The sequence below is a fragment of the Rhinoraja longicauda genome, chromosome 13 (assembly GCF_053455715.1).
Source record: "Rhinoraja longicauda isolate Sanriku21f chromosome 13, sRhiLon1.1, whole genome shotgun sequence".
Classification (NCBI taxonomy): domain Eukaryota; kingdom Metazoa; phylum Chordata; class Chondrichthyes; order Rajiformes; family Arhynchobatidae; genus Rhinoraja; species Rhinoraja longicauda.
In genome coordinates this window covers 52,926,999-52,999,087 of record NC_135965.1, presented here as the reverse complement: position 1 = coordinate 52,999,087, position 72,089 = coordinate 52,926,999, and the positions used below count along the sequence as shown (strand labels likewise).

Here is a 72,089-nt window from a genome sequence, read left to right as displayed (position 1 = left end):
GCGCGGACTCGATGGGCCGAAGGGCCTGTTTACGTGCTGTATCTCTAAAGTAAACTAAAGGTGACGTTTCGGGTTAAGTCTCTTATTTTGACTAGGTTAACTAGCTTTGGTAAATTGTCCCTCGTGTGTAGGATTGAACTAATCTGAACAGGTGATAGCTGGTCAGCATGGACTCGATGGGCCGAAGGGCCTGTTTCAACGCTGTGTCTCTAAACTAAATTAAAAATATGAATTCAATACAATTTCCATGTTAATAGGTCCTCCTCCTGGGGATCTCTGTTTCAAAGACGGGGAGGGAAGTTCACTCGTGAATAAGGGAAGTCGGAATGAAGATGCATTGAAACAAAGAACGCTGGAAAACTGGGAGAACTGTCTGGTAAGGGTTAGTAATAGTTAGTAATAGTTAGTAATAGGAGTTAGTAATAGTTAGTAATAGTTAGTAATAGTTAGTAATAGGAGTTAGTAATAGTTAGTAATAGTTAGTAATAGTCAGTAATATGTTAGTAATAGGAGTTAGTGATAGTTAGTAATAGTTAGTAATATGAGTTAGTAATATGAGTTAGTAATAGTTAGTAATAGTTAGTAATAGTTAGTAATAGTCAGTAATATGTTAGTAATAGTTAGTAATAGGAGTTAGTAATAGTTAGTAATAGTTAGTAATGGGAGTTAGTAATAGGAGCATTTGATTGTATAATAAAGGGATCCAATAAGGGCGGCACGGTGGTGCAGCGGTAGAGTTGCTGCCTCACGGCGCCAGAGACCCGGGTTCGATCCTGACTACGGGCGCTGTCTGTATGGAGTTTGTACGTTCTCCCCGTGACCTGCGTGGGTTTTCCCCGAGATCTTCAGTTTCCTTCCATAAACGTATATATAAGTTTGTAGGTTAATTTGCTTGGTAAAAATGTCCCTCGTGTGCGTAGGGTAGTTTAGTGTGCGGGGATCGCTGGGCGGCGCAGACTCGGTGGGCCGAAGGGCCTGTTTCCATGCTGTATCTCTAAACTAAACTAAATGGATTGATAATGCATATTAAAGAAACTTTAATGCAGCACAGGAACAAAATACTTTTCATTGTATCACAGCACAAGTGATTCAAATAACCCTCGTTACAATAGTGTTCCTTATTGTCGATTGTGCCCGATCACCAAGCAAGGCATTTACTCTATCCACCTAGTGGTCACTCCGTGAGACAGCGAGTTGCTTTCAAATGCCAAGTTCTTTTCACCAGCTAACAGTGTTTAGTTTAGTTTAGAGATGTAGCGCAGAAACAGGTCCTGCGGCCCACTGAGTCTGTGCCAACCAGCGATCCCTGCACACTAACACTATCCTACGTACACGAGGGACCAAGCCAATTAATCCACAAACCTGTACCTATCTCTGGAGTGTGGGAGGAAATTGGAGAAAACCCACGTGGGTCACGGGAAGAAAGTACAAACTCCACACAGACAGCACCAGCAGTGCTGGAGTAACTCAGTGGGCCAGGCAGCACCAGCAGTACTGGAGTAACTCAGCGGGCCAGGCAGCACCAGCAGTACTGGAGTAACTCAGTGGGCCAGGCAGCACCAGCAGTACTGGAGTAACTCAGTGGGCCAGGCAGCATCTGTGGAGAAAAGGAATACGTGATGTTTTAGGTTGGGATCCTTCTTCGGATTGATTGTGGGTAGAAGAGGAGAGATAGGGCAAAGTGTGGCAGGTGACTGGTGGACACAGGTGAGGGAATGGTGTTGACAGGCAGATGGTTGGAACAAAGGCCAGAGATGAAGACAGAAGGTGTGAGACAAAAGGATGAAGAGTTGCAAATTGTGAAGCGAGAGGAAGGAATGAAGGAGGAGGAGATGGAGTCCATGTTGGGCACTGGGGAAATGGAGGGGGGGAGGGGGGAGGAAGTGGGCAACAGGGGGGAGGGGGGAGGAAGTGGGCAGCAGGGGGGAGGGGGGAGGAAGTGGGCAGCAGGGGGGGGGAGTGGGCAGCAGGGAGGAGGAAGTGGGCAGCAGGGGGGAGGGGGGAGGAAGTGGGCAGCAGGGGGGAGGGGGAGGAAGTGGGAAGCAGGGGGGAGGGGGGAGGAAGTGGGCAGCTTGGGGGGAGGGGGGAGGAAGTGGGCAGCAGGGGGGAGGGGGTTGTGGAGAAGAAAGGGGAAGGATTGTTGGAGGTCACCTAAAATTGGAGAATTCAATGTTCATACCGTTGGGTTGTAAGCTACCCACATGGAATATGAGGTGCTGCTCCACCAGTTTGCCAGTGACCGAACTCTGACAATGGAGGAGGCCCAGGTCAGAAAGATCAGTATTGGCATAGGAAGGGGAGTTGAAATGGTTAGTAACTCGAAGATCCAGCAGGCCTTGGCAGACCGAGCTCAAGTATTCAGTGAGACGGTCGCCGAGTCTAGGCTTGGTTTCGCCAAATTCAAAACAGTTCCAATGTGTGAGAAGGAACCGCAGATGCCGGTTTAAACCGAAGATCGACACAAAAAGTTGGAGTAACTCAGCGGGACAGGCAGCATCTCTGGAGAGAAGGAATGGGTGACGTTTCGGGTCGAGACTGTCTGAAGAAGGGTCTCGGCCCGAAATGTCACCCATTCCCTCTCTCCAGAGATGCTGCCTGACCCGCTGAGTTACTCCAGCACTCTGTGAAACATCACCTATCCATGTTGTCCAGAGATGCTGCCTGACCCGCTGAGTTACTCCAGCACTCTGTGTCTACCTTCATTCTATACAGTTCCCTATTGGCCAGGATCATGTTGCAGGCTCCATTTCAATGTTGAACTTTCTCTAACCTTTTACAGCTTTGGTGATAATCGTACAGCTTTTGTTTTGTAAATGGTAGGTTGTTCTCTGATGAAGCTTTTGTTTTCATCAAATAGGAAGTGAACCTGTCTTATCAAGGCCTTGGTGACCCCTTTCAGCAGGAAAACTTTTATAAGATTCTTCGCAGGTTGATTCGAGTAGAAAAGCTTCATCTGGCTGATAATTTCCTGACTGATCTCAGCTCTGTCAGATTGCCAAGGTAACGAGCAGCGTTTTTAACAACTAATGTTCAGCTGCACAGATGGGTAGCCCAGTCCATCACACAGACCAGACTCCCCACCATCGACTCCAACCACACTTGGAAACATAGAAAATAGGTGCAGGTGGAGGCCATTTGCACCTTCGAGCCTGTATGCACCGCCATTCATTGTGATCATGGCTGATCATCCACAATCAGTAACCCGTGCCTGCCTTCTCCCCATATCCCTTGATTCCACTAGCCCCTAGAGCTCTTGAGGAACTTCATGTTGATAAACACAACATGCTGATGTAACTCCAGCAGGACAGGCAGCATCTCCGGAGAGAAGGAAAGGGCCGAGACCCTTCTTCAGACTGTCCCGACCAGAAACGTCATCCATTCCTTCTCTCCAGAGATGCTGCCTGTCCCGCTGAGTAACTCCAGCATTCTGCGTCACTCTTCAGTGTAAACCAGCATCTGCAGTTCCTTCCTCTACACTTCATGTTGCCTGAGGAAAGCAGCCAAGATAATCAAAGACTTGTCATTCCTTCTTCTCCCCGCTCCCGTCCAGAAGATACGGAAGCTTGAAAGCACGCACCACCAGACTCAAGAACTGCTGCTTCCCCTCTGTTCTGAAGGGCCCTTCTATGAGCTAGGGTACTGCCCGATTCACCTCTACCCCATTGCGGACATTGGACTTTGTCTGTGGAACTGCTGTGCTACAATGCTGAGAACTATATTCTGCACTCTGTATCTTCCCCTTTGCTCTACCGATTGTAAAGAAGTTCTGGCCTAAATGCTTAACATTTTATTCTTTTCCAGCAGATATCTGATTTTTATTTTGCCTCGTTATTGAGAATTTTATGCAACTACTGCTTTGATTTTGCAAATTGACCTGAAACTTGGCAGATTCTAACTTTATTTTGCAGGTGTAAAGAACTGAATCTGAACAAAAATCATTTATCATCGTTCAAACAACTGCCGAAAATTCCCCAAATCCAGCACTTGTCACTAACTGAAAACAATATAAAGACTTTGAGTGGACTTCATGATCTAGGATCATCTCCTATACAGTCACTTACGTTGAAACGGAATCCGTGTGAGTTTCAGGACAAGTACAGATGCAGGTATTGGGCACATCAACTGTGCTGGGAGAATCGACATTTTGTGGGGCGAGGGAATCATTTAATTGCCTATGTGCAAAGTCTATTTCATACCTGATGGTAGTTTAGAGCGGATACAGGCCCTTCAGCCCACCGAGTCCGTGCCGACCAGCGATCCCCGCACACTAACACTATCCTACACACACTAGGGACAATGTACATTTATACCAAGCCAATTAATCTACAAAACCTGTACGTCCACAGAGAGTGGGAGGAAACCAGTGCTCCCAGCGAAAACCCACGCAGGTCACGGGGAGAACGCACAAACTCCGTACAGACAGCACCCATGGTCGGGATCGAACCCGGGTCTCTGGCGCTGTGAGGCAGCAACTCTACCGCTGCACCACAATGCCGGCCCAATACAATTCTTCTTACGTACAATGAACCTAGATATCGTGTGAAACATAGAAACATAGAAACATAGAAAATAGGTGCAGGAGTAGGCCATTCGGTCCTTCGAGCCTGCACCGCCATTCAATATGATCATGGCTGATCATCCAGCTCAGTAACCTGCACCTGCCATCTCTCCATACCCCCTGATCCCTTTAGCCACAAGGGCCACATCTAACTCCCTCTTAAATATAGCCAATGAACTGGCCTCAACTACCTTCTGTGGCAGAGAATTCCACAGACTCACCACTCTCTGTGTGAAGAAATGTTTTCTCATCTCGGTCCTAAAAGACTTCCCCCTTATCCTTAAGCTGTGACCCCTGGTTCTGGACTCCCCCAACATCGGGAACAATCTTCCCGCATCTAGCCTCTCCAACCCCTTAAGAATTTTATATGTTTCTATAAGATCCCCCCTCAGTCTTCTAAATTCCAGCGAGTACAAGCCCAGTCTATCCAGTCTTTCCTCATATGAAAGTCCCGCCATCCCAGGGATCAATCTGGTGAACCTTCTCTGTACTCCCTCTAAGGCAAGAACGTCTTTCCTCAGGTTAGGAGACCAAAACTGCACACAATACTCCAGGTGCGGTCTCACCAAGGCCCTGTACAACTGCAGCAGAACCTCCCTGCTCCTAAACTCAAATCCTCTTGCTATGAATGCCAACATACCATTCGCTTTCTTCACTGCCTGCTGCACCTGCATGCTTGCTTTCAATGACTGGTGCACCATGACACCCAGGTCACATTGCATCTCCCCTTCTCCCAATCGGTCACCATTCAGGTAATACTCTGCTTTCCTGTTCTTGCCGCCAAAGTGGATAACCTCACATTTATCCACATTATATTGCATCTGCCATGCATTTGCCCACTCGCCTAATCTATCCAAGTCACTCTGCAGCCTCCTAGCATCCTCCTCGCAGGTAACACTGCCACCCAGCTTCATGTCATCCGCAAACTTAGAGATGTTGCATTCAATTCCCTCGTCCAAATCATTAATATACACTGTAAATAACTGGGGTCCCAGCACTGAGCCTTGCGGTACCCCACTAGTCACTGCCTGCTATTCCGAAAAGGACCCGTTTATTCCTACTCTTTGCTTCCTGTCCGCCAACCAATTCTCTATCCACCTCAACACTGAAACTCTACTAGTTACATCCTCGAAAAATTCTATAAGATTCGTCAGACATGATTTGCCTTTGGTAAATCCATGCTGACTTTGTCCGATGATTTCACCACTTTCCAAATGTAATGCTATCACATCTTTAATAACTGACTCTAGCATTTTCCCCACTACCGATGTTAGGCTAACTGGTCTATAATTCCCTGTTTTCTCTCTCCCTCCCTCCCTTTTTAAAAAGTGGGGTTACATTAGCTACCCTCCAGTCCTCAGGAACTACTCCAGAATCTAAAGAGTTTTGAAAAATTATCACTAATGCATCCACTATTTCTGAGGCTACTTCCTTAAGCACTCTGGGATGCAGCCTATCTGGCCCTGGGGATTTATCTGCCTTTAATCCATTTAATTTACCTAACACCACTTCCCGACTAACCTGGATTGCCCTCAGTTCCTCCATCTCATTAGACCCCCGGTTCCCCGCTATTTCCGGCAGACGGTTTATGTCTTCCTTAGTGAAGACAGAACCAAAGTATTTGTTCAATTGGTCTGCCATCTCCTTGTTCCCTATGATCAATTCACCTGTTTCCGTCTGCAAGGGACCTACATTTGTCTTAACTAATCTTTTTCTCTTGACATATCTATAAAAGCTTTTGCAGTCTGTTTTTATGTTCCTTGCCAGTTTTCCCTCATAATCTATTTTCCCTTTCCTAATTAAGCCCTTTGTCCTCCTCTGCTGGACTGAATTTCTCCCAGTCCTCTGGCATGCTACTTTTTCTGGCTAATCTGTATGCTTCATCTTTTGTTTTAATACTATCCTTGATTTCCCTTGTTAGCCACGGATGCACTACCTTTCCTGGTTTGTTCTTTTGCCAAACTGGGATGAACACTTGTTGTAGTTCATCCATGCGACCTTTAAATGCCTTCCATTGCATGTCCACCGTCAACCCTTTCAGCATCAATCGCCAGTCTATCTTGGACAATTCACGCCTCATACCCTCAAAGTTACCTTTCTTTAAGTTCAGAACACTTGTTTCTATATCGACTTTGTCACTCTCCATCCTAAGGAAGAACTCTACCATATTATGATCACTCTTGCCCAAGGGGCCTCGCACAACAAGACTGCTAACTAACCCTTCCTCATTACTCAATACCCAGTCTAGAATGGCCTGTTCTCTCGTTGGTTCCTCGACATGTTGGTTTAGAAAACCATCTCTCAAACATTCCAAGAAATCCTCTTCCTCAGCACCCCTGCCAGTTTGGTTCACCCAATCTATATGTAGATTGTATTATAACTGCTGCACCTTTAGTGTACGCATTTCTAATTTCCTGCTTGATGCCATCCCCAACCTCACTACTGCTGTTAGGTGGCCTGTACACAACTCCCACTAGCGTTTTCTGCCCCTTAGAGTTTCGTAGTTCTACCCATATCGATTCCACTTCCTCCAAGCTAATGTCCTTCCTTTCCACTGCTTTAATCTCCTCTCTAACCAGTAACGCTACCCCACCTCCTTTTCCTTTCTGTTTATCCCGCCTGAATATAGAATATCCCTGGATGTTGAGCTCCCAGCCTTGGTTACCCTGGAGCCATGTCTCCGTAATCCCAACTATATCATAATCATTAATAACTATCTCCACATTTAATTCATCCACCTGATTACGTATACTCCTTGCATTGAGACACAAAGCCTTCAGGCTTGTTTTTACAACTCTCTTACCCCTTATACAATTATGTTGAAAAGTGGCCCTTTTTGATTTTTGCCCTGGATTTGTCTGCCTGCCACTTTTACTTTTCACCTTGCTACCTGTTGCTTCTACCCTCATTTTACACCCCTCTGTCTCTCTGCTCCTGCTCCCATCCCCCTGCCACATTAGTTTAAATCCTCCGCGACAGCACTAGCAAACACTCCCCCTAGGACATTGGTTCCATTCCAGCTCAGGTGCAGACCGTCCTGTTTGTACCGGTCCCACCTCTCCCAGAACTGGTTCCAATGTCCTAAATATTTGAATCCCTCCCCCTTGCACCATTTTTCAAGCCACGTATTCATCTGAAATATCCTCCTATTCCTACTCTGACTAGCACGTGGCACTGGTAGTAATCCAGAGATTATTACCTTTGAGGTCCTACTTTTAAGTTTATCTCCTAGCTCTCTAAATTCACCTTGTTGGACGTCATAATTCACCTTGTAGGACCTCATAATTCACCTTGTAGGACCTCATAATTCACCTTATAGGAGCAAATACCCTGTGACAGAAGTTTTCTTCCTACATACATTTGTTCAGAGCTCAGGGGAGCCACGTGAAATGATGGTGAGGGTGAGATGTGAGTAATTCAAAGTGGGCCGCAGGGGGTTGGGGGGAACAGAGGCTTGTTTGGTTCTACTTTGTGTGCGTGTGTTATAAGTGTTTTATAATCACATCCTGCAAGGCTCACAGTTGACAATGAACCTTGAATGAATAAGTTTATTGGCCAAGTATGTGCAGATACAAGGAATGTGCCTTGGTGCTCCGCTCACAAATGACAACACAAACATACAGTTAACAATTAAGAATGTGCTGCCCACTCCACTGATATCAGTCTGAAGAAGGGTCTTGACCCGAAACGTCACCCATTCCTTCTCTCCAGAGATGCTGCCTGTCCCACTGAGTTACTCCAGCTTTTTCTATATCTCTAGCTTTTTGTGTCTATCTTCAAAATAAAACATGTTTTACTTATGTGCTTTCTTATTTTTTAGAGTTTTCTCCTCATTGCCAAACCTAAAGACATTAGATGGTATTCCTAAACTGCCAGCTGATTGTTCTCGACCAGAAACCCCTGTGAAGTCCAAAATGTGCACAGTCTCATAGCTCTTCGAGTCATCGAGTCACACAGCACGGAAACAGGCCCTTCGGCCCAACTCATCCATGTTGACCACTCCACGAACATTCCTATGGAGTTGCCTTTATCATCTTTAGTTTTTTTAATTGTTCGGCATTGCAAAATGTTTTAATACCCCCACCGATAAATAAATAGTTTTGAGTATTTTTATATCACCTAATTATGTACTTTTATCAGCATACTTTTCACTTCCATAAATGTCGTGTTTACAAAATTGTTCATTTAGGGTATCATTGTTATTTGTGCAATAAACTTAATATTGATATAATAATAAGATTAAATGTAGAATTAATGAACTGTGTACGAAAGTGAATTTTGCTGTACCTCGGTACATGTGACAATCAAGTATCATTGAAGGCTTTGTTCAAAATGCTTTGAAGAAAATGTTTGCAAGGTAATAATGATTGAAAAGAAAACCCTTTATCGTCCATCTTAGTTCATCCTCCTCTCCAGTAAAGTCCTAAAGTCAAAAACAAAGTGCTGGAACAATTCCGTAGGTCAGGCAACATCTGTGGAGGAAATGGACAGACGACATTTCGGGTCGGGACCCTTCTTCAGAGGAAGAGTCCTGACCTGAAACGTTGCCTAGCCATTCCTTCCACAGATGCTGCCTGAGCTGCTGAGTTTCTCCAGCACTTTGTGTTTTACTTAAGATTCCAGCACCTGCAGTCCCTTGCATCTCCCATCTGTGTCAAGCAAGGCTACAGTTTTGCCCCAACAATTGTCCAAATCTTCTTGCTGCAATATTGCACCTCACCTCCAATGGGGCGTCACAGTGGCGCAGCGGTAGAGTTACTGCCTTACAGCGCCAGAGACCCAGGTTCAATCCTGACTATCGGGTGCTGTCTGTACGGAGTTTGTACGCTCTCCTTGTGACCTGCGTGGGTTTTCTCCGCGTTTTCCAGTTTCCTCCCACGCTACAAAGGTTTGTAGGTTAACTGACTTCGGTAAAAATTGTAAATTGCCCCTTATATGTAGGATAGTGCTATAGACAATAGACAATAGGTGCAGGAGGAGGCCATTCGGCCCTTCGAGCCAGCACCGCCATTCAATGTGATCATGGCTGATCATTCTCAATCAGTACCACGTTCCTGCCTTCTCCCCATACCCCCTGACTCCGCTATCCCTAAGAGCTCTATCTAGCTCTCTCTTGAATGCATTCAGAGAATTGGCCTCCACTGCCTTCTGAGGCAGAGAATTCCACAGATTCACAACTCTCTTACTGAAAAAGTTTTTCCTCATCTCCGTTCTAAATTGCCTACCCCTTATTATTAAACCGTGGCCCCTGGTTCTGGAGTACACTCGTGTATGTGGTGATCACTGGCAGGCCTGGACTCGGTAGGCATGAGGGGCCTATTTCTGCGCTGTATCTCTAAAGCAAAGGAAATCTCTGAGTTGCTTCCTGGTTTCATTACTGTTGCAAGAGTATCAATTGAAACACAGAAATGTGCTGCTGCAGAAAAGGTCAGTACAAGTATTAATCAGTTCATAATGAACTCAATTTCTGCCAACAATGCATGACAAAAGACTGGTATCAAGTTAAGTCAAGTTTATTATCATGTGCACAGGTACAGTGAGGTTTATTATCATGTGCACAGGTACAGTGAGGTTTATTATCATGTGCACAGGTACAGTGAGGTACAGGTACGATGAACACATTTAGCTTGCAGCAGCATCACGGTACAACTAACACAAAACATACTTAAACTATACAGAACTGACACGTAACATTTCCAAAAGAAAGAAAACTGTGCAAAACAAAAAGACATTAGTGCAAAAACATAATTGGGAGAATAAACAAGTCCATGGTGGTGTCAGAGGTGAACTGGCTGAATAGAATCTAAAGTTTTGACATCAAGCACATTCGGGCAGGAAGAATCAATCAATTGTCTTTCTAACAGATTGCATTTTATTTGACCTTCGCTGGGCAAACTTGAACAGAAAGGAAAGTCAATTGTTCATTTTGCATCATTTTTAAATATCAAAGAAATTAAATTGAAATTGAATCGAATCACAGTTGGAACTTTCAGGTAAAAGTGAGGCAGAATTTCACTATTACCAACGTGTAGAATATTTGTATAAAGTATTGCACACAATACCCAACGTCCCTCTCCATTCAACTCTACATTTAACAGGTAGCTTGTATAAATCTGCCACTGTTGGATGGGGCAGTGTGGTGGAGCAGCGGTAGAGTTGCTGCCTTACAACACTAGACAGCGCCAGAGACCCGGGTTCCATCCACTATGGGCGCTGTCTGTACGGAGTTTGTACGTTCTCCCCGTAACCTGCGTGGGTTTTCTACGAGAACTTTGGTTTCCACCCACACACTAAAGACGCACAGGTTTGTAGGTTAATTGACTGAGTATAAATGTAAAAATTGTCCTGATTGTGTGTAGGATAGTGTTAGTGTGCGGGGATCGCTGGTCGGTGTGGACTCGGTGGGCCGAAGGGCCTGTTCCGCATTGTATCTCTGAACTAAAGTAAATGATCTACAACACAGAAACGTGGTTTAATAGGTTCAGTTGGGGAACTGGGGAGCGATGATCTTAAATATGGGAAAGGACTTGTTGAAGAAAGGCTGGTGGTTGGGAAGAACAGACAGAGAGGTGAATGAAATAAAAGAGAATTGAAAGATCAAAATGTACCTACACTGACAGAGGATAGACACAAAATGCTGGAGTAACTCAACGGGTCAGGCAGCATCTGTGGAGAACATGGATAGGTGACGTTTCACAGAGTGCTAGAGTAACTCAGCGGGTCAGGCAGCATCTCGGGAGAGAAGGAATGGGTGACGTTTCGGGTCGAGACCCTTCTTCAGGCTGAAAGTCAGGGGAGAGGGAGACATAGAGATATGGAAGGGTAAAGTGTGAAAACACAGATCAAAGGGGACGATGGTTAAGGAAATGTAGAATGGTTCATTGTGAGCTGAGGGGAAGGTGACAACATGGCACACAATCAGTAACATTTAATCTGGAGAACAATGAAACTGGTCGGAGAACTGGGATGAGGAGAGAGGGAAAGCAGGGTTGTGCAGTTAGAGAAATCAATATCACACCGCTGGATTGCTTCACTGACAGATGGGTCTGTTTCAAAGTTTTTGAATATAATACAGAAACAATGAATTGGATAACATATGTAACAATTTAAATTCAAAATTAGGACTCAAATTATAAATACTATTTAAATACGTTTCCAAACTACATTAGCAATGTAAACTACTTTATAATATATGTTTTAAAGGAAAAAATAGATTTGAATATTTGAACCACAGCACTTGAAGGAAACACACATGGTCACGGGGAGAACGGTGCAAACTCCACACAGACAGCACCTGAGGTCAGGATTGAACCCTGGTCTCTGGCACTGTGAGGCAGCATCTCTACCAGCTGTGCAAATGTGCCACCTCCCAGATTCACATCTGGATTGATGCAAAGAAACACCTGGGTGACGTTATAGATAGTTTAAGAAAATAACTGCAGATGCTGGTACAAATCGAAGGTATTTATTCACAAAATGCAGGAGTAACTCAGCAGGTCAGTTAGACGATAGATTATAGATAGTTTAGTTTAGTTTAGAGATACAGTGCGGAAACAGGCCCTTCGGCCCACCGAGTCCGCACCAACCAGTGATCCCCGCACACTAACACTATCCTACAAACAATAGGATCAATTTACAATTTTACCAAACCAATTAACCTACAAACCTGTACGTCTTTGGAGTGCGGGAAGAAACTAGAGTTCCCTGAGAAAATCCACATGGGTCACGGGGAGAACGTACAAACTCTGTACAGACAGCGCCTGCAGTCAGGATCGAACCCAAGGCTCTGGCGCTGTAGGGCAGCAACTCTACCGCTGTGCCACCGTGAGAGTGTTGATTCATCACATTAGGCACTGCAGAGATTGTAATGCAAATTATTTACATACATATTGTTTCAGAAACATCTTTCTTCATTATTGTCCGGTCCCTTCTCCACAAAGCAGGAATATATAAAATAGTCAGTCAAACATCACAAATAATTATAATACCACATAATGGGTGTTTGGACACTGTAGGGAAATAAAGTGCTCATTAACTGGAACAAAATGACTTTTTCTGAATTATTGGTGATGTTCCCTGCCATGTAAAAAGTTTATTATATGAAAGTATGAATAATATCACATCTTGAAGTTAGGTCATAGATGATAAAATAAATGGTAGTTAACGTTCAATATCGGTGCATTATTTTGATTTTGATGCTATTTATATTTCTTGTAGAGGAGCATCAGAGATGGAAATAGGCGCTCAGTCTAATACCATCAAGTCCATATGGACCATCAAAATTAAATCAGGTTTCAGTTAAATAATCATTGAGCCCAACTTTACAAATGGAAAATTACAGGTGCCCAACATTTTAATTGTTGGTTGCAAAAACAGCGAAGAAAAGATTTGTAATCTTTTCATTAAAGAAAGAAAATTAAGACCTTCATTGTATATCAGGATTCGGCTTAAATAACTGGTGGCTTATCAAGCACTAGTAAAACTAACCAGGCCCCCATGACAATTCTTCATTAGTACGAGTGTCAGGGGTTATGGGGAGAAGGCAGGAGGATTGGGTTAGGAGGGAGAGATAGATCAGCCATGATTGAATGGCAGAGTAGACTTGATGGGCCGAATGGTCTAATTCTGCTCCTAGAACTTATGCAGACAAAGGAGTTGAACTTGGTTGAAGTGTCTATTGTGCATTTTCCTAATAACCCTTGTGGATGTTTACTGCCACAAACAGACAGATATGTTCATAGAGTCGCACAGCGCGGAAACAGGCCCTTCGGCCCAACTTGTCCATACCGACCAAGCTACACCATCTACACTAGTCCCACCAACCAATCCCTGGCCCATATCCCTCGAAACCTGTCCTGTCCAAGTCCCTCGAAACCCGTCCAAATATCTTTTGATAAAATAAAATAAATTATGTGCAAACAACATTAAATTGCAACTTTCGGCCTTGAGACCTGATTGTGTAGAGATATAGAAACCTGTAGGCCCAACATAAAAGGGATGCACAATGATTGATATTCTCAGCAAATCAAGCCTTAACCGCTACATTTTAAGCAAGCAAACTGCTGGAGGACCTCAGTGGACCGAGCAGCATCTGAGGAGGGAGAGGGATGGCTGCCATTTTGGATCGAGACCCAGCATCGGCCTCCACCAAAAATGTCAACCACCCCTTTGTCATCAGAAATGCCCTATGGGCTCGCTGGCTTCCTCCAGAGTTTGCTTATCGCTCCAGATTCCAGCATCTGCCGTCTCTTGTGCCTCCACTAAACCTGAAAATGGTTCAAATAAGATTGTTCAAGGCGAAGGTGGACACAGAAAGCTGGAGTAACCCAGGCAGCATCTCTGGAGAACAGGGACGGGTGACGTTTCTAGTCGAGACCCGTGTTCAGAAGACTCTGGGGATTCGCAGTCTGAAGAAAAGTCTCGACCCGAAACGTCGCCCATTCCTTTTCTCCAGAGATGCTGCTGAGTTACTCCAGCATTTTGTGTCCATCTTCGGTTGAAACCAGCATCTGCAGTTCCTTCCTGCAGAAGATGGTTGGTGGAATTGGCAGCAATGATGGCAAAGTGGGAATGGTTGAGAGGTCCTAGTTCCTTGGCCGAGATAAATATCACCAATGATGCAGCACTCTAATTGTTGATTTTTTTAAGCTCTCTATTCATTTAAAATAACTAACAAAGATTTAGCGATTTTAAAGAAAAGACATAACTCAACAGAGGCGATGGGCGATGTTTCTTACAAACTGGTAGATTCGGCAGGTTCTTTCATGTTGATGATTTTGCTGAGGTTTTTTCTGACTCTATCCCATTTGATGTTGTAGTGTCTCTGGGCCGGTGCGCCGGCCTCCACTTCACTCTCCGGGAGAATCTCTTCAACCCTGCGTTAAAAAAGGGTCCAGATGAAACACACACACTTGAGACGGGTTATGAATTGGATGATAACGTTTTGAAAAGTAATTTTCTGAATACCCGATGTACCACTTGTCATCGTCGAAGCCCAGCGATGATCCCGGAACTCCGGAACGAACTTTCAGGAATGCTGGCACTCGCTGCTCCAGGAGGAGGATAATGGCTGCAAACTGATTAGCTTGAGTTTAGTTTCGTTTCGAGATACAGCGCGGAAGCAGGCCCTTCGGCCCACCGAGTCCGTGCTGACCAGCGATCACCCTGGCACTCTAACGCTATCCCACACACACACACACACACGCACAAACACACACACACACACGCCAGGGAAAATGTACAATAACACCAAGCCAATTAACCTACAAAGCTGCACGTTCTTTGGAGTGTGGGAGGAAACCGAAGCACCCGGAGAAAACCCACGCAGGTCACGGGGAGAACGTACAAACTCCGTACGGTCAAGCACCCGTAGTCAGGATGGAACCCGGGTCTCCGGCACTGAGGCAGCAACTCTACCGCCGCGATACCGTGTTACCATCAATTCTTAGGAGCCAGTTATCGACTACTGGAAGCACAGAAGTGCACCATGCATCAATGGTACCAGAGTGGAGATGGCTGAGAGATTCAAGCTCCTTGCTGTTAATATTTGCCAATAATCTGTCATGGATCATCCACACTAACGCAACTGCAAGAAGGCACAACAACGCCTCTACTTCCTCAGGACACTGGCAAACCTGGGCACGTCTCACTCGATTGGAGTTCCTCACAGTTGTATCCCTTAGTCTAGATGAGGGGGGAACTACTGGAAGGGTTATATTGGATTTTCAGAAGCCTTTTAATAATAGAAACATAGAAAATAGGTGCGGGAGTAGGCCATTTGGCCCTTCGAGCCAGCACCGCCATTCAATATGATCATGGCTGATCATCCAGAATCAGTCCCCCATTCCTGCTTTCTCCCCATGTCCCTTGATTCTGTTAGCCCTAAGAGCTAAATCTAACTCTCTCTTGAATGACCCACACAAGAGGATGGAGTATAAGATTGGATTAAGTTGAAAGGCACAGAGTGCTGGAGTAACTCAGCGGGTCAGGCAGCATCTGTGGAGAACATGGATAGGTGACGTTTTGGGTCGGGGCCCTTCTTCAAACTGAATGTGGGGGGGGGGGGGGAGTGGGTTGAAGAGTTGGAGGCGAGAAAAGACCAAGACTAATGAGGGCCAGCCACGTGACCTCAGGCAGGGCGGGGCGGTGCGGTGCCTGTTACTGCATTGTTGGCCAGGGCAGGTGTGGAGAAACTGTGTGGTGCGACTGTGGCACTGGTAAAATGAGTAGGGTAGAGGAAGGGGCAAGGAGGGGGAGGGGAGGGGGCAAGGAGGGAGAGGGGGCAAGGAGGGAGGGGGAGGGGGCAAAGAGGGAGAGGAGAGGGGGCAAGGAGGGGAGGGGGAGGGGAGGGGGAGGGGAGGGGGAGGGGAGGGGAGGGGAGGGGGAGGGGAGGGGGAGGGGAGGGGGCAAGGAGGGAGAGGGGAGGGGAGGGGGAGGGGGAGGGGAGGGGGCAAGGAGGGGGAGGGGATGGGGCAAGGAGGGAGGGGGCAAGGAGTGGGAGGGGAGGGGGCAAGGAGGGAGAGGGGAGGGGGCAAGGAGGGGGAGGGGAGGGGGCAAGGAGGGAGAGGGGAGGGGGCAAGGAGGGGGAGGGGAGGGGGAGGGGAGGGGGCAAGGAGGGAGGGGAGGGGAGGGGGAGGGGAGGGGGAGGGGAGGGGGCAAGGAGGGGGAGGGGATGGGGCAAGGAGGGAGGGGGCAAGGAGGGAGGGGGCAAGGAGGGAGGGGGCAAGGAGGGAGAGGGGAGGGGGCAAGGAGGGGGAGGGGGCAAGGAGGGGGAGGGGAGGGGGCAAGGAGGGGGAGGGGAGGGGGCAAGGAGGGAGGGGAGGGGAGGGGGAGGGGAGGGGAGGGGGCAAGGAGGGGGAGGGGATGGGGCAAGGAGGGGGAGGGGAGGGGAGGGGAGGGCAGGATGAAGTTACTTAAAATTAGAGAATTCAATGTTGATACCTCTGGCCAATCGGTATGAACATTGTTGATAAGCTACCCAAGCAAAATATGAGGTGCTTTAGTTTAGTTTAGTTTAGAGATACAGCGCGGAAACAGGCCCTTTGGCCCAACGAGACCGCGCCGACCAGCGATCCCCGCACACGTACACTATCCTACGCACGCAAGGGACAAGTCACACTTACACCAAGCCAATTAACCTGCAAACTTGCACGTCTTTGGAGTGTGGGAGAAACCGGAGATTCCGGGGAAAACCCACGCAGGTCATGGGGAGAACGTGCAAACTCCGTACAGACGGCGCCTGTGGTGAGGATCGAAGCCGGGTCTGTGGGGCAGCAACTCTACCACTGCACCACAGTCCTTTCAGGTTAGGCAGAGTTTCACTTGCATCTCCTCCAACCTCATCTACGGCATCTGTTGTTTGAGATGAGGACTCTTATACATCGGCGAGACTAAACGTAGACTGGGTGATCATTTCACTGAACACCTTCGCTCAGTCCGCCTGGACCTACCCGATCTCCCGGTTGCTAAACACTTTAATTCCCCTTCCCATTCCCACACAGACCTTTCTGTCCAAGGCCTCCTCCATTGTCAGAGTGAAGCTAAACAACATCTCATATTCCGCTCGGGCCGCTTGCAGCACAGTGGTACAATTGTTGACATCTCAAACTTCAAGTAGCCCCGGCATTCCCTCTCTCTCTATCCCTCCCCCACCCAAGTCACACCAGCTTCTCGTTCTCACCTAGCAAACAGCTAACAATGAATGGCCTGTTTCCTTAATCATTGTTACTTTTTTGCATATTTTTCATTCATTTGTTCTACATTTCTCTGCATCATCATCTATATCTCGTTTCCCTTTCCCCTGACTCAGTCTGAAGAAAGGTCTCGACCCGAAACGTCACCCATTCCTTCTCTCCGGAGATGCTGCCTGTCCCGCTGAGTTACTCCAGCATTTTGTGTCTATCTTGTGTCACATTAGAGATGCCTGTATACTGCATTTAGAAGGGATAGCTTTGAGGTGAGAGGGAACCTTTAGTTTAGTTTAGTGATACAGCACGGAAACAGGCCCTTCAGCCACCAAGTCCGCACCGACCAGCGATCCCCTACACACCGTGCTATCCTACACACACTACATGCACGAGTTCTCTCGAGTATCTTGCCTAGTCTAGGTGAAGGGAAGAAGATTTAATAGGAATCTGAGGGGTATCTGAGGGGTAACACAGAGGGTGGTGTGTGCAAGGAATGAGCTGCCAGAGGAGGTAGTTGAGGCTGACACTAGCCCAACATTTTAGAAACAGCTAGACAGGTGCATGGATTGGACAGGTTTGGAGGGATATGGACCAAATGCAGGCAGGTAGGACTAGTGTAGCTGGGACATGTTGGCCGGTGTGGGCAAGTTGGGCCGAAGGGCCTGTTTACACGCTGTATCACTCTAGGACTCTATGACTAAGGACAATTTCACATTCATACCCAGCCAGTTAACCTACAAACCTGCACGTCTTTGGAGTGTGGGAGGAAACCGAAGATCTCAGTGTAAACCCACACAGTCACGGGGAGAACGTACAAACTCCGTAAAGACAGCAACCCCAGTTAGGATGGAACCCGGGTCTCTGGCGCTGTGAGGCTGCAACTCTACCGCTGCACCACCGTGCCACCTCTTATTTTATCTGCAAATTTTTGAGAATTAGACGAGACCTGTTTGGAAGGTGGCTGGAAGGTGGCTGGAAGGTGGCTGGAATACACTGCCAGGGGAGGTGGGACAAGCAGATCAATGGCAACGATTGAGGGGCATTTAGGAATTTAGGAAGGCACATGAACAGGCAGGGAATGGAGGCAGATGTGGTAGTCCAACATGGTCAGTTGATATCATGGTTGGTGCAGGCATGGTAAGCTGAAGGGCCTGCACCTGTGCTGTACAGTTCCATGTGTGGGAAGGAACTGCAGATGCTGGTTTAAATCGAAGATAGACACAAAATGCTGGAGTAACTCAGCGGGTCAGGCAACATCTCCTGTCCCGTCTGAGTTACTCCAGCATTTTTGTGTCCATCTGTATAGTTTCATGTTCTCTGTGGGATGTAAGTGCACGTCAATGGTCCAGACCTCTGACTGGCTGCCTCGTAATGTTTGCATCACCTTGGTGACAAATATCCCCTCCCACGTGTGAATGGTTGAAGTTAGTCATTAAATAAACCTGCCAAAGGTAGTTATTCCAAATAGTGGAGGCGCTGCCTCACTATGGAATACTTACCTGCTTCATTAATGTTGTCCTGACCCAATTCTTCGCCTATCCATGCTTTTCACCCAGAGAGTTGTGAATCTGTGGGATTCTCTACCACAGACGGCAATGGAGGCCGATTCACTGGATGTTTTCAAGAGAGAGTTGGATATAGCTCTTAGGGCTAATGGAATCAAGGGATATGGGGAAAAAGCAGGAACAGGGTACTGATTCTGGATGATCAGCCATGATCACAATGAATGGTGGTGCTGGCTTGATGGGCCGAATGGCCTCCTCCTGCACCTATTTTCTGTTTCTAAACATTTACAACACTGCGGTATGAACGTTGAATTGTCTTATTTTAGATAACTTACACAAACTTCCATTTAGACCGTAATGGTATATCCTTATTGTTTTGTGTTTATGCTTTATTCTTTTTTTAAATTTACAGATACAGCGCAGAAACAGGCCCTTCGGCCCACCGAGTCCGTGCCGCCCAGCGATCCCCGCACATTAACACTATCCTACACACACTAGGGACAATTTTTTTAAAACATTTGCCCAGCCAATTAACCTACATACCTGTACATCTTTGGAGTGTGGGAGGAAACCGAAGATCTCGGAGAAAACCCACGCAGGTCACGGGAAGAACGTACAAACTCCATACAGACGGCGCCCGTAGTCAGGATCGAACCTGAGTCTCCGGCGCTGCATTCTCTGTAAGGCAGCAACTCTACCGCTGCGCCACCGTGCTTAACAATTCTTAATTGTTAACTATATGTTTGTGTTGTCATTTGTGAGTGGAGCACCAAGGCACATTCCTTGTATATGCATATACTTGGCCAATAAACCTATTCATTCATTCATTCATTCATTCATTCCCATTTCTCCATTAAAAGTCCATTAGCCGGTTCCACAGTTCACAAGGGTGTATCCGTTTAGGATCACACCATCCCGAGCCAGCAATTGGCCGATCAGGAAACCTCCCTGCCTGATGTCATCTGTTGTCGGCCCTGATTTGTCTTGGTCTTTTCTTGCTTCCAGTCCCCCCTCCCTACAATCAGTCTGAAGAAGAGTCTCGACCTGAAACATCACCAATCCATGTTCTGCAGAGATGCTGCCTGACCCGCTGAGTTACTCCAGCACTCTGTGAAACATCACCAATCCATGTTCTCCACAGATGCTGCCTGACCCGCTGAATTACTCCAGCACTCTGTGAAACGTCACCTATCCATGTTCTCCACAGATGCTGCCTGACCCGCTGAGTTACTCCAGCACTTTGGGACTTTTCCTGTCAACCAGCGTCCAACATTCATCGTGTTTAATTAACTTCAAATTCGTAAATGTTTGAAGCAGAATTGGGCTATTCGGCCCATCAAGTCCACTCCGCCATTCAATCATGGCTGATCTATCTCTCCATCCTAACCCCATTCCCCTGCCATCTCCCCATAACCTCTGACACCCGTACTCATCAAGTCAATTGCTTTATTTTATCTGTTGCATCTCAGAAAGAGAGTCTGAAGATAAAGTTTACCTGGACTTTCCACAGTACCTCAGCCTCTGGTGATATTCTCCAGTACGAGTCGTCCATCATGGCTATCAGCAAATTTAACAGCAGAAGATAGACAAAGAGCATGTACAGGATATATACAATGTAGATATTGGTTGGTGTTGGCTTATCGTAAGGAAGAGGGATATCCAACAATCCCATCATCAGCTCAAATGTAGTTCGCATTGTCATTGCAAGGTTTCGAAAATAAGGATAATACGTCAAGTCCAGAGTGTGAAACAGAATGTAAAAAGCTGGAAGACAGAAAGGAAGAAAACTCACCTTAATGTGAGAAAATATAGACTTTAATCAAAATATACACAGCTTGCAGGTTCTGCAGAGTAGCAGCTAGAGGGCATCACAGCTACACTTGGCCTGGCCAACCCTGCAACGTCACCAGGACAACGGGCCTTCATGGTCAGGGCAAGATCCCTACACTTACAACAACTGGGACTTGAAAATGGAGCCAAACTGGCGACTCTGTGTACTGGGGTAGTGTAGTAGTACTGCTGGAGTAACTCAGCAGGTCAGGCAGCATCTCTGGAGACACGAAATGTGTGACTGTATTCTGACTCAGTGTACCACTGCTTTACCCTTGTACTGTGTCTGAGACACTTATCTGAGATGTATCGACTGGATAGCACGCAACAAAAAAGCTTTTCACTGTACCTCAGTACACGTGACAATAATAAACTTAACTAAACTTTTAACTCAACTTTTAATAGAGTTCAAATTATTGTTGTCAAACAAAGTTTACTGAGGATTAGCACAAATCGGATGCATAAGGTCATAAGGTCACAAGTGATAGGAGCAGAATTTAGCCATTCGGCCCATCATTCTATCATGGCTGGTCTATCTCTCCCTCCTAACCCCATTCTCCTGCCAACCCCTAAGTAGATTGTTGAGGGAATAATTTGACATCTCTCACTAAGAATTTTACTTTTACTCCAGCAGTCTTTCAATGCATTGTTTTAATTCTATCAGTTTGAACTAGTTATTTGGTTATCTAGATGAACTACATACCGAAGGTAAAGCCGATGATGCAGATGAACACCAAGGAACACCAATGCATGAGATCTCCATATAATATCTGTGAGGAAATGAAAATCCACAGATGTGACGCTCAGGCATAATTATACAATTGTACAACCGTCATTTTATATCTCTATCAATATTCAAGATGACACGTGGGAGGAAACCAAAGATCTCAGAGAAAATCCACGCTGGCCACAGGGAGAACGTACGAACTCCATACAGACAGCACCTGTGGTCAGGATCGATCCCAGGTCTCTTGCGCTGTAAGGCAGTAGCTCTACCGCTGCACCCTATGTACAGTGCTCATGTGCAACTGTAATTGTATATGTCTCTCAGTATTCAAGATGACCCAACGTTCAACAGTAATAGACCACTAGTAAAGGATGGATATATAAACAGGTCCTATAACCCATCGAGTCCGCGCCGACCAGCGATCCCTATACATTAGCGATATCCTACACACACTGGGGGGTCATTTACAATTTTACCGAAGTCAACGACCCGCAAACCTCTACGTCTTTGGAATGTGGGAGAAGCCTGATTCCTCACAGTTAGGATTGAACCCGGGTCTCTGGCGCTGTAAGGCAGCAACTCTACCGCTGTGCCACCGTGCCGTACTGTCGTTTCAACAGTCAGAGTGTTGTCCGCAATGTTAATGATCTCAGACCCATTTCCTCACCTTTTGAATCAAAATGGAAAATTTCCCGAGTGTTTTAAAGCCCCTGGCAAAATAGATAGTGTTGCACCATCCAATGATCAGAGCAAAGGAGATGGGAACAGCTTCCTCGTCTTCAGCAAGGAGCCTCATGACGACTGCCGCGATAACCAGAAGTGAGTAGCAGATCCTGGAACAGCAAGACAACCTGTAAACGTCTGTGAAACATTAAATGTGTCCAAAACAAGACGCAAAGCTCTGGAGTAACTCAGCGGGTCAGGCAGCATCTCTGGAGAACATGGATAGGTGACGTTTCACAGAGCGCTGGAGTAACTCAGTGGGTCAGGCAGCATCTCTGGAGAACACGGATAAATTTCACATTCTTGTACCTCTTGTTCTCACATCTCCCCAAAACCAACAATGAACCGTTGTGGGCTCCATCCTTCCTGAGGTCACCAGTTGCCGGCTCTCATTTGCTCTGGCCTATTCTCACCTAGTCATAAGGTCGTAAGGTCATAAGGGATAGGAGCAGAAATGAGCTGTTCGGCCTAATCGAGTCTACTCCACCATTCAATCATGGCCGATCTGTCTCTCCATCCTAACCCCATTCCCCTGCCTTCTCCCTCGTCTGGCAGGGTTGTGCAGTGGAAATATGGAGCATTATTAATCTCAGTTTAGTTTAGTTTAGAGATACAGCGCGGAAACAGGCCCTTCGGCCCACTGGGTCCGTGCCGACCAGCGATTCCCGCACATTGACGCTATCCTACACACACTAGGGACAATTTACACATACACCAAGCCAATTAACCTACACACCTGTACTTCTTTGGAGTGTGGGAGGAAACCGAAGATCTCGGAGAAATCCCACGCAGGTCACGGGGAGAACGTACAAACTCCATACAGACAGCACCCGTAGTCAGGATGGAACCCGGGTCTCCGGCGCTGCATTCACTGTAAGGCAGCAACTCTACCGCTGCACCACCGTGCCACCCACAAATTATTAATTTTAAGCTGAAAGCTTTATGATGGGCAGGTGGATGTGCAGGGAATGGAGGGGTGTAGATCACATGCAGGCAGATGAGACTAGTTTAAGAAGGGTCTCGAACCCAAACATCACCTATCATACAAAGTGTTTAGAAATAGCCCACTGAGACCATGTACAAGAGTCTGATGAAGGGTCTCGACCCAAAACCTCACCTATTCCTTTTCTCCAGAGATGCTGCCTGACCCGCTGAGTTTCTCCAACACTGGGTAACTATTGTTTTGTTAAACCACCATCTGTAGTTCCTTGTGTCCATATACCTAGGGTACGTGTTTCCTTTTGAGATTAGTTTCACTTGGCATCATGTTCAGCATGGACATTTTATAGACAATAGACAACAGACAACAGGTGCAGGAGGAGGCCATTCGGTCCTTCAAGCCTGTACGCACCGTCATTCACTGTGATCATGGCTGATCATTCACAATCAGTACCCCGTTCCTGCCCTCTCCCCATACCCCCTGACTCCGCTATCATTAAGAGCTCTATCCAGCTCTCTCTCGAAAGCATTCAGATACAATACAAAACACATTTTGGGCTGAGGGGCCTGTTCTTGTGCATTACTGTTCTATGTTCCAATATTTTCCAATAAAACTAAATAAGAGTAAAGAGACCAAAAGAATGATTCTGTTCTTACAATAATAATGGATAAGGACCTCCAATGGATGTGTTGACCAAGTAATTTCTTGGTCCTATCTTGCACAAATGCATCAGCTGAAACAAAGGTGATATTTTCATTATAAACATGTTCAACGCAAACACAGGAGAGAATAGATAGGTCCATATTTTGGGTTAATGACAGAGTTCTGAGGTAATATCTCAACTCACCTCACTGGTGAGTATCATCAAAGCTCCAACAACAGTGACTAGTTCACCCAGAAGTCTCACGTAGTCTTCCTTTGTTTGATAGGATTCCTAAAATAGTAAAAAAGTCATAGTCATAGAGTCTTACAGCGTGGAAACAGGCCCTTTGGCCCAACTTGCCCACATGTCCCATCTACACCAGTCCCCCACCATGTGGGTCCTTTGGCCTGACTTGCCCACATGTCCCATCTACACCAGTCCCCCACCATGTGGGCCCTTTGGCCCAACTTGTCCACATGTCCCATCTACACCAGTCCCCCACCATGTGGGCCCTTTGGCCCGACTTGCCCACATGTCCATCTACACCAGTCCCCCACCATGTGGGCCCTTTGGCCTGACTTGCCCACATGTCCATCTACACCAGTCCCCCACCATGTGGGCCCTTTGGCCTGACTTGCCCACATGTCCATCTACACCAGTCCCCCACCATGTGGGCCCTTTGGCCTGACTTGCCCACATGTCCATCTACACCAGTCCCCCACCATGTGGGCCCTTTGGCCCGACTTGCCCAAATGTCCCATCTACACCAGTCCCCCACCATGTGGGCCCTTCGGCCTGACTTGCCCACATGTCCATCTACACCAGTCCCCCACCATGTGGGCCCTTTGGCCTGACTTGCCCACATGTCCATCTACACCAGTCCCCCACTATGTGGGCCTTTGGCCCGACTTGCCCACCGAGTCCGCGGCCACCAGCGATCCCCACACTAACGCTACCCTACACACACACTAGGGACAATTTACACATACACCAAGCCAATTAACCTACATAAATTGCACGTCTTTGGAGCGTGGGAGGAATCCGAAGATCTCGGAGAAAACCCAGGCGGTCATGGGGAGAACGTACAAACTCCGTACAAACTCCGTACAGACGGTACCCGTAGTCGGGATGGAACCCGGGTCTCCGGCGCTGCAAGCACTGTAGGGCAGTAATTCTACTGCCGTTCCACCATCTTTTGTGGTAATCCTCTTGGTCCTTTATGTAAAATGTATTACCAATTAACCAAACGTTTATCTTGCCCCAATACAGACATGAAGCTTCAATCCATTTTATTTCCCAATGAGATGTGAAGATTATTTAATATCCTGATGACACACTGTCCACACGCACTTTTGATTATAGTGTATCGCACCGAAAGATTGATGACCGATTCACGTGGTCTCAGAGTCACAGAGTCATACAGCACAGAAACAGGCCCTTCGGCCCCAACTTGCCCTTGCTGACCAATATCCCCATCTATGCTAGTCCCATCGGCCCGCATTTGGCCCATATCTCTCCAAACCTTTCCTACAATTGTACCCATCCAAAGGACTTCTAATCTCAAAAGTCTTAATCGAGCTTTTCACTGTACTTTGGTACAAGTGGCAATAAACCAAAACTAAACTGATACTAAAACTGAACATCAACCACAAACATCGGCTTGGAGATGCTTACAACTATATTAGACTTACTGCTAAAGTTTTATGGATTTTAATAACATGTTCACCAAACAGCCCTTGAGGAACTGGTTTCAATGGTCGGTACAAGCTTACGATGGTGAATATAGTGATGTATAGAGTGTAGGAAACCATCCACATGACAAAATACTTGTACGCAAATACAATCCATTTCTGCTCCACCAACTCCTTCACTGGTTTAGCATCGATGAACTTGTGAACCTGCAAAAACAAAAGACAACTATCTGATCGTTTTTATAATGAATTAATATGTTTGAAATGTCGGTGGTTTCATGATGAGCTATGAAGAAAAGATTGATGTGCCAGAAGTGATCGTTGAGCAGAACAGCCACTTGCCTCCTACTTAGGTTGATTGAAAGATACATGGCAGGGAAACAGGCCCTTCGGCCCACCAAGTCCATGCCGGCCATCCATCACCCACGCACACTAGTTCTGTTATCCCACTTCCTCATCATAAAGTCGAAAGGGCCCAAGTGACAGGAGCAGAATTGGGCCACTCGGCCCATCATGTCTGAGAGGGTGCTGCACCAACGCAGGGGAGAGGGGAGAGGGGAGAGGGGGGAGGGGGGAGGGGGGAGGGGGGAGGGGGAGGGGGGAGGGGGAGGGGGAGGGGGAGGGGGAAGGGAGTGGGGGGAGTGAGGGGAGTGGGGAAGGGGAAGTGGGGGGGGGGAGAAGGGAGGGGGGAGTGGGGGGGGGAGAGGGGAGGGGGGAGTGGGGGAGGAGAGGGGAGGGGGGAGTGGGGGGGGGGGGAGGGTGCTGCACCAATGCAGGAGAGGTTTGGGCCCAGCATTTTGTGTCCATCTTGGTTCACTTGTTCAAGTGAGGATTCACTTGTTTACTAACATACATTACCCGGAGATAGTTGCCCACGAAACTGCCCTGACTGCCTGGAACAACCTGATCAGATCTATTGATTACCTTGGTGCTCCTGCTTTTGGTTATGATGTCCAGAACTGATTTTTGATCCTCCCAGGTATCAATGCTGGTGAGGTCGTAGGTACAGTAAGAAATTGTTCCCATACGCCAATACATTTTCTTCTGTTTTTCAACCAAATAGTTGAACATCTACAAATTAAAATTCAATTACTACTTTAAAACATGTGTTACATTGAATACATTTAAGACTTTTAAGGAGAGATTTGATTTGAACTCCCTCGGGCAAATATGCCATCTGAAAACATTGCTCAAACCTATGAATAATGACTGCCCTAAATGCAATATAAGTTACATCATTGATTGATCGATTGATTGATTAATTAATTATTTAGTATAGCTTTAGAGATACAGAGCGGAAACAGATCCTTCAGCCCACCGAGTCCTCACTGACCAGTGATCCCCGCACACTTACACTATCCTACGCACGCAAGGGATAAAGAAATAGGCCGCGGGATTTTCTCCGCCCGGCGGGGGCTTCAATGTCGGGAGCCCCGACCGCCCCGACGGGGCAACTCCAACAGCCTGACCGCGGGAGAAGACGGCAGGGAAGAGAAAAAGACATTCTGGCCTTCCATCACAGTGAGGAGGTGACTGGAGGAGACTCACTGTGATGGATGTTTCTTTTGTTTGGTGTTAGTTTGTGATTGTATGTGTTATTGCATTTTTATTGATTATTCTTATTGGTCTTATTGTTGAACTGTGGGTAATGTTTCATTTCACTCCACATTTATGTGTCTGTGACAAATAAACGACTATTGACTATATTGACAGTTTACATTTAACCTACAAACCTGTACGTCTTTGGAGTGTGGGAGGAAACCGAAGGTCTCGGAGAAAGCCCACACTGTAAGGCAGTAGCTCGACCACTGCGCCACCATGCCATCCTTGATTGGAAGCTACATCATGGAAATAGGCCCATTGCAGGCAGCATCTCGAAAACATCTTCCCAGCTGCCATCAGGCAACTAAAACATCCCATCAACAACTAGAGAGCGGTCCTGAGCTACAATCTACCTCATTGGAGACCGTCGGACTATCTTTAATCGGACTTAACGGGGCTTTATCTTGCACTAAATGTTTATTCCCTCTATCATGTATCTGTCTGTACACTGTGAATGGCTCGATTGTAATCATGTACAGTCTTTCCGCTAACTGGTTAGCACGCAATAAAATTATGAAAGGACTGGACAAGCTAGATGCAGGAAAAATGTTCCCAGTGTTGGGGGGAGTCCAGAACCAGGGGCCACAATCTAAGAATAAAGGGGAGGCCATTTAAAACTGAGATGAGAAAAAGCATTTTCACCCAGAGAGTTGTGAATTTGTGGAATTCTCTGCCACAGAGGGTAGTGGATGCCGATTCACTGACAGTTAGATAGAGCTCTAGGGGCTAGCGGAATCAAGGGATATGGGGAGAAGGCAGGCACGGATTACTGATTGGGGATGATCAGCCATGATCGCAATGAATGGCGGTGCTGGCTCGAGGGGCCGAATGGCCTCCTCCTGCACCTATTTTCTATGTTTCTAATAAAAAAGCTTTTCACTGCACCTCGGACACGTGACAACAAACTGAACTCAAACAAACTAAAATACACTGAGGAGTGTGGGTTTGAATGAACTCTCCTCTAACGTGAAACCCAACGCGTACAATGATCGATCAGTCGTGCCTTGGTAAGGAGCGGTGTCGATAAGGGGAAGATGTTATTGACAAAGCATGACCACATATTACTGCAAGCATTTACCTCCATATGTCCCTCAGCTACTGCGAGCTTGAGTGGAGTGTAGCCATCATTGTTTGTGATGCAATCAAGACTTGGCTGTTGCTTCTCAGTCTCGAAGGACATAATGAGATCGTACATCGAATACACATGGCTAGCTTCCTCTTGGAGCACCAGCATGTGGAGAACTGTATTGCCTGTTCAAAAGAAATGGAGCCCTCGTCAAATAAAAGCAGTGTACAGTAAACCCTTGCCATAACGGTCCTCTCAGTTTAGTTTATTGTCCCGTGTATCGAGGTACAGTGAAAAGCTTTTTGTTGCGCGCTAACCAGTCAGCGGAAAGACAGGACGTGATTACAATCGAGCCGTTCACAGTGTACAGATAAATGATCAGGGAATAATGTTTAGAGCAAAAGGCTAAGCCAGCAAAGTCCGATCAAGGACAGTGCGAGCCTCTATAAAGTGGGTTTTGGTTATCACAGGCTGAGGCTCCCACAACACCATCGGGTGGGTGTTTGGGGGGTGGGGGAGGGGTGGGGTGGGGGAAGGACAAAGGAGGACCTGGCACGAGGTACATTGAGACTGTGTCGGCACCCTTTATGTGGCGACTATTTGCATACCTTGGGCCCGCAAAACAAGGAATAGTGCTGTAACCTATCACATGCGACAATAAAGAATCCATTCGTTCATTCATTCGAGCCGGCGCCACATGGCGGGGACGTGCGGTCATGGGAACTCGCGGCGTGGAGGCGTGGAGGCCACGTGGGTACCGGGCCCGTCCCTGGCACACCACGAGTGGGGCCCTGTGGCTCCCTGTCTGGGAATACCCACGTGTTGACCCCCCCTGCTCGCCAATGCTGCGTTTCTTCCCACCCGGCCTTAGAGTCATAGAGTGATACAGTGCGGAAACAGGCCCTTCGGCCCAACTCGCCCACACCCTCCCCCGACTCCCCAATCTTTGCACATCCCCAACCTTTCCACTCCTCACTTTAATTTCATGATTCACGTACCTTGTTGTGTTGTATGACTGTCGGCAGACCAATACCCCTCCAGGGATAAATAAAGTTCTATCATTATCATTATCATATCGCCAGACCGACCTTTATCTGCTTGCACATAATCTATATCCCGCCATCCCATGCATATCCATGTGTCTTTAGTTTAGAGGTACAGTGAGGAAACAGGCCCTTCAGCCCACCGAGTCCACACCGACCGCACCGACCAGCGATCATGATAATGATAGAACTTTATTTACCCTACGCACACTATGCACAATTTACACTTATACCAAGTATGCAAACCCAAGCCAATTAACCTACAAACCTGCATGTCTTTAGAGTGTGGGAGGAAACTGAAGATCTCGGAGAAAACCCACGTAGGTCACGGGGAGAACGTACAAACTCCGTACAGACGGCGCCCGTACTCGGGATTGAACCCGGGTCTTCATCGCTGTAAGGCAACAACTCTACCACTGCACCACCGTGACCACCCAATAGTCTCTTAAATAAATACGCATGATAATTCCACATGAATGAGAAGATAATCATCTAATGGTAGATGGATAATGAAATATTTACCCAAGGAATCCTGTGCATCTAATGGCGCATTGTGGTTAATGAGAGTTCTAACAATCTCTTCATTGCCAATGCATGCTGCAAAGGACAACACAAATTCACCTGTCAGCAAGGAAAATGTGGTCAAAACTCTTATTATTAAACAAATGAAATAGACAGCAAAATATATTTCTGGTGCCGAGCCACTTTAATCTTATTGACATAATACCCCAACATAGTTGTGTCACACAAGGTTTACATTCCAATCAACATTTCTCTGTCACGATTGAATGAGACATTTAATGCAGGTAACTCACACATCAATAGATTGGGCAAACAGCAATGGCTATCACAGGAAGGTTGTGTAGGATTAACTTCAGATAGCTCCTCTGTCCCTCTCTTCCCCTCCCCTTTCCCAGTTCTCCCACTGTCTTCCTGCCTCCAACTACATCCTATCTTTGTCCCCCCCCCCTGACATCAGTCTGAAGAAGGGTCTCGGCCCGAAACGTCACCCATTCCATCTCTCCTGAGATGCTGCCTGACCTGCTGAGTTACTCCAGCATTTTGTGATACGTTTGATCACAGGAAGGTTGTTTGCTTATCAACCCCTCCCATTCCCACACTGACCCTTGTATCTGACCACACTATCCAAAAAAAAATGTTTAAGTTTGTTTAAAATATTTTAATTACGTTTATAAAATTGACAAGATTGGAGTAGATATCTCGACAATTTTGAAAGTCCTTAAGCATTTTGAACCCTTTCTATTGAGCTAGGTTTAGTTTAGGTTAGTTTAGGTTAATTTAGTTTAGCTTAGCTTAGTTTAGTTTAGGTTAGTTTAGGTTAGTTAGTTTAGTTTAGGTTAGTTTAGGTTAGTTTAGGTTAATTTAGTTTAGTTTAGCTTAGTTTAGTTTAGGTTAGTTTAGGTTAGTTTAGTTTAGTTTAGGTTAGGTTAGAGATACAACGTGGAAACAGGCTCTTCGCCCTACCAAGTCCGCGCTGATCGTTTCTGGCACTGAGCCATTTTAATCTTATTGACATAACACGTACAAGATTGCTGTAATCCACTTAAGATATACATTGGAATCAGCATTTGTCATTTAAGAGTGAGACATTTAATCATTTCCTCCACCAGTGATCACCCTACTGAACACTAACCAAATCCAAAACAAAGAATTAAAGAATTCAGAATTTCAGATTGAGTCCAATTATCAATCGAATGAATGTGTCACATGCTGACTAGTTCAGAGTACTATGTCATTGCACAGAGTACATGTTTACACATCCATGGTGCTGCTGGAAGAGAATTCACTTTCTAGGATAGAGGAATGAGCAGGTTAGCATACTGTACGATGAGTGTTTGTTGGCACTGGGCCCGTACTCGACAGAGTTTAAAAGGATGAGGGGGGACCTCATTGAAACTTACCAAAGAGTGAGAGGCCTGGATAGAGTGGATGTGGAGAGGATGTTTCCACTAGTGGGAGAGTCTAGGACTAGAGGGCACAGCCTCAGGCCTGGATAGAGTGGATGTGGAGAGGATGTTTCCACTAGTGGGAGAGTCTAGGACTAGAGGGCACGGCCTCAGCATAAAAGGACTGAGAGGAGATGAGGAGGGATTTCTGTTGTGTATGAGAACGATTTAATATGAACTGACTTGTGCGATTGTACGCATGAGCGGAGAGACTCAAGATGGCGATAACATGACCAAGGCACGTTTAAATACTTGTGTGTTCCGAGTTTTATTCATAGTCCGATTACAGCACAAAGACATAACAATTTGGCCACGAGGATGGGATTCCTCTAACGGGAACAGATGGCGTCACTGTGAGATTCCCCCACGGCATGAAGTTAATGACGCGGTATGCAATTGGAAAACATGGAACGCACGATCGCCAAGTGCATGTCAACCCCTCGATGCAACCTGCTGCCCAAGCAGTGCTGTAGCCATGCAGCGCAGCTCATAGAGGCAGCTATAGCCAGCAGAACATCAAACGTGGTCGCTTGTCAGTAATAGCTAAGCCACCCTAGGCCCCAGTCCAGCCGCCGCCATTTTGTCACCAGCAACCGCCACCGACGGCGAGTATCCGAGAAGCCGAGTATCGGAGTATCGGAGTATCGGAGTATCGGAGTATCGGAGTATCGGAGTATCGGAGTATCGGAGTATCCGAGTATCGGAGTATCGGAGTATCCGAGTATCGGAGAGCAGACCAGCGACGGTGATAACGGTTAAGTCGTGTTGTTGTGAACCGAGTATTAGTAGTGTAACCATGGCTAATCCAATTGTTGGGAATGGGCCCTAGTTAGAATCTGGTTATACTTTTGAGGAATGGACTGAAGTCTTGGAGGCTTGAGTCACTTCAAACGATATCATGTCAGAAGATAAGAAAAGAGCATTGTTCCTTACAGGTTTAGGAAGCAAGGGTTACCACACCCTACGGGCATTGTTGCAGCCAGCTAAGGGTTACCACACCCTACGGGCATTGTTGCAGCCAGCTCAGCCCGCAAGTAAAACGTATCAGGAATGTAAGGATGCTTTAATTGCTCATTTCTCCCCAAAACCAACAGAAATAGTGCAAAGATATCGATTCTATGCCTGCACCCAAGCAAATGAAACAATCCCTCAGTTCCTAGCAAAGCTTCGACAGTTAAGTGATGGGTGTAATTTCAAGGAACTGGAGAATATGCTGAGAGACAGATTGGTGGTAGGGTGTGCAGACGTGAACATCCAGCGGAAACTGTTGGGTACACAAAATGTAACCTTTGAGAACGCAGTCAATATTGCCACAGTGATGGAGGTTGCCAAACAAGATGTGGAGCAGATCCAGAAGATCGGAAGGCCTCCAGAGAATACTACCTCCGTCACTCAGCTTCAAAGGAAGGCGTCAGGACTACAGAAGACAAGGAGTCAATCAAGGACACCCAAAGACGAGGGTCACTACTCTAAGAAATGGTGGAGATGTGGTGGCAGCCACGAGCCAGCGAGGTGCAAATTTCGAGATGGCAGGTGCTTCAGGTGTTCGGGAATGGGCCACACTAAGAGTCAGTGTGAGGCTGTTAGAGCCGACCAGCGGAGGAGAGGACAATCTCAGAACAAAGCAGACCACTGGGAGGAGGCAGCTTCGAATTCATCATCAGAAGAAACCATGAGCCACTTGGACGATGAATCAATCAACAAGTTGTCGAACTCTGAACTGTATAAAGCCACTTTGACAGTGAACGGCAGGGAGGTACAACTAGAAGTTGACACGGGAAGTCCATGGACTATCGTGCCAGAAGAAGTCTTCAGCAAACTAGGTAAAGACCCTAGACTAGATCCCAGTAGCATCAAGCTGAAATCCTACACTGGAGAGAAGGTTGACATCTACGGACAAGCAGTGGTACAGGTACAGCTCGCACCTCACAGTAAGCCAGAAACACTGACCATAGTGGTAGTAAAGAAAGGTGCAAGCCTAATGGGAAGAGACTGGTTAAGGAAGTACCCTGGATTGTTGTTAAAGCTAGCCAGCCAGAACACGCCAGATCAGAGATTAAGTCCACCGAGTAGTATGCACAGTTTGCAAGTTGCCATGGACACAGTACTCAACAGACACGCCAAACTGTTTGATAACAGCTGCCATGGAAAACTGAAGGGATACCAAGATATCCACAAGACGAAAACAGGGGAGCAAAGTTTTACAAGGCAGCTCCTGTTTCATACGCTGCTAGAAAGCTGATTGATGCCACATTGAATGGCTTGCTGCAGGATGGCATTATCAAGCCTGTGAAGACAGCAGATTCCGCATGCCCGATCATAGCTGTTCCGAAACCAGATGGGAGAATGAGAATCACCTGCAACTACAAGCTCACAGCAAATAAGGTGCTGAAAGTCGAACAGTATCCCCTTCCAACTTTGGAGGATCTACTGCAGGAACTAGGAGGAGAAAAATTCTCTAAACTAGACCTCTCCCATGCCTATCATCAGATAGAGTTAGACCCTGAAGCTCGAAGGTTCACCATGATTAACTCACACAAAGGTCTCTTCGAGTAAACCAGACTGCCCTTTGGGATATCTGCTAAGAAAGAAGAGCTGTCAGTGGAGGATGACATAATCCTGTGGGGACCACGAGTGGTCATTCCAGATAATCTGGAGATGAGGACTAGAATCCTTGAAGAACTTCATAGCACGCACCCTGGCAATGTGAAAATGAAGGCATTGGCAAGATCATTCGCCTGGTGGCCAGGAATCAACAACGAGTTGGAACAACAAGTGAGAAGTTGTCCAAGCTGTGCGGCACGGTGGCGCAGCGGTAGAGTTGCTGCCTTACAGCGAATGCAGCGCCGGAGACTCAGGTTCGATCCTGACTACGGGCGCTGTCTGTACGGAGTTTGTACGTTCTCCCCGTGACCTGCGTGGGTTTTCTCTGAGATCTTCGGTTTCCTCCCACACTCCAAAGACGTACAGGTTTGTAGGTTAATTGACTGGGTAAGTGTAAACATTGTCCCTAGTGTGTGTAGGATAGTGTTAACGTGCGGGGATCGCTGGGCGGCGTGGATTCGGTGGGCTGAAGGGCCTGTTTCCGCGCTGTATTTCTAAATCTAAAATCTAAAATTTAAATCTGTCAGCAGAGTCAGCAGAGTCCTGTTGCAGCCCCAATCCATCCATGGGAGTTCCCTGAGAGACCGTGGAGTAGAATTCACTGTGACTGTGCCAGCATCGACAATGAGGATGTGCTGATTGTGGTCGATGCTCACAGTAAATGGATTGAAGCCATACGGGTGAAACACGCAACAGCAGCAGCAACAGTGATTGCCCTGAGGTGGTTGTTTGCAACTCATGGGTTACCAGAGACGGTGGTCACAGACAACGGCACGCAGTTTGTGTCTGAAGAATTTGCCAAGTTCCTCAGCAGCAACAACATCTGCTACATTCAAACATCACCCAAGCACCCGTCCAGCAACAGACTAGCAGAAAGAGGGGTACAGACGGTGAAAGCAGGTGTGGAGAAAGGAAAAGGAACAGACCTGGAACTAAAGATCCAGAAGTTATTGCTGACGTACCGAGTCACACCTTAAGGAATGATCAGCCGAAAGATCCGCACTGAACTTGACAGTCTGCCACCCGATCTCAACAAAACTGTTCAAAGGAAGCAAGCCTCAATGAAACAGGCAGCAGATCGAGGAAGCAAGAAACGAGTCTTTGATGTGAATGATCATGTCATGGTCAAGAACTTTACATCAGCTCCCACTTGGCTTTACGGAATGATAGCAGAAGTCATCAGTCACGTCCTGTACAATGTAACGTTGAGTGAGGGAAGAGTCATCATATCATATCATATCATATATATACAGCCGGAAACAGGCCTTTTCGGCCCACCAAGTCCGTGCCGCCCAGCAATCCCCGCACATTAACACTATCCTACACCCACTAGGGACAATTTTTTTTTTACATTTACCCAGCCAATTAACCTACATACCTGTACGTCTTTGGAGTGTGGGAGGAAACCGAAGATCTCGGAGAAAACCCACGCAGGTCACGGGGAGAACGTACAAACTCCTTACAGTGCAGCACCCGTAGTCGGGATCGAACCTGAGTCTCCGGCGCTGCATTCGCTGTAAAGCAGCAACTCTACCGCTGCGCTACCGTGCCGCTATCGATCGTCATCATGTCGATCAAATGAGAGCGTACTTGCCACAAGGTGACGAACACACCCACTTCCAACAAAGAGAAGGGGTTCAACCAAGCGAGGAGCCACTGATAGTTAGGCCAACTCCAACCCTAGGGGTAGATCCTGGAAGCACTTCAGAGAGGGACGGAGATTTCATCCACAGTGATAGAACAACATCACAGCCAGAGCCTGATATTGAGGAACATTTCATCCACAGTGATAACACAACATCACAGCCAGAGCCTGATATTGAGGAACACATGAACAATCCAACACAGACATTTAGACGCATGTCTAATAGAACTACAAGAACACCTAAAAGATTTGAGGATTTTGTTCTTTATAAGTGAACTTACAGATATACTAGCAATGTGTTATGTATTTTGTTTGCCACACATTTTAGTTACGATACGCAAGTCTATTGTTGATATGATGTGACTTTAAACATGGGTATGTGTGTAGTTGATTTAAATTGTGCTACCTGCCTCCAAGTTAGTGTTGTGCGTGAGAACGATTGAATATGAAATGACTTGCGTGATTGTACACATGCGCAGAGAGATGGCGATAACATGATGGCGATAACATAACCATGGCACGTTTAAATACTTGTGTGTTCAGAGTTTTATTCATAGTCCAATTACAGCACAAAAACATAACAATCTCTTTAGCCAGAGGGTGGTGAATCTGTGGAATTCATCGCCACAGACGGCTGTGGAGGCCAAGTTATTGGGTACTTTTAAGGTGGAGATTGACAGATTCTAAGGGTCAGGGGTTATGGGGAGAAGGCAGGAGAATGGGATTGAGAGGGGGAGATAGATCAGCCGTGACTGAATGGCAGATTGGACCTGATGGGCCGAATGGCCTAATTCTGCTCCTATCACTAGTGAAGAACAGATTTGGCAGCAATAATTTAATGAGGAGATACCATAACACCATTGTGTCACAATACAAGGAACCTGCATCAGACAGTGTTTCTTAGTTTTAGTATTTCGTTTTAGAGGCCCACCGAGTCCACACCGACCGGTGATCCCCACACATTAACCCTACCCTCGCACACTAGGGACAATTTACATTTACACCCAGCCAATTAACCTACAAACCTGAACGTCTTTGGAATGTGGGAGGGAACCAAAGATCTCGGAGCAAACCCACGCAGGTCACGGGGAGAGCGTACAAACTCCGTACAGACAGCACCCGTAATCAGGATAATACCTGGACCATTGTGAATAATATCTCGACATGCCTTCACAGTTCTCAGTACAAAGCGTAAGCCTCACCATAGTAACACTGACAGTCATCTCCTGGGACAAAGCAGGAGCCCGTGGCTCGTGAGATAATCACGTCAGCTCCTCGATTCAACAATTCCTTAAGCATTTCCATATCTTGTTTCAAAACGGCAATGTGCATCGGAGTTTCACCTGCACATGGCCCCAAAAAAGACATGGTAAACAACTGGTGCACACGAGTATCAGAAGGACCACTGCATTCGCACAGTGCAGTAAACATGCCTCATCCTTCAGTTGACCTAAAATACAAAATCATGAGGGGAATAGATCGGCTAAACGCACATAGTCTTTAGCCCAGGATAAGGGAATCGAGAACCAGGGGACATAGGTTTAAGGTAAGGGTTTAGTATGAACCTGAGAGACAACCTTTTTTTACACAAAGGGTGGTGGGTGTGGGGGGAACGAGCTGCCAGAGGAGGTAGTTGAGGCAGGGATTATCGCAATGTTTAAGAAACATTTAGACAAGTACATGGAGAAGCCAGGTTTAGAGGGATATGGGCCAAATGCAGGCAGGTGGGACTAGTGCAGATGGAGCATGTTGGTTAGCGTGCGCAAGTTGGGCCGAAGGGCCTGCTTCCACGATCTACGACTCCACTCTCCTTTTACTGCTGAATTTCTTTTCAATTGGATAAGTGAGTCAGTCGCGGTTACAGGGCTGATCAAGGACTGCCATTGCTAACTTTCAGCTGATACACCAAAAGCCCAAGTAAAAATGTCCCAGCTATCACTCCTGCAGTATTTCAATCTAAATAAACATCACCAAACCTGGAGTTCAAATACTTCATTATCTGCTGAGCAGTTAACGTTCTGGATTCCCATTCTGGATTCAGTGGGTATTTTTAAGGCAGAGATAGATAGATTAGTGATTAGTGCGGGTGTCAGGGGTTATGGGGAGAAGACAGGAGAATGGGGTTAGGAGGGAGAGATAGATCAGCCATGATTGAATGGCGGAGTAGACTTGATGGGCCGAATGGCCTAATTCTGCTCCAACCACTTACGCCCTAATGACCCACTGCTTGGCGATCATTTCCTGGGAGTTCCACTTCGTAAATAATCTTTAAATGGCTGATAATGATATTTCACAACAATTACTGTTCAGATTTTATTCAGCCAATTACAGGGGAATGACAAGGAGACCAGGCAAAAATTGTTATTGAGGAAGAGGCCTGACCCAAAACGTCACCTATCCATGTTCTCCACAGATGCTGCCTAACCCGCTGAGTTACTCCAGCACTCTGTGAAACGTCACCTATCCATGTTCTCCACAGATGCTGCCTGACCCGCTGAGTTACTCCAGCAGTTTGTGTCCTACATTGTCAAGACTGTTGCTGGTCACAGTCCTATGTAATAGAGTCATAGGGTCATACAGCGTGGAAACAGGCCCTTCGGCCTGACTTGCCCACACCGGCCAACATGTTCCATCTGCACTAGTCCCACTGCCTGTGTTGGTCCATATCCCACCAAACCTGTCCTATCCATCTACCTGTCTAACTGTTTCTTAAACGTTGGGATAGTCCCTGTCTCAATTACTTCCTCTGGCAGCTTGGTCCATACACCCACCACCCTCTGTGTGAAAAAATTAACCCTCAGATTCCTATTAAATCTTTTTCCCTTCACCTTAAAACTATGAACTCTGGTCCTCGATTCCCCTACTCTGGGAAAGAGACTCTGTGCATCTACCCGATGTATTCTTCTCATGACTTTATACCTCTATAAGATCACCCCCTCATCCTCCTGCGCTCCAAGGAATAGAATCTCAGCCTACACAACCTCTCCCCATAGCTCACACCCTCCAGTCCTGGCTACATCCTCGTATGTATAAACTTTCATATTGATCATCAGATGTATTCTGCATACAGGTGATTACTAAATGTAAGTGGTTTACTTTTATTTAGTTGAGATACAGGGTGGAAACCGGCCCTTCGGCCCATCGAGCCCGTGCAGACCACTGATCAACTGGACCCTAGTTCCCTCCCACACACTCGGGACAATTTACAGAAGCCAATTAACCTACAAGCCTGCACGTCTTTGGGATGTGGGAGGAAACCGGAGCGCCCATGGGAAATCCACATGGTTTCAGATAGAACGTGCAAACTCCGTACGGACAGCACCCGTAGTCAGGATCGAACCGGGGTCTCCAGCGCTGCAAGGCAGAAACTCTACCGCTGCGCCACTCTGAGCTGGTATATTTTATACTTGATGTTGACTAAGGTGTAATTTTACAATATATCCTATTGGCAGTAATAATGTAAATATATACTTACAAAATTAGATCGGGCTTCGCCATTGATTACTATAATGCTAATAATCAATGGACAATTACCTCTGTACATATCAGACGTCATGGGCTCATCAATCAATGCAGGGATCCGATCAAGAATGAACTCTGCTATTTCTTTATTGCCATTGAACAGTGCTGTGTGTAGGATTGTTTCTTCTAAATGCCCTTTGGAGAATATTTTTTGAATATTATTGAAGTTTCATAGACAGTATAAAATATAAACGCAATTAACGCCAAAGGTTTTCTACAGACCACCCTTTGACATTGAATTCTTCGATGCTTCTCAGGCAGTAACTGATGCAACCTTTACAGTAAAATACTGGAATTGAAGAATTGTTTGAAGACAGATCTAAACAGTTATTCAGGGCTCTGTTACAGTTACAGTTTAGTTTATTGTCACCTGTACCGAGGCACAGTGAAAAGCTTTTGTTTCATGCTACCCAGTCAGCAGGAAGACAACACATTTTTAATTTTTAATAGGAATCCGAGGGGTAACTTTTTCACACAAAGGGTGGTGGGTGTATGGAACAAGCTGCCAGAGGAGGTAGTTGAGGCTGGGACTATCCCAACGTGTAAGAAACAGTTAGACAGGTACATGGATAGGACAGGTTTGGAGGGATATGGACCAAACGCAGGCAGGTGGGACTAGTTTAGCTGGGATATGTTGGCCTGTGTGGGCAAGTTGGGCCGAAGGGCCTGTTTCCACACTGTATCACTCTATGACTCTATGACTCTAAGACATGATGACAATCGAGCAATTTACAGTGTACAGATGCTCGATAATGGAAGAGCATTTAGTGCAAGGTGGAGCCAGTAAAGTACACTCAAGGATAGTCCGAGGGTCACCAATGAGGTAAATAGTTCGGCACTGCTCTCTGGTTGTGGCAGGATGATTCAGGTGCCTGATGACAGCTGACAGCTTACACAATCATGCATACATTCCAAGGCAAAACCACAGGAAGATATCAATAACTTCTTAATACGTAAATGGTTGGACAAACTAAAAATAAAATTAATGCTAAAAGTCAAAATAAAATTAATGCTAAAAGTCAAGAGAAATACGATTTATAATCTGTACTGTATAAATACCTCGAACGCTAGGGTCAAAATCTTGACTCATCAATAAGGTTTTCATGGTGTTGGTGTCATTCAAGTGAGCTGCCTTGAAAAACTCATCCTTCTGTCTGTAAAAATTACATCCTTTCATTTACTCAAAAGATAAACCAGCAATTTTTATCTCTTTTATATTTTGCTCAGGAAATTTTTGCAAAGCAAGAAAATCCACACTGCTCAACTAATCAAGTTGCATCAAAGGTATTGCGTTAGAGTTTACGTGCGGCACGGTGGCGCAGCGGCAGAGTTGCTGCCTCACAGCGACGGAGACCCGGGTTCCATCCCGACTACGGGTGCTGTCTATACGGAGTTTGTACGTTCTCCCCGTGACCTGTGTGGGCTTTCTCCAGGAGCTCCGGTTTCCTCCCACACTCCAAAGACGTACAGGTATGTAGGTTAATTGGCTGGGTAAATGTAAAAATTGTCCCTAGTGGGTGTAGGATAATGTTAATGTGCGGGGATCGCTGGGCGGCACGGACTTGGAGGGCCGAAAAGGCCTGTTTCCGGCTGTATATATATGATATGATATGATATGACATGGTGGGACGAAGGGCCTGTTTCCGCGCTGTATCTCCAAAGTCTAAAGTCAGTGAATAATAATGGACAATGGGCCTCATCGCCTGCATGAACATTTTCTTGATGCAAGCTATTGTGATGGGTTTTGAAATCAACTCCCCAGTTTTAAACCATGTTGACAAGATTATCTATTGTGTAGGAAGGAACTGCAGATTTGTGTTATACACCGAAGGTAAGACACAAAATGCTGGAGTAACTAAGCGGGTCAGGCAGCATCTCTGGTGAGAAGGGATGGGTGACGTTTCGGGTCTGAAGAAGGGTCTTGTCCCGAAACCTCACCCTGTTCCTTCTCTCCAGAGATGCTGCCTGTCCTGATGTGTTACTCCAGCATTTTGTGACAAGGTTGGATCTAACTTTGGATCAAACACCAGTTTGATTCCTCTCCCTATTCTCTGCTCCATTGAAGTCGATTCAGCTGTAAGTGGGCTTTGGACTTGAATCCACACGACCCTTGCTTGCTGGAAATAGCTTAACACCAGGGCTCACATTTATTTTTTCTGCATAACTACTTTCACAAGTCTACATTCTGTCGTACAAATGCTTCTCTCTTGACTGCCTCATTTTTCCATATCACACAAAGAAGTTTAAAAATCTGCTTCCATCGTAAATGACCATTAATGTTTGGACATATTATAACTTGGTTTTGATAAAGATTCATCTCACATGTGCCGAGATACAGTGAAAATCATTTGGTGCACAGAATGTGGAGGTTCAAGGATGAGAGGGGAAAGATTTAATAGTTTAGTTTATTTTACATTAGTTTACTATTGTCATGAGGTACAATGAGATGAATCTTTAATGAAACCAAGTTTAGAAACCTGAGGGGCAACGCTTTCACTCGAGGGCGGTGGGTGTATGGAACGAGCTGCCGGAGGAGGGGGTGGGTGTATGGAACGAGCTGCCGGAGGAGGTAGTTGAGGCAGGTACTATAACGACATTTACATAGAAACATAGACAATAGGTGCAGGAGGAGGCCATTCGGCCCTTCGAGCCAGCACCGCCATTCAATATGATCATGGCTGATCATCCACAATCAGTACCCCGTTCCTGCTTTTTCCCCATATGCCTTAATTCCTTTAGCCCTAAGAGCTGAATCTAATTCTCTCTTGAACACAGCCAGTGAATTGGCCTCCACTGCCTTCTGTGGCAGAGAATTCCACAGATTCACAGACTTTTTCTTCATCTCAGTCCTAAATGGCCGACCCCTTATTGTTAAACTGTGACCCCTGGTTCTGGACTCCCCCAACATCGGGAACATTTTTAAAAGACACTTGGACAGATACATGGGTAAGAAAAGTTTAGAGGGATGTGGGGCAAATAGGGGGACAATGGGACTAAGTTATATAAGAAGATAACTGCAGATGCTGGTACAAATCAAAGGTATTTATTCACAAAATGCTGGAGTAACTCAGCAGGTCAGGCAGCATCTCGGGAGAGAAGGAATGGGTGACGTTTCGGGTCGAGACCCTTCTTCAGACTAAGTTAGATGGGGTATCTTGGTCGGTGTGGATGTGTGGGGCCGATGGGCCTGTTTCCGTGCTATATGGCCCAATGTAAGTGTTAGTGTGCGGGGATCGCTGGTCGGTGCCGACTCGGTGGGCCGAAGGGCCTGTTTAATAGTGTGCTTAATAGGTGATGCTATGAGTAATTTACTGCTCGATGCATGAAAGAAAGTGCATCATTCTCAATTCTCTCACTGTAGTAATGGGATTTTGGAAATTTCTGGATTACAATGATCCAACTTCCAGTGGGCAAGCGTGGAAACAGCTTGGGCTTTTGTTTAGACAATAGACAACAGACAACAGGTGCAGGAGGAGGCCATTCGGCCCTTCGAGCCAGCACCGCCATTCAATGTGATCATGGCTGATCATTCTCAATCAGTACCCCGTTCCTGCCTTCTCCCCATACCCCCTGACTCCGCTATCCTTAAGAGCTCTATCTAGCTCTCTCTTGAATGCATTCAGAGAATTGGCCTCCACTGCCTTCTGAGGCAGAGAATTCCACAGATTCACAACTCTCTGACTGAAAAAGTTTTTCCTCATCTCAGTTCTAAATGGCCTACCCCTTATTCTTAAACTGTGGCCCCTTGTTCTGGACTCCCCCAACATTGGGAACATGTTTCCTGCCTCTAACGTGTCCAACCCCTTAATAATCTTATACGTTTCAATAAGAGCTCCTCTCATCCTTCTAAATTCCAGTGTATACAAGCCTAGTCCCTCCAGTCTTTCAACATATGACAGTCCCGCCATCCCGGGAATTAACCTAGTAAACCTACGCTGCACGCCCTCAATAGCAAGAATTTACAGTCTGAAGGGTTTTGACCCGAAACGTCACCTCTCCTCAGAAATGCTGCCTAACCCGGTGAGTTCCTCCAGCACTGTCTCTGTCGTTGAAAATAGCTCCAAATTGAGTGAATGCTGATACGTTTGTGAGTCCTAGCAAAACAAGCTGGGTTTATACTGAATGAAAGAAGTTTTGTAAATCGCTGCATATTCAGTTATTATGACTGAATCCCTTATCTCCACCCCCAGGTTCTGGAATAATTAGCACTGCTTTTTTTGCAGGCAGAAAAAAATCTCTTTCAAAACATTTTTAGTTTAGTTTAGAGATACAGCGTGGAAACAGGCCCTTCGGCCCATCGAGTCCGCGCCGCCCAGCGATCCCCGCACACTAACACTATCCCACACACACTAGGACCGGACAATTTACATTTGTACCAAGTGTGGGAGGAAACGGAAGATCTCGGAGAGAACCCACGCAGGTCACGGGGAGAACGTACAAACTCCGTACAGACAAAAGCGTCCGGAGTCGGGATGGAACCCGGAGTCGGAGTGAAGCAACAACTCTACATCTGCGCCACTGTGCTCCGTTATTGTCCACCTGTGATTATTTGCATTGATATTTATGTAGTCACCTCTTTGTCCTGTCCATATCCACAGTGACATGCATCTGGACTCGTCTCTGTCCGAGGCTTTAGGCGAGAGGAATTCCAGTGGATTTCTTTAAAGAGCTGGAAATACAGGCGTAAATAAATATGTTTTAGAGCTAAACAAAATATTGCTAAAAATCTCATCCTCTATTAAAATGCCAGCACGGGTTTCTACAGAAGACCCTGGACTGAGGTTAAATTAGCAAAAAACATCTTGAATTTAAGTTTAAAATAGATTAACATCAGCACCCGAATATCTCGAGGATAGATTTGTGTTTTACTTTGATGTCCGATCTCTACACTTACACGTTTAATCTATAAAGATAATTATCTTTATTTATAATGAATGCTAATCTAGTTTTGCTATCCACTTTGCTGATGTAAGCTTTGCACATTTCCCCGTTGTGGGACGAATAAAGGATTATTATTATTATTTACTTTGACACCCATTCTCTACACATACATGTTCAATCTATTTACCTTGACATCCATTCTCTACACATACATGTTCAATCTATTTACTTTGACATCCAATCTCCACACATACATGTTCAATCTATGTAAAACTGCACAACATGAACAATAATTCAAGTAAATCACAGTGAACAAATTACACAGCCAAATGAATCGATACTTCCCAGCTAACTCTATCGTTAATGTTGTGAATAAGGCTTTACGCTGTATTCTCTTCGAGATGAGGACACCCAAATTTTAAATATCATAGTTTAAAACCACTTACTTTGTCTCCAAACATTTGCTGGACTCGGGTTTTCACGAGTACTTTTTACGCACAAACTCGCCCGCCCACTGAACGGTTCAGGCAAACTCTTCTGCCACAAGTTAACGAGTTGTACACGAAGGTTTCACATTCTTACCTCTGTCTGTCATTGATCATTTCTGTAAAGACTCCCACAGCACTGGGCATGTAGGGCAAGGGCCGACCTGGTGGCAAATTATATGAGACAAATTGTTTTGGCAACATGCGGGTTACTTCTTTATCCCAATTTCACGGGTGTTTCGCTTCAGCCTCTCGGTCACTCCTCCCTCTTCTCCCCTCACAGAAGTGTGAAAACACACACCTCCAGACTCAGGGACAGTTTCTTCCCAGCTGTTATCAGGCAACTGAACCATCCTACCACAACCAGAGAGCACTACTGTGCTGAACTACTATCTACCTCATTGGTGACCCTCGGACTATCCGTGATCGGACTTTGCTGGCTTTACCTTGCACTGAACGTTATCCCCTTATCCTGTATCTGTATATTATATTATATTATATCCCTTATCCTGTATCTATACACTGTAAATGGATTAACTGTAATCATGTATGGTCTTTCTGTTGACTGGTTAACACGCAACAAAAGCTTTTTACTGCACCTCGGTACAAATATTGATAACAAATTAAACTAAACAATTAACAGGAAACAATAGACAATAGGTGCAGGAGGAGGCCATTCGGCCCTTCGAGCCAGCACCGCCATTCAATGTGATCATGGCTGATCATTCTCAATCAGTACCCCGTTCCTGCCTTCTCCCCATACCCCCTGACTCCGCTTATCAGTCTGAAGAAGGGTTTCGACCCGAAACGTCACCCATTCCTTCTCTCCCGAGATGCTGCCTGACCTGCTGAGTTACTCCAGCATTTTGTGAAATAATCCGCTATCCTTAAGAGCTCTATCCAGCTCTCTCTTGAATGCATTCAGAGAATTGGCCTCCACTGCCTTCTGAGGCAGAGAATTCCACAAATTCACAAATTCTCTGACTGAAAAAGTTTTTCTTCATCTCAGTTCTAAATGGCCTACCCCTTATTCTTAAACTGTGGCCCCTGGTTCTGGACTCCCCCAACATTGGGAACATGTTTCCTGCCTCTAACGTGTCCAACCCCTTAATAATCTTATACGTTTCGATAAGATCTCCTCTCATCCTTCTAAATTCCGGTGTATACAAGCCTAGTCGCTCCAGTCTTTCAACACTCTCTATCCTGATAATTCCCCGGCACTTAAACACACGAAAGGTACAAAAATAATCAGTGAATCTAAAGAGGATGATAGTCTATCTACTCTTGTTCTAACTTTATACCTAATCATCAGTACATTTTGTGTGTGCACAATCACCGATGTTTGCTTTCACCATCCTTAACTGATGTTCACAGCCGGTAATTTTGTTCAACTAGCAAGTGATTAAGTGCTCGGTCATTTTTGTTTAATCCCCACCGGTATATTTAGCGTCAGATCAAATACACAGCTGAAACCTGTGTTTTGTGTCTTAGTTGAACAACTGGAATTAACTTGCAGCTCTCTGTTCAAGAATCCAGTCTATCTAATTGTCACAATGGAAACATTGGGTTTCTCATCAGCATCTGCTGGAAGGTTAACCACCACAGCAACCAGAAAGGAAACATTGTGCCACAGTTAGAAAAGGCAGAGGTTGAGCAAACCAGGACTTTATTCCTTGGAGCGCAGGAAGATGAGGGGGTGATCTGAACGAGCTGTACAAAATCATGAGAGGAATAGATTGGGTAAATGCACAGTGTCTCTTGCCCAGGGTAGGGGAATCGAGAACCAGATGACATAAGTTTAAAGGTGGTGGTGGTGGTGGTGGTGGTGGGGGGGGGAATAGGAACCTGAGGGGTAACCTTTTTACACAAAGGGTGGGTGATGAGTGTCTGGAGTGAGCTGCCAGAGGAGGTGGTTGGGGCAGGTAGTATCATAACATTTTTGAGAAGGTTGGACAGGTCCATGGAGAGGGACAGGTCCATGGAGAGGAACGGTTTAGAGGGACATGGCCCAAGTGCGGGGCAGGTGGGACTAGTGTGGGTGGAGCAGATTCGTCGCTATGGTCCGAAGGGCCTGTTTCCACGCTGTATGACCCTAGGACTCTATAACAGTACCAGCACAGAAACAGGCCCTTCGGCCCACATCATCTGATGCCGACCAACACATATCTGCCTACACATAATCCATTCCCTGCATTCCACATGCCCATCCTGTATTATAATTACACAATTATATAATGATGCAATTATAGAATTCATTGTTTTGTGTGTAGAGTGTAGGATGCAAAAGTGGGATAATGTAGAACAACTGCGTGGGTCGGTGTGGAGAACGTACAAACTCCGTACAGACAGCACCCGTAGTCAGGATGGAACCTGGGTCTCTGGCGCTGTGAGGCAGCAACTCTAGCACTGCACCACCTGTTAAGTGACTTCTGCCTACGTGTCTATATGAGTACTCAGAAATAGGCACATGGATATATTCAGGGAATGATTTGTACATAATTATCCAGCTCAATTTTATGACACAGATATATTTGTCTAAAATTATATAACGAATGGGACTACACGACAAAAGACGCGGATTTTTGAAAGGTTTATGCTTCAATTACAAAATATGCATAAAGTACAGAAACATTGGTCAATCTTTATTCAGTTTAACGACGACCAGAAATTTCACAAGATCATGGAGTTCTCTTTAGAAATCTTTGCATTTTACCATATATACCTCCGCTTTTGTTGATCAGCATAAGTATTTACATAATATACATTTTACACTGATATAAAATTCAGGAAGCAGGTGTATATTCCTGTACCTGGCCACTAGAAAACAGAGCTGACAATTTTCTATGAACGCAAACCATAGCAGAAATCTCTATGAAAGGTTCTTAGCATTATTGCCCCTCCCAGACCAACTGTTCCCCTATAAAATACAATATAAAAAAGCAAGATATAAACGTGCTTCTATGCCTCCGTTTGGTTAGAAATCTTTGCATATTTGTTCTTGTAACAGCATTACATCACATACTTTGGTTACAGAGGTATAGCACAGAAATCATTTAGCAAAATGGGAATATCAGGATAGAGCTATTATTATTAATAAAAATATAACACAATACAGCCAACCTATCACACCTAAAGGCAAAGGAGAATAATGATAAATTTCAGTTTACAACAGAATAATAACTGCCCTTTTATACATGTAAAGAAGTTTACGAATAAGTTTAGAACAGAGACGAGGAAAAACTTTTTCACCCAGAGAGTTGTGAATCTGTGGAATTCTCTGCCTCAGAAGGCAGTGGAGGCCAATTCTCTGGATGCATTCAAGAGTGTTAGATTGAGCTCTTAAAGATAGCGGAGTCAGGGGGCATGGGGAGAAGGCAGGAACGGGGTACTGATTGTGGATGATCAGCCATGATCACAATGAATGGCGGTGCTGGCTCGCAGGGCCAAATGGCCTCCTCCTGCACCTATTTTCTATGTTTCTATGTATGTTAACATCTTGAAAAACGGATGATGTTTCAGTTAATTATTTCAAATTATCACAGATTATCAAATTTCTTGCACAATTTAAAACTGCGCTCAGATATATTTGTGAATAAAGGGAGTGGGTTCGAGAAGCCACAGACCATTAAGTTTAATATTGAGGGTCGGGAAATTGAAGTTTCAAAGGGATAATGCACAACCTGTTATGTAAGATGTAAGAGAGTAGGCAGAACAGGTTTCAGAAGGACAAGTCTGCCACAGCAGACTCATTTAATTATTCCAGCTCAGGTACTGCTTCCAGAAGCTAGGGTACTGTCTGATTCACCTCTACCCCATTGAGGACGTTGGACTTTGTCTCTGGGACTGGTGTGCTACAATGCTGAGAACTATATTCTGCACTCTGTATCTTCCCCTTTGCTCTAACGACTGTATGTGATTGAGTATGGCTCGATTGTATTTGTGCATGGTATTATCCGATCTGTTTGGATAGCACACAAAAACACAGCTTTTGACTGTGACTTGGTATACATGACAATATTAATAAACCTAAACTTAAACTTATTTTCAGTTTAGTTTACTGTCACGTGTACCGAGGTACAGTGAAAAGCTTTTGTTGCGTGCTAACCAGTCAGCGGAAAGACAATACGTGATTACAGTCGAGCCATTCAGTGTACAGATACATGATAAGGGAATAACGTTTAGTGCAAGGTAAAGCCAGCAAAGTCCGATCAAGGATAGTCCGAGGGTCACCAATGAGGTAGATAATAGTTCAGGATTTAAAGATTAAATAGTAATATATTGGAACATTCATTGGGTTGTTGAGGAACCACACAAATGATTCATGAACAAGAGTATGTTGAGTCAAGAGAGACGTAGATGAAGGCTTGTTATTCTGCCTGCAGAATAAGGACATAAGATAAGGAACGTTGTTTAGTCTGGCTAAAGGCAGCGATCAGTGTGCTGCAAGGATCAATTACAGTTGTTCAAAATTTATATCAACTATATAGTTTCAGGACTATGAGGCCTGTTTCAAAGCATGTACACTACCCTTGAGATTGCAATTAGTCCAAATGAGGATTGTGGCAGAATATTGTAAGGCATTAGTGAACTTGCAGAACGAGTAATATTGGCAAATGGAATATAAAGCAGGTGATTATAAAGTCATTTGTACAGCGAAGCGCGAGGTGATGAGCTTTGATATAAGTCCTTGGATTCGTAGATGCTAGATGGATGAATGGAGGAATGTTCATGAACAGGTAAACAACTGGCAGAAAGAAGTTAAAAGGCACACGTACAAAGCAAAACACTGCTTTGCAAAACTGCAAAAACTGTGGCTGGAGAAGTCTCGACCTGAAACGTCACCCATTCCTTCTCTCCAGAGATGCTGCCTGTCCCGCTGAGTTACTCCAGCATTTTGTGTCTATCTTAAGCAAAGACTCACGGTCACTTGCAGAGAAATGGCAAAGGATTGGCATTAAACCTATCTGTGATCTTGGTTATTCCACAAGTGGAGTAAAAGAACAGCCCTGGCCTCTACATTATAAAAGGATAGAAAACATAGAATGTAGAATGGCACCAGGCAGGATCAGGCCCTTCTGCCCACAACGTCTGAGCCGAACATGACAACGAATTAAACTAATCCCTAGATAGACACAAAAAGCTGGAGTAACTAGGCAGCAAAGGCAGCATCGCTGGAGAGAAGGAATGGGTGACGTTGCGGGTCGAGACCCTTCTCCGGGTCATCTGCCTGTACGAGCTCCATATCCACCCATTCTCTGCAATATCCAATGGGTCCACTTGGTCTAGTATCCATCTAAAAGCCTCTGAAATGCCACTATCGTATCTGCCTCCACCACCAACCCTGGCAACACATTCCAGGCACCCACCGCCCTCTGTAAAACTTGCCCTGTATATCCCCTTTAACATTTTCCCCTCTGAACTTAAACTGTGCCCTCTAGTATTTGACATTTCCACCCGGTGGGGGGCAGGGGCGGGGGCGAGGTTCTGACCGTCTACCCTCTCCACGCCTCTCAGAATTGTAAAGACTGCCCGCAGGCCTCCCCTCAGCTTCCGCTGCCTCCAGGGAAACCAATGCAAGAAAGTAATCCGGGCATCACTCTCGTGACCACCCCCCTTTCCAAAGCCTCCACTTCCTCCCTGCAATGGGGCGAGCACAACTGCACCCAGCACCCCCCAAATGTGACCTCACACATTGTTAACGGGTGTGAAAGTTGATGTTGACAAGGTGGACGTGAGGAGTAATCTTTAGGCAGCGTGGGTCAGGGGGGGTTTCAACATGTTGGAGAGCACAGACTCACCTCTTTCTCCCATCATTGTGAAGCAAGGAGTTACAGGGGCTACAGGTTACGTTGGTCGAATGGATCAGGGGGGAAATAGAAGGGTCTTCAGGATTACTAAGAAGAGCATGGGGGGGGGGAGGGGGAAGGAGGTGGGTGGAGGCAGGGACAAGGCCTTGAGGGGTTCATGTTGAGGTCATTCAGCTTTGGGCCGGCTTCTGTGATTGGTCAACTGGGTGTTGGCAGACACAAGGAACTGCAGGTGCTGGTTGACCAAAAGAGACACCAAGCGCTGGTGTAACTCAGCGGGTCAGGCAGCATCTGTGGAGGAGATGGTAAGGGGATGTTTCCATGTCCTGATTGCAGTGGGGGGGGGGGGGGGGGGGAGAAAGCTGGAAGAGAGATGAGGGACAGGACAGAGCCTGGCAAGTGATGGGTGGATACAGGTGAGGGGGGTGGTGGGTTGGTCGGCAGATGGTTGGACAAAGGCCAGAGATGAAAAGATAAAAAGTGTGAGGTAAGGATAGAAGAGGCGTGAAATGTAAATTCACGATCGGGTGTCAGTGATCAATAAGGCAACTGGTGGTCCTAAGGCCATTCGAGTATCTGGCGAGGAGCGGTTTGGTTGTTGACAGAATGGGAAGTCCTACCTGAGAAACAAGGACTATGGTAGAACCAGGTAAGACTGAACACCCTTTTCTGAAGCAGGTCTCAATTTTACAGTCGAAACTTTCTTCAGGAAAGCCTTCAGTGTGCAAAATAATATCAAGCCAAAATATGAATCTCACATCATTTCTTATCACGATGCACACGAGGTGACCTCGTTAGTTTAGAGATACAGCATGAAAACAGGCCCTTCGGCCCACCGAGTCCGTGCCGACCAGCGATCCCCACACATTAACACTATCCTACGCACACTAGGGACAATTTACATTTATACCAAACCAATTTACCTACAAACCTGCACGTCTTTGGAGTGTGGGAGGAAACCGGAGCACCCGGAGAAAACCCACGCAGGTCACGGGGAGAACGTACAGACAACACCCGTAGTCGGGATCGTACCCGGGTCTCTGGCGCTGTGAGGCAGCAAGTCTACCCGCTGCGCCACCGTGCCGCCCAGCAGGCAGGCGTACATTGTACACGTTGCGTACAATTTAAATCAGTTAACTACAGATGCATTCTGTATCTATATAAAGCTTCAAAGGTTATGGGGAGATGGCAGGAGAATGGGGTTGAGAGGGAAAGTATAGATCAGCCATGATTGAATGGCGGAGTGGACTCGATAGACCGAATGGCCTAATTCTGCTCCTATGACTTATGAACTAATATCAATATCAATATCATAGAGCAACACAATTACTGTGCAATGTGGGAGCATTAGGGGGTGATTGTTCCATTATGGAGTGACCAGCATCAGAGGTCAAAGATAGAAGTTCATCCGGGAAGGAACTAAAGAAAGATACTAGAAGGAACTTTTGCTACAGAAAGTTGTTAGAATGTGGAATTTGTAATGACCTGTATTTGATCATTAGAACGCAACGAAACCTTTTCACTGTACCTCGGTACACGTGACAACAAACTAAACCAAACTAAAATGAACTGCGGTGGCCAGTGTGGATTCATTTCAGGGAAGGGTTTTTTATATAAAGTGTAGGAACTTGCGAAGTCGATCCAAAATGCTGGAGTAACTCAGCGGAACAGGCAGCATCTCGGGAGAGAAGGAATGGTTGACGTTTTGGGTCGAGATCCATCTTCAGACTGATCTTCAGAAGGGTCTCAACCTGAAACGTCCCACTGAGTTACTCCAGCATTTTGTGTCTACCTTCGGTTTATACCAGCACCTGCAGTTCCTGCCTACACGTGGGAGCTTGCTAATTGACCCGGCCATTTTCTACATCATTTAATTGTGACATAGCATTTATAAAACTCACAATATTGAAAATAACCACTATTTTGTTTCAAAAACATGAACAAACATTTGTTGATTCGACGTACCTTATTAATACATTTCCACATTAATTAAAAATCCACAAGGAAAAGTAAACAATCTGCCTTTATAACAATTTCTACCACCCTGCCATTGACAGAAATGATTTTACAGTTACATTTTAACAACTTCAAATTTTAATGTACCATAATTATTTGAATATCAGCACCATAGCATTTACAGCAAGTTGGTACATTTCAAAGTTGAGTTTCTTTCGACAAGTCTTTTCTTGAAACTTACAAATGCTCTATTATCACCATAAATGTAACACTATATCTGACATGCACCACTTTATTCAGGTGTAATATGGTTGAGAGAATTTGCAGAATACCTCAAAGTAATAGACACAAAAAGCTGGAGTAACTCAGCGGGTCAGGCAGCATCTCTGGAGAGAAGGAATGGGAGACGCTTCGGGACAAGAATGTAGTCTGAAGAAGGGTCTCGACCCGAAACGTCACCTATTCCTTTTCGCCAAAGATGCTGCCTGACCCGCTGAGTTACTCCAGCTTTTTGTGTCTATCTTCGGTTTAAACCAGCATCTGCACTTCCTTCCTAAGCACCCCAAACTATTACTTGCCTTCAATTTATGTCTTACTTGATTGTCATATCAATATTATTAAGCTTCAAACTATCTATAAAAATGCAACACAGTTCCTTAGGCAATTTGTGAATGGTAGAAAAGATAATTCACTGAGCAAAACTAAATTGTTTTTACATGAGTTTAGCTTGTATTTTGAGAAATCTTGTTCAACGCCCATTGATCAGAAAGACAAGGTCTAACTGAATGATTTCTCGCCTTTTCTCGCCTCAAATCCCCCCCACCCCCCCCCCCCCCCCACACTCCACACTCCACACACACACCTCTACCTTTCGGTCTGAAGAAGGTTTCCGATCTGAAACATCACCTATTCCTCTCCTCCAGAGATGCTGCCTGACCCGCTGAGTTACTCCAGCATTTTGCCTCTATCTTCTGAGCGATTTTGACTTGGATTTGAGAAAGGCCAAACTAAAGAATGTGATCTGTATATAAAATAGACCTGTGTGAAACATATTTTGTTTCGCTGTGTTTAGGAGGTTAAGTCGGCCACTTTAACAAGCAGTTATAAACATAGTGGCAGATACCTTTATCTTCGGTGACAGACAGAGTAAAATGGGTAATCGAGACTCTCTGTCCCATTTTACATCTTGCATGGCTATCATTTTACCCGACTATGGGCAACAAATGTTAGGAGAGTATACAATAACATCACCGATTTTAGACGATTGCACAAGGCCATGACTTACACACTATATGCAGTGTAGAAGATGCCTCTTCATTGACAATGTATAAACAATAACATCTACATAGAACTAGTGTGAACAAGACGGGTTTAAGGCGGCACAGTGGTGCAGCGGGTAGAGCTGCTGCCTCACAGCACCAGAGACCCAGGTTCAATCCTGACCTCGGGTGCTGTCTGTGTGGAGTTTGCCCGTTCTCCCTGTGACTACAAGGGGCTTCCTCCGGGTGCTCCGGTTTCCTCCCACATCCCAAAGACGTGCGGGTCTGTAGGTTAATTGGCCCCTAGTGTGCAGGGAGTGGATGAGAAAGTGGGATAACGTAGATCTAGTGTTGAGGGGAGATCGATGGCCGGCCGGCATGGACTCGGCGGGCCGAAGGGCCCGTTTCCACGCTGAATCTTTCAAACTACCGTAACATTGATAAATATCACAAAAGGCGAAGACAGATGAAGTACTTTAGGAGTCTTATATCGCTGCTAAAGTTAAGATAGACTTTGCTTCAAAATAATTACTTTCATGTCGAAAACATATCATCAAACAGCACATATGATTCAACATTTCAACATTTAAAAAAAAGCTTATTTGAACATTTTGTGGACCATACTTTACACTGAGGCTTATATAAATTATATATCATCTTAATGCCATGTCTTTATTGCATTAAAAGTCTTTAATACATTACCTTTAAATATCTCCAAATTTAAATTAACCTAAAAGGACACTGCATTAAATACATTTGCATGAAAGTATATATAAAAGACTGGCTTGTTCAACTTATATTGGGTAATGAAACAAAAATAATGTAAAGTCACTTATAAAGACGTCACATTTCTGCTCGCTGGTTAGTCTTCACAGCAAGTGCCTCTCCATCCTCTTCCCCATCCTCTTCCTCTGGCTCCACTTCATAATTTTCATCTTCTTTTTCCTCTCCCTGGTTGGGATCTTCAACTACGGGCTCCTCTTCCCGTTCATTCGCCTCCCGTTCCTTCTCATCAGCCTGCAGCGGAGTCAATGCAATTGTTTAGCTTTGAGATGCAGCATGGAAACAGGCCCTTCAGCCCGCCGAGTCCGTGCCGCCCAGCGATCTCCCCGTACACCAACGCTATCCCACACACACACGCACACACACACCAGGGTCTCTGGCGCTGTAAGGCAGTAGCTCTACCGCTGCGCCACCGTGCCGCCCAATGTTGAGTGATTGAAAGATACACCCTGGAAACGTTTAACAGAATGGAAAGGGAGCTAGAAGCTGGGTGGACCGAGAGGAAGAAGGGTCTCCACCCGGAACGTCACCTATTCCTTTTCTCCACAGATGCTGTCTGACCCGCTGGGTCACTGCAGGGTTTTGTGTCTATCTAGGGTTAACTACAGTGTTGATCTTGCCTGATGATGCAAGGCTTGTTGTGTAGACCAGTTGCAGGTGACAGATGCTGAGCTCACCAACTGCCTTTACAACAGGGACTACACTTCCACCCAGACGTGACAGTGCTGCTCCCCTGAGGATGGGTCACGGCTTCAACGTTAGTGTAGTTTAGTTTAGTTTAGTGACACAGCGTGGAAACTGGCCCCTTCGGGCCACCGGGTCCGCGTCGACCAGCGCTCCCACACACTAACACTATCCTACACACACTAGGGACAATTGTTACATTTACCAAGCCAATTAACCTACAAACCTGCACGTCTTCGGAGTGCGGGAGGAAACCGAAGATCTCAGAGAAAACCCACGCAGGTCACGGGGAGAACGTACAAACTCCGTACAGACAGCGCCCGTAGTCAGGATGGAACCCAGGTCTCCGGCGCATTAAGGCAGCAACTCTACCGCTGCGCCACCGTACCCGAGTACAGAGAAGGATTGGTGCCTTGAAGTGTTGTCTGCCTTTACATACACTAGCAGTGAGCGTTGGCCCAAATAAGGGTCCTTATCTTATTATTAATTCCCTTCAAAGTTAAAGGCAGCACAGTGGCTCAGCTGGTAGAGCTGCTGTCTCACAGCCCCAGAGATCAGGGTTCGATCCTGACCTGGGGTGTTATCTGTGCGTGGAGTTTGCACATTCTCCCTGTGACAGGGTGGGGTACCTGCAAACCGGTGTGCCTATGGCACGTGGGAGCAAACCCAAGCGGTCGCAAGGAGTAGGTGCAAACTTCATACAGACAGCACCAGAGGTTGGAATCGAACCTGGTTCTCTGGCACTGTGAGATGGCAGCTCTACCAGCTGTGCCACTCCCCAAAGGGCACATGGATAAGTTGAAGTAATATCTGCTTCTGTGCGATGTACAGAAACAGATTTAAACCAAAACAGACCAAAGTTAGACACACAGTGCTGGAGTAACTCAGTTGGTGAGGCAGCATTTCTGGGGAACATGGATAGGTGAAGATTGGGGATTCAGTCAGAAGAAGATTCCTGGCTTGAAACAACACCTCTCCATGTCCTGCAGAGATGCTGCCCGACCCGTTGAGTTACTCCAGCATTTTGTGTCTATCTTTGGTATAAACCAGCATCTGCAGTTCCTTTTCATTACATTGATAAGATGGAGCCAGATGAATTGGAAGGGCAGGAAAGGCTGGAAAGCTAACAATTGCAGATGCATGGAGTTTCAAAGTTTAGTTTAGTTCAGAGATACAGCGAGGAAAACAGGACCTTCAGTCCACCGAGTCCGGGCCGACCAACGATTACACAGTACTCTAGCGCTACCCAACACCGTAGGATCAATTTATAATTTTTACCGAAGCCAATTAACCTACAACCGTGCACATTTTTGGAGTGTGGGAGGAAACCAGAGCACCCAGAGAAAACCCACGCAGTCACAGGGAGAACGTACAAACTCCGTACAGACAGCACCCGTAGTCAGGATTAAACCCGGGTCCCTGGCACTGTGAGGCAGCAACTCTGCCACTGTGCCACCATGGAATGAAGGAATGAAGCCAACAGCAAGAACGTGCTCACACTCTCTCCCCTCCTGAGAAATCCAGGTCATACTCAGAAAAACCAACACAACATCAATGGCAGGACTAACACAGCTGGCTTGCATAAACATGGAGCCCATCCCGTACAACTACCGATTAGGCCAAGATCTCAACATCATTCAATTTAATTCTGTACTCTGGAGACCTACTACTTATCTCACATGAGATATTTAGAACTGTTGTCCCAGGGAAATTCCAAGAAAATCAGGTCACCGTTAATATTTTATAAGCCAACATCTGATTTTACAATAAAAACACAGGTACTGCTTAATGTAAATCGATGCTGGGATCCATCATAACACAGATGGAAACTGGAACAAAATCAGGTCTGGTGTTTAGATTCAGACACTGAAAAGAAAGTGTTTTTTTCCTACCTGATAAAGCCGAAAGTATCCCCTTTCTAATGATTAGCCTGAAGGAAGGGCTGCACAAATAGCTCTCGATAGAGTGTTGATTAGTGCGGGTGTCAGGGGTTATGGGGAGAAGGCAGGAGAATGGGGTTAGGAGGGAGAGATAGATCAGCCATGATTGAATGGTGGAGTGGACTTGCCGAATGGGCCAAGTCTGCTCTTACCACTTATGAACGTACATGAATTAAGTGCGCACCTCAGTGTGGCAATAAATAATGTTCCCAGAGTAAATTTAGAGATTAGCAACATTTTTTCTTTCAAGCCTACTGAACGAAAAAGCAACTGTTTATCACAACAAAGCATTAGTCTTTCAAGAAACGGGTAAAATAGTATCAGCATGTCGAGGAATAGATCAAGGAGTTGCACAGAGTAGGGGAATCGAGGACCAGAGGACATAGGTACAAGGTGAAATGATTTATTAGGAATCTGACTTTTTCACACAAAGGGTGGTGGTGGGTGTATGGAACAAGCTGCCAGAGGAGGTAGTTGAGGCTGGGACTATCCCAACATTTAAGAAACAGTTAGACAGGTACATGGATAGGACAGGTTTGGAGGGATATGGACCAAGCGCAGGCAGGTGGGACGAGTGTAGCTGGGACATGTTGGCCGGTGTGGGCAAGTTGGGCCGAAGAGCCTGTTTCCACACTGTATCACTCTATGACTAGTGTAGCTGGGACATGTTGGCCAGTGTGGGCAAGTTGGGCCGAAGGGCCTGTTTCCACACTGTATCACTCTATGACTAGTGTAGCTGGGACATGTTGGCCAGTGTGGGCAAGTTGGGCCGAAGGGCCTGTTTCCACACTGTATCACTCTATGACTAGTGTAGCTGGGACATGTTGGCTGGTGTGGGCAAGTTGGGCTGAAGGGCCTGTTTCCACACTGTATCACTCTGTGACTCTATGACCAGAACTGATCAGCATGCATGTCCCTACCTCTTCATCATCCTGGTATTGTTCATCTACATTGTCTTCCTGTTGATCAGGATTCCCTTCAATCTGCGAACATCAAAAAAGTAGAGTTTATACTGTTTGTTCCAGAAACAAGAAACTTGCTACACTGAAGAAAAAAATGAAAATGTTTCTTAAAGTTTAGTTCTATTATTGTGACATGTACCGAGGTAGAGTGAAAAGCTTTGTTTTGCCTGCTGGCCAGACCGATCAGATATAGCACACGTAGATACAATCAGTTCAAACTCAAGTCCAATAGGTAGAGCAAAGGGGGAAGATGCAGAATGTAGTTCTCACCATTGTAGCCCAACAGTTGATACAAGATCGTAAGTAAACGTGGACATAGGGAACTGTAGATACTGCTGTGCCAAAAAAAGGCCCAAAGTGCTGAGCAACTCAGCGAGTCAGGCGGTATCTCTGGAGATCAGGGACAGGCAATGGTCCTGACCTAAACCATCACCATATTACGTATTACAGGCAACACAACCTTCTCTCTCGGCCTCGGCGCTGGTCTCTTCAACGTCTGAACCATTAACTTGCACCCAGCGCTGCCAGATGTATGGGAGCTGCTTGTAAACCCATCAGAGTCTGAACAAGGGTCTCTACCTGAAAGGTCATGGATCCATGTTCTCCAGGGATGCTGCCTGCCCGCTAGGTTCCTCCAGCACTCTGTGTCCCGCCCACCCAGTTGGTTCTTGTGCAGGAGGTGGAGATAGGGAAGATTATCCAGAGGCAGGGAGCGCACTGGTTGACTGAAAATGGACACAAAATGCTGGAGTAACTCAGCGGGACAGGCAGCGCCTCTGGAGAGAAGGAATGGGTGACGTTTCGATCTGAAGGGCCTCGACCCGAAATGTCACCCATTCCTTCTCTCCAGAGATGCTGCCTGACCCGCTGAGTTACTCCAGCACTTTGTGTCTATCTTCGGTTTAAACCAGCATCTGCAGTTCCTTCCTACACATACTGGTTAACTGGGCAGTGGACCACACAGCATCTGGCAGCCTGGTCAAGAGCATTGTCCACTGACTGGGCACTCCTCCAGTCCAAGCCCCACACACGAGGACCACACTGACTTGCAGCAAGAGTCCACACTCAGAGCAGAGACACTCCAACACCACAACCAACAGTGAATGCAGAATTAAAGGATGCTCTTTCAGGAAGGAGATGAGGATGAATTTCTTTAGTCAGAGGGTGGCGAATCTGTGGGATTCTTTGCCACAGACAGCTGCGGAGGCCAAGTCAGTGGATATATTTTAAGGCAGGGGTAGATAGATTCTTGATTAGTACGGGTGTCAGGGGTTATGGGGAGAAGGCAGGAGAATGGGGTTAGGAGGGAGAGATAGATCAGCCGTGATTGAATGGCGGTGTAGACTTGATGGGCTGAATGGCCTAATTCTTCTCCTATCACTTATGAACATGTGCAAGTATCATTGGTGTTCACATACATTCTGAACATAGTTGCTCATAGAGTCATAGAGGTATACAGCATGGAAACAGGCCCTTCGGCCCACCACACCCATGATGACCAAGGTGGCATGTTGAGCCCACCTCATTTGGCCCGTAGTCTCTTAAACCCTTCCAATCTCCATATATGCCTGTATTATACATAATGCATATTCCATATATGTATCTCATATGTATATATTCCATAATGTATCTCCATATATGCCTGTATTATACATAACTATGTAGCTGGTCCTATGTTATTGCATTTGGCCCTTAGCCTTCCAAGCCCCACCTTTACATATGTCTCTCCACATTATATATAACTACACAGGTAGTTCATTTGTGACGAAACCCTTCCTGCCCACATACATGTCAACATATAGAGTGCAGATGGTTCATATTTATGTGTGTCTGTGTGTGTACTTAATCATTGAATTTCTAAATGAATATATTTTTAATATATTTTTATATTAATATGTTAATATATTTTTAATATATTCCCACAGTCAATAGACAATAGACAATAGGTGCAGGAGGAGGCCATTCGGCCCTTCGAGCCAGCACCGCCATTCAATGTGATCATGGCTGATCATTCACAATCAGTACCCCGTTCCTGCCTTCTCCCCATACCCCCTGACCCTGCTATCATTAAGAGCTCTATCTAGCTCTCTCTTGAATGCATTCAGAGAATTGGCCTCCACTGGCCTCTGAGGCAGAGAATTCCACAGATACTGGAATACTGGAGTTGCTGGAATTTATTCCTGGGTTCGTGTGCTAAGCTTGCAATATGATGGTTTAGTTTTAAAATCATAAGTCATAAGAGATAGGAGTAAAATTAGGCTATTCGGCCCATCAAGTCTACTCCGCCATTCAATCATGGCTGATCTATCTCTCCCTCCTAACCCCATTCTCCTGCCTTCTCCCCATAACCCCTGACACCCGTACAGATCATTGCTGCTGCATTTGGCTGTGGAATTCTCATTTTAAAACCCACTTGAACAGGTACATGGATAGGACAGGTTCAGAGGGATATGGGCCGAATGCAGACAGGTGGGACTAGTGCAGATGGGGCATGCTGGTCGACGTGGGCAAGTTGGGCCGAAGGGCCTTTTTATTATTCATGCTGTCAGACTCTATGACTCTGGTGAAGTCAACGGAACTCTACTCTGGAAGCCAAGTACAATTTTGCAATTGCTGCTCTGTCATGTATTTTGTCCAATAAAAACTGAAACAACAGGAAATCAGGGCAAGTCTCGCTCGACTGGTAACCCCCTTTGTCCTGTTTCTCTTTCCACAGATGCTGCCTGACCTGCTGAGTGTTACTTGCATTTTATGTTTTTCATTCAGTTTTCCAGCATCTGCAGTTTTTGTTGAAATATTAATTGAGTGCATATGGCCAGGGAGCTATTTACATTATATTTTAGATTTTAATGGACATAACTAACAATACATACACTAACAACACCTCCAGATTCAGGGACAGTTTCTTCCCAGCTGTTATCAGGCAACTGAACCATCCTACCACAACCAGACTTACCATCCAGCTTACTGGAGACCCTCGGACCATCATATATCGGACTTTACCCTGCGCTAAATGGCATTCCCATTATCCTCTATCTGCACACTGTGGACGATAGATTGTAATCATGCGCAGTCTTCCCACTGACTAGATAGCACGCAACAACAAAAGCTTTCACCGTACCTCAGTGCACGTGACTATAAACATGACACGTTCACGTCTGAAGAAGGGTCTCGATCCACAACGTCACCCATTCCCTCTCCCCAGAAATGCTGCCTGTCCCGCTGAGTTACTCCAGCTTTTTGTGTCTATCTTTGGTTTAAACCAGCATCAGACAGTTCCTTCCTACACACTAAACTAATGTACACATTTGCTAAATTTTGCCATCCATTATCTGAGAAGGTTTCGAAGGACCAAGGTCATTTTTGGAGTCAAAAACTGAGCTGAAAATAGTCAAAAGAAATTGGGAGTTAGTCCTATTGGTTCAGATGAAAGGTCTCGACTCGAAACACCAACTGTCCATTTCCCTCCAGAGATGCTGCTCAACCCGCTGAGTTCCTCCAGCACGGTGATTTGTGCTCAGGATTCCAGCTTCTGCAGTCTCTTTGTGTCATCAAAGGCATTTTAAATATCCTGAGAATTGAAAATCAAAGCTGACTGAGTGAACATGTCAAAGACTAGAGGGCAGAACTTTAAGGTAAGATGGGCAACATTTCATCGGTTCATGTCATAGGAGCAGAATTAGGCCATTCGGCCCATCAAGTCTACTCCGCCATTCAATCATGGCTGATCTATCTTTCCCTCTCAACCCCATTCTCCTGCCTTCTCCCCATGACCCATGACACCCGTACTAATCAAGAATCTGTCAATCTCAGCCTTAAAATTATCCACTGACTTGGCCTCCACAGATGTCTGTGGCAATGAATTCCACAGATTCACCACCCTCTGACTAAAGGAATTCCCCCTCATCTCCTTCGCAAAGGAACATCCTTTAATTCTGAGGCTGTGCCCTCTGGTCCTAGACTCTCCCACTGGTGAAAACATCCTCTCCATATTTACTCTGCAAAGGCCTTTCACTATTCGGTAAGTTTCAATGAGGTCCCCCTCTCATCCTTCTAAACTCCAGCGAGTACAGGCCCAAGTCTTCAATCGCTCATCATAGGTTAACCCAACCGCACACAGACCGCAGGAACTGATCAAGGATAAGATGCGTCCTCTTATTCTGAGGTCCTCGACTCTCCCACGAGTTCCATAGACAAAGTCCAATGGTCGCAATGAGGTAGAGGTAGAGGTTAGACAGGGTCACCGTGGATAAAGCCCCTGCTCTACTTTGATGTGGTTACGTGGGATATATCCTTGTACATCTACAAGAGGGGCAGATGGCATCTAGCTTTACGTTTCATCCATAAGATGGAACTCCTAACCAAGTGGCACTTCCCAGTGCCAGCACACGTCTCTATACCTCAATGGACAGACTCAGAAGGTGATCGACATCCACAGTTACACACAAGAGAGCAAGAAGGACCGACACATAGTAAACAAGCAATGAAAGACAAACTAAATGTGCCACCTTGTGCAATGAGCTTTATTTGTTAGTTGATGACTGAACCAACAGTGTCGGTACAAAGTTTTCAGCAACAGCTGCAGTAACTGATAAAGGCCAGGCTTTGTTGATAAAGCACCAGATTTGAGAACAGAAGATAATATATATATATATATATATATATATAAATAAAGGCTCAAGATGCTGGAGTAACTCAGCGGGTCAGGCAGCATCTGTGGAGAACATGGATAGGTGACGTTTCACAGAGTGCTGGAGTAACTCAGCGGGTCAGGCAGCATCTGTGGAGAACATGGATAGGTGACATTTCACAGAGTGCTGGAGTATCTCAGCGGGTCAGGCAGCATCTGTGGAGAACATGGATTGGTGATGTTTCACAGAGTGCTGGAGTAACTCAGCGGGTCAGGCAGCATCTCTGGAGAACATGGATAGGTGACGTTTCGGGTCGGGACCCATCTTCAGACTGCGTGTCTTTTTTGTAACCTGCCCACGTTCTCCAGGGATGCTGCCTGAACCCGCTGAGTTACTCCAGCACATTGTGTGTCTTTTTATTTTGTAAAACCAGCATCTGCAGTTCCTTGTATCTCTATAACGGATTAATAATTGTGTTTTTACTCAATGGGAAATACACTGCTGCAGGATAGAATATTAAAAGAAAAATCAAAACACAAAATTGACAACATGGCAGTTTAACAAAAATGTACAGTCAGAACAAAATAGATGGTTCTGCATTAAACAGGTAATGTTTAACAATGTCTTCCCAGCAATAATTATGGTCTATCCATTATTTAACATGACTAAAATCAAAGTCACTTTAATCTGTCAATATTTCATCATCTTTGCTCAGAGTTCATGCAGCCTTTAGCTGTTCCAATAAGTTCATAAGTGACAGGAGCAGAATTAGGCCATTCGGCCCATCAAGTCTACTCCGCCATTCAATCATGGCTGATCTATCAACCTTCTCCTCTCAAACCCATTCTCCTGCCTTCTCCCCATAATCTCAGACACCCGTACTAATCACGAATCTATCAATCTCTGTCTTATGTAATCCACTGACTTGGCCTCCACAGCCCTCTGAGGCAATGAATTCCACAGATTCACCACCCTCTGACTAAAGAAATTCCTAAAGGTACGTCCTTTTATTCTGAGGAGGTGGCTTCTGGGCCCGAGATGCACCCTCAGGATCTAGTCCAACATTGAGCTAAGTTCCAAACCTCAGATCCATAAAGTCCTAGCCTGCCTAACCTCTCCCTATTGCTCAGGCCCTCGAGTCCTGGCTACATCCTTGTAGATCTTCTCTGTGCTCTTTCCAGTCTAATGACATCCTTCCCATAGCAGGGCGACCAAAACTGAAGACAATATTCCAAATAGGGCCTCACCAATGTCACTTTCTCCCCATTCTTCCATTACATAGCATCCATTTCATTAGGTCATTCGGCCCATCGTCTACTCCGTCATTCAATGACAGCTGATCTATCTCTTCCTCCTAACCCCATTCTCCAGCCTGTTCCCCATAACCCCTGACACCCGTACTAATCAAGAATCTATATCTCTGCCTTAAAAATATCCATTGACTTGGCCTCCACAGCCGTCTATGGCAAAGAATTCCACAGATTCACCGCCCTCTGACTAAAGAAATTCCTCCTCGTCTCCTTCCTAAAGGAACGTCCTTTAATTCTGAGGTTGTGCCCTCTGGTCCTAGACTCTCCCACTAGTGGAAACATCCTCTCCACATCCACGCTACTTGCATAGGATTACTACAGGAGGTATCCAAATGAAGATGCCATTGGGAAAGTGGGCACAAAGGAGCAAACATCAGACTTGGCCAAATGTAATGAATGATCAACGTGTTGGCATAAATCTCTAGTCATCCCAGTGTTTGGTTCTGATCTTGAAAACAGAGAACAAACACAAACACTGAGAATAGAGAGGGTGAACACACACAGTCTTTCACCCAGGGCAGGAGAATCAAAAACCGGACGACGCAGCTTTAAGAGGGGAAAGATTTAACAGGAACCCGAGGGGCAACGTTTCCACACCTAGGGTGGTGGGTGTTTGCAACAAGCTGCCGGAGGAGGTAGTGGAGACGGGGACTATCACAACAGACCGCTGTGGAGGCAAAGTCTTTGGGAATTTTTAAAGTGGAGATTAACAGGTACTCGAGTGTTAAGGGTGTGATAGGTTACAGAGAGAAGGCAGGAGAATGGGGTTGAGAGTGAAAGATAGATCAGCCATGACTGAATGGCAGAGTAGACTCAATGGGCCGAATGGTCTAATTCTTGCTCCTACCAGTTATGACCATTTACAAGACACTTGGACAGGTACATGGATAGGAAAGGTTAGAGAGATATGGGCCAAACGCGGGGCAATGGGACTAGTATCGATGAGGCACGGACAAGTTGGACCGAAGGGCCTGTTTCTGTGTTGTATGACACACACACACAACACACACCCACCCACACCACACACCCACAACACACACCCACAACACACACCCACAACACACACACACCCACAACACACACACACAACACACACCCACAACACACACCCACAACACACACACACCCACAACACACACACACCCACAACACACACCCACAACACACACCCACAACACACACACACCCACAACACACACCCACAACACACACCCACAACACACACACACCCACAACACACACCCACAACACACACCCACAACACACACACACACCCACAACACACACACCCACAACACACACCCACAACACACACACACCCACAACACACACCCACAACACACACACACCCACAACACACACACACCCACAACACACACCCACAACACACACACACACACACACACAATGACATTGCACATTTAGCACACACAACAGTAGATGCATTGCTACAACGTTTAATTTTAAGTAACACAAAACAAAACCTACACCATGCATACAATAAAGCTCAGATTCTCATGCTCACAGTAAAATGCCTGTGGCCTTCTGTCAATGTTATGATCATATACAGCAGGGGAATCAGCCTACAGCAGACGTTTCACTCTTTACACCGTGTCCAGTTGCACGCACTACACTTAGCTATTGCTCTTCAGGCATTTTCTAGTAAAGGAGGGGAAGTGTAGCTGTCTGTGCTCCAACAGGACATCAAACTAATTAAACTTGTCGACACAAAATGCTGGAGTAACTCAGCGGGTCAGGCAGCATCGCTGGAGAGAAGGAATAGGTGACGTTTGGGGTCGAGACCCTTCTTCAGACTGAGCGTCAGGGGAAAGGGAAACGAGAGATGGAGATGGTGATATGGAACAAATGAACGAAAGATATGCAAAAAAAGTAACAATGATAGAGGAGACAGGCTGTGTAACTGTGGGCTAGGTGAAAACAGGTTACAGACAATGAGACTCAACAAGACGACTTTGAAGCTGGTACAACAACAGGTGGAGGAGGGTCGGAGAGAAAGGGTTGTGAGGGTTACTTGAAGTCAGAGACATCAATATTCAGACCGCTGGGCTGTAAACTTGTTGGTGGACAAGACTGCGTTAACAGCATTGATGTACTCCAGCATCTTGTGATACCTTCGATTTGTACCAGCATCTGCAGTTATTTTCTTTCACTTGATGTACAGAGGAATCCTTAATGGCATTGCTATACAGGGGGAACTTGGGATCCAAGTCCATAACTCCCTGAAAGTGTAGGAAACAGCCGCAAATGCTGATTTATACCCGAGATAGACACAAAAGGCTGGGGTAACTCAGCGGGTCAGGCAGCATCTCTGGAGAGAAGGAACAGGTAACATTTCGGGTCCGGACACTTCTTCAGACCCTTAAAGTGGTGGCTCAGATAGACAGAGTGGTAGAAAAGGCGTGCATGCTTTAATCGATTGTGCCATTGAAAATAAGAACCAGGAAGTCACGATGCAGCTCGATCACATTTGGAGTATTGCATGCAGTGCTGACCAGGCATGCCCAGAACGATGTGGAGGTTTTGTAAAGGCTACATTTATCAGAGTGACATATGTAGGTAGGAACAGCAGATGCTGCTTTACACCAAAGATAGACACAAAATGCTGGAGTAACTCAGAGGGTCAGGCAGCATCTCGGGAGAGAAGGAATGGGTGACGTTTTGGGTCGAGACCCTTCTTCAGACTGATGTCAGGGAAGGGGGCGGGACAAAGATAGGATGTAGTCGGGGGCAGGAAGACTAGTGGGAGAACTGGGAAGGGGGAGGGGATGGAGAGGGGAAGCAGAGACTATCTGAGGTTAGAGAAGTCGATGTTCATACCGCTGGGGTGTAAACTGCCCAAGCGACACATATTACTTTTAGAGATGCAAAGATAGGATAGACAGTCAGCTCCTTTTCCCCAGGATGGAAAAATCAAATACTTGAAGGCAGAGCTTTGACATTATTAGGGAACAAACTTTGTTTTTACACAGAGAGTGGTGGGTGCCTGGAACAGTCTGCAGGGTGGTGGTAGAGGCAGAGGAGATGGGGGCATTCAAGAGGTATTTGGGTAGGCTCATGGATATGCAGTGGATGGAGGGATATGGATGATGTACAGGCAGATAAGAGATGGTCTTGGCATCATGATCCGCATAGACACTGTGGGCTGAAGGGCCTGTTCGTGTGCTGTGCCTTACGTGACAACAAGCTGCCCGACACAAATTATAAATCACTTTGAGGAGGTCTTCACCTGCTGTTTGAGAGCTTCATGCTCTGTTTGATGTTCCTCGTTCACGATTTCTGGGTCTTGATCTTCAGCTTCCTCGTGTGGATTGTGGTCATCATCGCCTGACAGCCAAACAATGGAAAACCTCGTTACTCAATCGCTCAATGTGTACGTTAGTTTACTTTACTCTGGAGAACGCTGGCCGGCGCGGACTCGATGGGCCGAAGGGCTCGTTTCCGAGGGGCCCTTTGGCCCACCGTGTCCGCTGAGGGCATGTGGAGAAGGCAGATGGTTCCGATCAGCTTGCTGCTAGTGTGGCCATTTTGTTCAGCTGGGAGCAGCTGTTGGAGGAAGGTTTATTATTGACACGCCTACCGAGGTACAGTGAAAACCTTTGTTTTGTATACTATGAAATCAGATCAGATAATGTTAGATACATCTCAAGGGGGCTAGTGGAATCAAGGGATATGGGGAGAAGGCAGGCACGGGTTACTGATTGGGGATGATCAGCCGTGATCACAATGAATGGCGGTGCTGGCTCGAAGGGCCGAATGGCCTCCTGCACCTATTTTCTACGTTTCTACGTTTCTAATACAATACATGGATACAATCAAGCCAAACTCAAGTACAACAGGTGGAGCAAAGGGCAAGATACAGAGTGCAGAATATAGTTCTCAGCATTGTAGCGCATCAGTCCCAGAGACAACATCCAATGTCCGCAATGGGGTAGAGGTGAATCGGACAGTGCCCTAGCTTATGGAAGGACCTGATAACAGAGGGGAAGAAGCTGTTTCTTAGTCTGGTGGTGCGTGCTTTCAAGCTTCTGTACCTTCTGCCGAACAGGACAGGGAGAAGGAGGAATGACCTGGGCGGGACAAGTCTTTGATTACGTTGGTTGCTTTCCCGAGGCAGCGTGAGGTGTAGATGGAGTCGATGGTGGGGAGTGCGGTCTGGGCGATGGACTGGGACACGTCTACAATCGCTTGTGGTCTTGGGAAGAGCTGTTCCCAAACCAACACTGCGATGCTACCCGACACTGTGGTGCATCTCCAAGGCCTGGCAGCATCTGTAGAAGGAAAGGACAGGCAGCGTGGCAGGTGGGCACCCTTGTTCAAACTGGTTGGAGTGGGGAGCAGATGGACAGAGGTGAAGGCGGGGCAAAGCCTGCTGAGTGATAGGTGGATACAGGTGAGGGCGGGGCAAAGCCTGCTGAGTGATAAGTAGATACAGGTGAGGGGGGGTTGATTGGCAGAGCGGTGGAGTGAGTGATAAAGAGCAGAGATGGCAAGGAGCCCATTCCTAGATTCCACCTTACCCTCTTCTTCCTCCTCCTCCTCTCGCACATCGTGTTCATCTTCAGTTTCAGCAGCCGCATCGTCACGATGGAAATCTGCCTGTCGCCTGCAGAACGACACAGTTAACAATGAACGGCCCGCAGTTAACCCACCATCACCACAGACCACAGTAAACCCACCATCACCACAGTAAACCCACCATCACCACAGACCACAGTAAACCCACCATCACCACAGACCACAGTAAACCCACCATCACCACAGACCACAGTAAACCCACCTTCACAACAGACCACAGTAAACCCACCTTCACCACAGACCACAGTAAACCCACCATCACAACAGACCACAGTAAACCCACCATCACCACAGACCACAGTAAACCCACCATCACCACAGTAAACCCACCATCACCACAGACCACAGTAAACCCACCATCACAACAGACCACAGTAAACCCACCATCACCACAGTAAACCCACCATCAACGCAGACCACAGTAAACCCACCATCACCACAGACCACAGTAAACCCACCATCACCACAGTAAACCCACCATCACACAGACCCTGCAGAACGACACAGTTAACAATGAACGGCCCGCACAGTAAACCCACCATCACCACAGACCACAGTAAACGCACCATCACCACAGACCACAGTAAACCCACCATCACCACAGACCACAGTAAACCCACCATCACAACAGACCACAGTAAACCCACCATCACAACAGACCACAGTAAACCCACCATCACCACAGACCGCGTGGAGCTACTGCCTCTCAGCGCCAGAGACCCGGGTTCGATCCTGACTGTGGGTGCTGTCTGTGCGGAGTTTGCACGTTCTCCCCGTGACCTGCGAGGGTTTTCCCAAGATTCTCCGTTTTCCTCCTACGCTCCAAAGACGTGCAGGACAGGGAGAATGAACAAACTCCGTACAGGCAGCACCCGTAGTCAGGATCGAACCCTGTAAATTGTAAAGTGTCCCTAATGTGCAGGATAGTGTTAGTGTACGGGGTGATCGCTGGTGGGCACGGGCACCGTGTGCTGAAGGGCCCGTTTCCACGCTGTATCTCCAACGTAAAGACACAGTAATTGCAAACAATTAAAAGTCATGGACAGGAAATCAGATGAGGCTGTGCAGGTGAATTTTAAGAATTTGGAATAATTACGAAGGAGGACCTCAAAAGACAAAATTGTATGGATTGCTACCCGTATCCTTTGGACTTTGGACTTTAGGCGTACAGTGAAAAGCTTCTGTGCGTGCTGACCAGTCAGCGGAAAGACAATCTATGACAGCAAGTGAGCCACTTACAGTGTAAGGTACTGTACATAAGGGGATAACGTTCAGTGCAAGGTAAAGCTAGCAAAGTCCGATCAATGATAGTCCGAGGGTCACCAATGAGGTAGATCGTAGTTCAGCACTGCTCTCTGGTTGTGGTAGGATGGTTCAGTTGCCTGATAACAGCCGGGATGAAACTGTCCCTGAATCTGAAGGTGAGCGTTTTCACACTTCTGTACATTCTGCCTGATGGGAGAGGGGAGAAGAGGGAGTGGCCGGGGTGAGACTGGTCCTTGATTATGCTGCTGGCCTTGCCGAGGCAGCATGAGGTGTAGATGGAGTCAATGGAAGGGAGGATGGTTTGTGTGATGGTCTGGGCTGCGTCCACAATTCTGTGCAATCACTTGCGGTCAATAGGCAATAGGTGCAGGAGGAGGCCATTCAGCCCTTTGAGCCAACACCGTCATTCAATGTGATCATGGCTGATCATTCCCAATCAGTACCCCGTTCCTGCTTCTCCCCATACCCCCTGACTCCGCTATCCTTAAGAGCTCTATCTAGCTCTCCCTTGAATGCATTCAGAGAATTGGCCTCCACTGCCTTCTGAGGCAGAGAATTCCACAGATTCACAACTCTCTGACCGAAACAGTTTTTCCTCGTCTCCGTGCTAAATGGCCTACCCCTTATTCTTAAACTGTGGCCCCTGGTTCTGGACTCCCCCAACATTGGGAACATGTTTCATGGTCTTGTATCGGACTGTTCCCTGTGTATGGAGTGCTTCCCTGTGTATGGGTCTGTTCCGTGTGGATGCAGTGGTTCCCTGTGTATGGGACTGTTCCCTGTGTATGGGACTGTTCCCTGTGTATGGGACTGTTCAATAGACAATAGACAATAGGTGCAGGAGTAGGCCATTCAGCCCTTCGAGCCAGCACCGCCATTCAATGCGATCATGGCTGATCACTCTCCATCAGTACCCCGTTCCTGCCTTCTCCCCATACCCCCTCACTCCGCTATCCTTAAGAGCTCTATCCAGCTCTCTCTTGAAAGCATCCAACGAACTGGCCTCCACTGCCTTCTGAGGCAGAGAATTCCACACCTTCACCACTCTCTGACTGAAAAAGTTCTTCCTCATCTCCGTTCTAAATGGCCTACCCCTTATTCTTAAACTGTGGCCCCTTGTTCTGGACTTCCCCAACATTGGGAACATGTTTCCTGCCTCTAATGTGTCCAATCCCCTAATTATCTTATATGTTTCAATAAGATCCCCCCTCATCCTTCTAAATTCCAGTGTATACAAGCCCAATCGCTCCAGCCTTTCAACATACGACAGTCCCGCCATTCCGGGAATTAACCTAGTGAACCTACGCTGCACGCCCTCCATAGCAAGAATATCCTTCCTCAAATTTGGAGACCAAAACTGCACACAGTACTCCAGGTGCGGTCTCACCAGGGCCCGGTACAACTGTAGAAGGACCTCTTTGCTCCTATACTCAACTCCTCTTGTTACGAAGGCCAACATTCCATTGGCTTTCTTCACTGCCTGCTGTACCTGCATGCTTCCTTTCATTGACTGATGCACTAGGACACCCAGATCTCGTTGAATTCCCCCTCCTCCTAACTTGACACCATTCAGATAATAATCTGCCTTTCTATTCTTACTTCCAAAGTGAATAACCTCACACTTATCTACATTAAACTGCATCTGCCATGTATCCGCCCACTCACACAACCTGTCCAAGTCACCCTGCAGCCTTATTGCATTTTCCTCACAATTCACACTACCCCCCTGTGTATGGGACTGTTCCCTGTGGATGGGACTGTTCCCTGTGTATGGGGCTGTGGGCTGTTCCCTGGGTATGGGACTGTTCCCTGTGGATGGGACTGTTCCCTGTGGATGGGACTGTTCCCTGTGTATGGGGCTGTGGGCTGTTCCCTGTGTATGGGACTGTTCCCTGTGTATGGGACTGTTCCCTGTGTATGGGGCTGTTCCCTGTGTATGGGACTGTTCCCTGTGTATGGGACTGTTCCCTGTGTATGGGACTGTGGGCTGTTCCCTGTGTATGGGGCTGTTCCCAGTGTATGGGACTGTTCCCTGTGTATGGGACTGTTCCCTGTGTATGGGTCTGTTCCGTGTATGGGACTGTGGGCTGTTCCCAGTGTATGGGACTGTTCCCTGTGTATGGGGCTGTGGGCTGTTCCCTGTGTATGGGGCTGTTCCCTGTGTATGGGACTGTTCCCTGTGTATGGGACTGTTCCCTGTGTATGGGACTGTGGGCTGTTCCCTGTGTATGGGGCTGTTCCCAGTGTATGGGACTGTTCCCCGTGTATGGGACTGTGGGCTGTTCCCTGTGTATGGGACTGTTCCCCGTGTATGGGACTGTTCCCTGTGTATGGGACTGTGGACTGTTCCCTGTGTATGGGACTGTTCCCTGTGTATGGGACTGTTCCCTGTGTATGGGACTGTGGACTGTTCCCTGTGTATGGGACTGTTCCCTGTGTATGGGGCTGTTCCCTGTGTATGGGACTGTTCCCTGTGTATGGGACTGTTCCCTGTGTATGGGACTGTTCCCTGTGTATGGGACTGTTCCCTGTGTATGGGACTGTTCCCTGTGTATGGGGCTGTGGACTGTTCCCTGTGTATGGGACTGTTCCCTGTGTATGGGACTGTTCCCTGTGTATGGGACTGTTCCCTGTGTATGGGACTGTTCCCTGTGTATGGGACTGTTCCCTGTGTATGGGACTGTTCCCTGTGTATGGGACTGTTCCCTGTGTATGGGACTGTTCCCTGTGTATGGGACTGTTCCCTGTGTATGGGACTGTTCCCTGTGTATGGGACT

General features: G+C 46.3%; 2 protein-coding genes across 4 annotated transcripts in view; both read right to left on the bottom strand.

Moving 5' to 3' along the window:
• Positions 1-14,291: 14,291 nt before the first annotated feature.
• Positions 14,292-43,360, bottom strand: LOC144599321 (transient receptor potential cation channel subfamily V member 6-like). Its single transcript, XM_078410116.1, has 15 exons — positions 43,326-43,360; positions 39,812-39,906; positions 38,765-38,887; positions 36,433-36,573; positions 29,537-29,635; positions 27,984-28,156; positions 26,228-26,374; positions 25,304-25,510; positions 23,817-23,903; positions 23,626-23,702; positions 21,974-22,139; positions 21,283-21,349; positions 20,245-20,513; positions 14,525-14,634; positions 14,292-14,433 (listed from the first exon to the last, which is right to left on the bottom strand). The coding sequence occupies exons 1-15, from the start codon at positions 43,358-43,360 to the stop codon at positions 14,292-14,294; spliced, it is 1,938 nt and encodes a 645-aa protein (XP_078266242.1).
• Positions 43,361-51,935: 8,575 nt separating this feature from the next.
• Positions 51,936-72,089, bottom strand: part of LOC144599722 (uncharacterized) — a 74,633-nt gene continuing 54,479 nt past the window's right edge. For 2 of the 3 annotated variants that reach the window (XM_078410980.1, XM_078410982.1), the window contains 4 exons: positions 67,989-68,074; positions 66,698-66,795; positions 57,468-57,530; positions 51,936-54,157 (listed from right to left, as the gene is read on the bottom strand). In XM_078410980.1, the coding sequence (XP_078267106.1) occupies positions 53,984-54,157; positions 57,468-57,530; positions 66,698-66,795; positions 67,989-68,074 (421 nt within the window). In that variant the 3' untranslated portion in view covers positions 51,936-53,983. The remainder of the gene's footprint in view (positions 54,158-57,467; positions 57,531-66,697; positions 66,796-67,988; positions 68,075-72,089) is intronic. The other variant, XM_078410981.1, reaches the window with a different exon arrangement.

Bases quoted from the DNA above. Each gene is read 5' to 3' on its own strand.
- LOC144599321 (XM_078410116.1), bottom strand. From the start codon at position 43,360: ATGCATGTCACTGTGGATATGGACAGGACAAAGAG. The intron at 26,375-27,983 runs GTAAATGCTTGC...TTTAATTTGTAG, and splicing joins TAGCTGAGGGACATATGGAG to ATGTTCAACTATTTGGTTGA. The intron at 14,635-20,244 runs GTAAACTTTATC...CAAGCTAATCAG, and splicing joins AGGTACTGTGGAAAGTCCAG to TTTGCAGCCATTATCCTCCT.